This window comes from Lissotriton vulgaris, chromosome 4_1 (genome assembly GCF_964263255.1).
Source record: "Lissotriton vulgaris chromosome 4_1, aLisVul1.2, whole genome shotgun sequence".
NCBI classification, from domain to species: Eukaryota; Metazoa; Chordata; class Amphibia; order Caudata; family Salamandridae; genus Lissotriton; species Lissotriton vulgaris.
In genome coordinates, this window is record NC_141691.1 from 1,240,370 (window position 1) to 1,312,458 (window position 72,089).

A 72,089-nucleotide genomic window follows, 5' to 3' on the forward strand; every position below is an offset into this window, starting at 1 on the left:
ACGTTCCCCTGGTTATGCGCTCTGATACCTCCGGGTCTAGATAGCGCTATATAACCTTCGCACATCAAAAAAACTAAAAACTGGTGTTTCCTGAACGTTGAGACTTGAGCAACATGGCTGAAACCGGTGGAGCTGCTTGACAGCTAATGAGGAGATTGGCCCTGGTTTTCCCCCTTGACCGTCACCTACCCAGCCGGACATTGGGCATTGTTTCCTCCTCGTCTTCCCGCTATTACTCCTTCCCCCCCTCCCTCCTACGAAGGTGTGAAAGTATCTGACCTCCTGGAGCCCTCGCTGGGATCGGGGAGGCAAATGGCACCTCATGGGGACTTCCAGGGAAGCTCGGCCATCTGGTCGTACTATAGGAAAGCATCGGGTGCAACCAGATGGCCGAAGGGATAGGTGCGACCAGATGGCCGGGCACGAAAGGGAAGCCATCTGGTCGCTCTGTGTCCCAACGAAAGAGCGAGCGGGTGCCGGGGCATGGGGGACCGGAGGCCCAGGGCCCCAGCTGGGCCCCAGCCATGGAGGCTGTTAGGGAGACCCAACAGGCCCTCCAACCCAGGGCCCGCGGACACCCGGACAAGCAGGGGAGGCCTGCCCGGGACCGACGGACCCCATCCTGGGCCTTTGGCGGCGCAGCAGCCTGGGGGACAGGGCCCAGGGCCGGAGCACCTGACCCGGGGCCCGGCGGGGCCCGGCGGGGCTCCTGGACCCAGCCGGGGCTCCCAGGCCCGGAGGCGCAGGGGAAGGGACCCTGGGCCTGCCGGACACCATCCCGGGCACCCTGCTACACGGCAGGACCGAGGACGAAGCCTGGGGCGAGGAGGCCACCCTCCCCGAGGCCCTCAGGGGCCCTGGATGGAGCTTCTGAACCCAGCGAAGCAAGGGGAGGCTCCCCGGGCACAACAGAACCCTGTCCTGGGCCTTTGGCAGTGTGGCAGCCGGGGGACAGGGCCGGAGCACCCGACCTAGGGCCGGAGCACACGACCCGGGGCCCGTCAGGGCCCCTGGACCCAGCCGGGGCTCCCATTCCCAGAGGTGAAGGGGAAGCCTCCCCGGGCCTGCCTGACACCGTCCTGGGCACCCCGCCACGCTGTAGGACCAAGGACGGAGCCCGGGGAGGGGAGGCCAACCTCCCCGGGGACCTCAGGGGCCCCGGATGGAACTCCTGTACCCAGCCAGGCAAGGGGAGGCTCCCCGGGCACAACGGAACCCCCGTCCTGGGCCTTTGGCAGTGCGGCAGGTCAGGAGACTGGGCCCAGGGCCGGTGCCCCTGACGCGGGGACCGGCAGGGCCCCTGGACCCAACCGGGGCTCCAAAGCCTGGAGGCACAGGTGAAGCCTCCCCGGGCCTGCCGGACCCGTCCCGGGCACCCTGCCATGCGGCAGGACCGAGGACGGAGCCCAGGTTGGGGAGGCCACCCTCCCAGGGGCCCTCAGGGGCCCTGTATGGAGCTCCTGAACCCAGCCGAGCAAGGAGAGGCTACGCGGGCACAACGGAACCCCCGTCCTGGGCCTTTGGCAGTGCGGGAGGGGTGTCCGGGCATACCTTGCCCCTAGTAATCTGGAGGAAGCCTACCCCTCTTTCTGGGAACCCGTGCGCACAGAGTGACCGAGGGGACCGAGGGAGCTAATGTACCCGGCCTCCTGGAGCCCTGGCTGGGATCGGGGAGGCAAATGGCACTTCATCGAGACTTCCAGGGAAGTTTGGCCATCTGGTCACCTCATTGGAAAGCATTGGGTGCGACCAGATGGGCGAGGAGAAAGGTGCGACCAGATGGCTAAGACCGAAGGGACTCCCAGCTTCCTACACTGAGCCTTTGCGGTAGGGCTCCTGCCTGGCCACGCAGGGCAGGGCTCAGGGGCTCTGCTTCCCAGGGACTCTGGGACCCCGGCTGGGACTCAGGCACAGGGAGGACCACCAGAGCTCACCCATAGAGCATGTCCTGGGCACTCGGCCATGCCGTTGGCCCTGGAGGAGGAAGCCCCGGATGCCTAGGGAGGTGTTGCCCAGGCAAAGCCCATCTGGTCCCCGGCAGAGAACCGCCAGCCCGGGAGGATTGTCTGGGCATACCCTGCCCCTAGTAATCTGGAGGAAGGCTACCCCTCTTTCTTGGAACCCGCACGCAAGAGAGATGGAGGGGACCCAGGGCACGGAGGCGCCCGACCTCCTGGAGCCCTCGCTGGGATCGGTGAGGTGAATGGCTCCTCATCTGGACTTTCAGGGAAGCCCGGCCATCTGGTCGCCCCATTGGAAAGCATTGCGTGCGACCAGATGGCCGAGGGGAAAGGTGCGACTTTGATGACTTCTCTTTAGATTGTTCTGACCCACTAGAACTTCCACCTCTACTGTTTCAGTGAAAGTGCCTGTCTTCTATCTTTGACTGAAAAGGACATATATTGTAGGGCTGGGCGTAGTTTGCGTAGCACCACTACGCACACTACGCAGAATTTGGGAAAAAATTTGTGGAAAACGATAGCAGGTCCTGAGGGTCCATGTGCCCGGGACAGGGGTCCCTTGTGCCTGAGCAGACTCCCTGATCCCCCCGGCCTGGTTGGGTTGGAAAGCAGGGACCGGCCCCGGGGCCTGGGTTTGGGAGCCCCCTGTCCTACAGCCTGGCAAGAGTCCATCTGCCCGGAACAAGGGTCCCTGGTGCAGAGCCCCGGAGACCTGCAAGGCTCCCGGGCAGTCCTCCCCCGGGCAGCTGTGCCCCAGGAGCGCTTGCGGGCCTCCCCATGCCTGAGGCCCAGAGTGGGGTTTTGGAGCCCCCCTGAACCCTGCAGCCCTGGAGCCCCGCAGCCCCAGGGCCCTGCAGCCCTGCAGCCCCGAGCCCTGCAGCCCCGAGCCCTGCAGCCCTGGTACCCTGCAGCCTGGAGCCCTGCATATCCCGAGCCCTGGAGCCCTGCAGCCCCCGAGCCCTGCAGCCCCAGAGCCCTGCAGCCACAGAGCCCTACCAGGGCAGGCAGGGTGAGAGCCCTCCCGTGAAGGCTCGGGTGGGCAGCTGGGAGTCCTTTCGATGCCAGCCAAAAGCAGTTTGATCTATTTTTGGCAGCTCAGCATGATTTGTAGAACTCAGAGATGACTCGATCTGTGGTTTGAAAGCATAGACAATATTCTTGTCAGGATGACAAATTGAAATCTGTGTTTCTGTACTATTTGACGGTACATTTGTTGAAGCAACAGGTAGAAGGCATACCTTATTGTTGTTTATTGCTGTCTCTTATTGGAAGGAGGAGGCAGGCAGTTACCCAGCAGCCTCCATGGATTGATTTTAGTAATTGGTCACATAGTGTGGTTTGATCAGATTAGTAAGGATGAATCTCTTTTCTTTGCAACCGACAAGAGGCAGAAGAAGTACAGTTCTTGTAGCTTCAACAGCCTGGACATGTACAGGCAATCTGTGTAATGGGCCATATTATTGCTTATTCATAATCTTTTCCCTGACCCGATCACCAGCCTTCGGGATGCAGCCAGGCCTTGCCAGTACTTCCTCCACTTACCCAGTAGCTCTGCATTTTACTTGGACATTGCTTTGTTCATCTCAGAAGCTGTTGAGTTCCTGTAAAAGACAAACGTTAATTGATATCAAATGGTGTTTATGCCGCCACTGTGCTGGGAATGTTGAGGACTGAGACACACATCTTTAACCCAAAAAAGGATTCCATCGGGAGTCTGACTATCCAGGGCTTTTGTAGGCAGGGTATTGAATGCCCTCTGGACCCCATACAAGTGATGGAGCAAACTGCTACCTAGGCCTAGTACACCAGCTGTTAAAGACTGCTTTAAGTCAAGGGTTTTCCTCTCCACTAAAGAATGATAGGGGGGGGAGAAACACAGGATCACACCCAAACTTCCCTCGGCCTCTTTGCAAGCCCTAGACATAAACACCGGACAATGATCAGAATGTAATGTGCCTACTGATTATGTTCCGAGAATGACTTGCAGATCCTTTATACCAGTTCGGGCATCAGCCGACCCCTGTGGCCATACCCAGAGTAATCGAGAGCCGAAATCCACTGCTAACAAGATCTACTTGTAAACCCCATCTGATGACAAACGGCTGCAATGGACCAAGTAAATGCAAGTCAGAGGCTTATTTGAAATCAATAGCAGTGTCTGTGGTTGGTGCGTTATGGTAGAATCATTTATCTGCTGGCAACTGTTACATTTGAGGACAACGTCCTTGGTCTCTTTGTAAAGGCCTGGCCACCAGTAACATTGCTTCAATATTAATATTGCAGTAGCCACCGCTGTGTGTGCAGACAGCCCACTCTTGTGTGCTGCTAACATCAGTTCCATCCTGCGATCAGAATTACGTATCACTCTATCGCCCACTCCATGGATGTGAGCATATGGTATGTTTTGTGCATCTAATTTGTAGGAGTACTTCAGTGGAAAGCATTTCAGTAGGTGAGGGTCATTGCATGCAGTGTTGACAGCTACCATGATGTCTCTGTCTATCCTCCTACTTGAATGGGTAATTGCATCAACTGCAGCAGTGTGAACTGCTGCTTTTGCAGCTTCATCAGCCATCAAGTGCCCGAATTAGAGCTTTTAGTTCTGCCAAATGTGCTGTGCAGGTGAACAACCTTTACAACAAAACTTTTACAACGCACTACCATTACAACGCGGGCATTACAACGCAAACCATTACAACGCATTGCGCTGGGGGGCGCTCTAGGATAGGGAATAAGTTTCATTTTCTATCCAACACCTTCCCTAGTGTCCATGGGGACTGGTGTTGGAATAGAAAATTAAACTTTTCACTATTCAGCAACTCTATGCGTTGTAAAGGTTTGCGATGTAAAAAGCGCGTTGTAAAGGCATGCGTGGTAAAAGTATGCGTTGTAACGTCATACATCCGCTGTGCAATCACAAAGTGAATGCTTGTTGCTTTTCTCAGGATGAAATTCTCCATCTTGCGTGCACCCTTTCACCATTGCCCACACTGCTGGGTATTGTTGTTTTGTCCCTACGGCAGGCTACTGGATTCCAATATGACGTTCAATATGAGTAAATAATATTGAACAAAAGTTTACAGTGCAAGTAATTTAATGCATGTCGGTGCATACATACTTGTGTTCTTTGAAGTTGTGGGACCACTTTCTTTTTCTACTTCAAAGGTCATTCAGAAATCCATGGAGAGGGATTATAGTTCTTTGAGCAGATAGTTCCATTTTGCAGATAGTTGATAATAGAGGATGTGCAAGGTTAATTCAGCAAGAGGGTTCCTTGTTCCTGCTTGCATTTACCTTCAGGTACTAGAATAGTGAGTGACTCAACTTCATGTTACATTGCATTAGATAGTGACTTCTAGGTTGATGGAAGGGACCTCATTTTTCTTTGGGCTGTAGTTTTCAAGAAAATGGAGTGTAATTATCTCTGCTTCACATTAACCTTGATTGGAAGTCAAGTTTGTGGGTGATGGTTGGGGTGTGGGAGCTGTGCCAACAGCGTTAATAGTAAAACTATGTTTTTGTTTGTGGAAAAATGTGTTTGGTCAGAGGTTGATAGTAGTTAGGATGATTTTCCATGTCGGTTGCATGTCATTTCCATGCAAACGGGATATGATTTAACATTTAGATTGGGATTGAGGCGATTAAATGACTCTTTGTTTGCTAGAATGTGAGACAGCATTTTTAGGTTATGGGTCCCAAATACGACATCTGGTCTGAGCCACCTATATTAATATTAGGAGAGTGGAGAATATGGCCACAGGTTTGGATTGGATTTTGTGCTGGGGTAGTCTCGGATTATAAATTGGCTTGACCCTGTAATGGAGTCCAGGGATAGAAGATGCTCATTGCTGTGCCTGTTATTGGAGACATTTGACACATGAGGCCGGTGCTAGTTTTTGGTTGCTGTTTTTTTCCAAATTTTAAGTAAAATATTGTACTGACAGTAGAGTAAGTTCAGTGTAAGGTGTGATGCTTATATTATGATTTTCTCATTATTGATTGAGCTGGGCATTTTAGTTTCGAGTAAGGATGGAGCAACAATGGTGAGCTTCTTGAAATTAGTAAAGTTTGGATTGATAGGACACCTTTCAGGAGTTTGAGATAAGTAATCCATTGACAGGAGTCATATATAAAGACTGGGATGATGATTTCTCACTGAGAAGTGGGAAGTGAGAAATAAAGTAAAAAAAATAAAGTGACTGGGAGATCATGTTTTAGATTTCATTTCTGGGAACAGTAGTAATTTCTGGAAATGAGGTTTTCCTAAATTTCCATAAGGTTTTATTGTTCATGGTTGTGAGCAGCATTCCTAGACAATTCGAGAGAGTATCCAATAGAGCGGGAGACCTCTCTCTTTAGGCTTTTGGAGGCAGGCAGAATGGTTGATATAGCAGTCATTGTAGCAATGATCAGACATGTGCAGTCAGGTGTGGTGTAACTCATTGATCATATATGGATATTACTTAGTTTTTGGTTCATTGCAAGACTGGTCTTTGCATTAAGTACTGTTTTGTGTTCATCTCTGGCCTACAAAGGACAATGTAACACTTAGGAATAAAGATGCAACCTAAGAGTCCTCCAGTAGAAGACAAGATGGCAAAGATCTCCGCGGCCACCATGTACTTCCCCCGTGTGCTGAGGTAAGCTGGGATGAATGAGATCCAGACCGCCAGAAACACAAGCATACTGAAGGTGAGGAGGTTGGCCTCATTGAAGCTCTGGGGCAACTTACGGGCATGAAATGCAACCACAAAGCTGACGGTGGCCAACAAGCCTAGATATCCCAACATCAGATAGAAGAAGAGGACAGATCCCTCGTCACACTGGATGATGGTGGTGTCCCCCACGTGTATCTTCACTGGGAACGGAGGATTGAGAAGAAGCCAGACTGTGCAAATCAGGACAGGAGCAAATGAACACAGAAGGACCACACCACTGGGCATTCTTGTCCCAAGCCACCTTGATGAACGGCTGGTGGGATCACGAGCATTGAACGCTATAATCACAGTGATGGTCTTTGCCAGAACAGTCGAGATACTGATGGCAAACACAATACCAAAAGAGTTTTGGCGGATCATGCAGGTAAGTCTCATGGGGTGACCTATGAAAGCAAAGCAGGAGAGGAAGGAGAGCATAAGAGCGATGATGAGCACATAGCTGAGTTCTCTGTTGTTCGCTTTGATGATTGGTGTATCTTGGTACCTCTTGAATACGCATAAAACGAAGAGAGAGATTAGAAAAAGGAGGCTCGTCAGACCCGATAGAGTGATCCCCAAAGGCTCTTTTAAGGAGAGGAACTGGAGAGTTCTTAAATCACATTGTGTCTGTCCTTCATTGGGCCATTGGTCTTCAGGACACGGCCAGCAGTCCGCAGAATCTAAAAGAGAAGGATTGTTTAGTTACTGACGACAATCAATCGATACTGTCCATGGGAAACATGAATGTTTTAGTAACTGTACTTCACCCACTCTCGCAATTCAAAATAACTTAGTGCTAAATTCAGATATCTGCGCCAGCAATTTATTTGTAGAGACAAAAAAAACTGATTTTATTTTTAGTGCAACTCAGAAGAGTTGATATTTATGGAGGTTTGCCTCAGTGCACAGTGCCTGGTCTATGAAACATGACATTTAGCAAAGAAGGTATTTATTGGGGAGAAGTTGTCTGATGGAGTATGACCTTATGCACAATGTATGAAGTATTTATGATGGAGGTTTATAAAGGCCTGCCTGTTGCCTTTTAGCTGCTTTTAGGTATTGATAGGGCATGGATGGCAGCCCTTGTTTGTAGAATGTGGAGTATAAAGTACTATCAGAAAGGGAGGTGACAGTGTCCACAATTCTTTGTTCATATCCTCTCTTCTAAGCTGAGTTCAGCTTTTAAATGTTTCCTGAAACACCAGTGGTTGGGCTAAGATCTAAAGTGTGGATTGAGGGAATTCCAGTGTTGGGGTCTTTACATGCCCAGGAATATTCCTCAGATCATTGAGACCCATGAATTGACAGTTTCTGCATGTTTGGAGGTCCCAAGAAAGCCTCATGGAGGGTAAACAAAACCTTTAATTTAATGTAGAATTTATTTGGAGCTAATTGAATGCTCTAAGGCTGGGCCTGATGTGATATTTCTTATGAATGCTAAGGCATACTCTAGCTACTCGGGAGTGATGACTTTGGAGCTCAGAGGTTTGTTTATTTGGGAGACTAGAGAAGAAAATCCTACAATAGTCAAGAGGTGGCCTGGTGAGGGATATTGTTAGCTCAACATGTGCAGAAGAGGGCCGATTTTCCACAGAAAGGAGAGCTGCATGTCCATGCCCTATACCACCAAGCTGACTTGGGAACAAAAGTTAGATCAGTGTCAAAACTAACCCCCTGCCCTTTTTTCTTATCCTGAGGCGGATGGTGAGGAACTTAGGCCTTGAGGATCAGTGAAGGATGGTGGATCCAAATACTAGAATCGTGGTACTTGACACCGTTCATGTACTTGAAAATCACCTTCCTTGACTGGAGCCCATGTAACAAATAGAGGGGCATATTAGCAAGGGAGATATTGCCACTTTAGCAGGACTTTTTCCCGCAAAAGCGGCAATATTTGTATCGCCCTATTAGCAAGCTGTGGCTAACAGCAGGTAGCGACAGCTTGTAGGCGATATCTACAGGTTTGAGGCCCACGTTGTAGGTCAGCGATATTTATCGCTAATGACATGCAAAGTGGGCGTACTTAACCTGTTAGCGACTGAAAGCAGTCTCTAACACAGCTATTGCCTATTAGCAAGGCAGGCGAAGCGATAAAAAACTTGCGCTAAGCACGCCAAAACCTAATGCCTGCTCAGACCACTTCTTAACCTGTATATCCAATGGGGGGGTGGATATTCAGGTTAAGTCCCCATTAGCGATGATTCCTGAATATCGCTGGATTTTCAGCGATATTCACGCATTGACCCGCTATCGCCGGATATTTTATCACTTTGGAGATAAATGTTGCGAATAGCATGTTATCTCTGCGATAATATCCGGCTTTAGCCGGCGATAAAAAAAATGTGCTAAGCATATTTAGCTATAATTATTGCTATTTGTTGGTAATATGCCCAAAAATGCGATGTTGACTTGATTTTAGGGAATGTTTTCCTGTTGGAAGCAGATTTTTGTGTTCTTGACCTACATTTGTAAGTTCCCTTGTTACTGTTCAAGGAGGTATGCCAAGGGGCGGAAGTAAATATCGAACAGAAGGCGCAAGAGAGAAGATCCTTGAGGGATGCAGCACACCGCTGGGTGGGGAGAGTTGAATAATCCCATTCTGATGTTCTGGCTTCAGTTGTAGAGTACTGATTGGAATCACAGCTGTACGTGCCGGATATTACTGCCTAATGTTTGCGCCTTTGCATTAGAGTTGAATGTTCAACAATGTGGGAGCAAAGTCCGAGTCTACATGGTCCTACAGTACAATGTACGCTTTAATCATGCGGGCCAGGAAGCAAGAGTTGTTTGCACAGAACAGCTGGCCTCCCTACCAATGGTGTCACAGATGAGAAAACTTTCTCTGTATAACACACAAATGGAGAAGAGAATATTGTGCTGGATAACTTTCTGTGAAGTATCCATTGGACTGCAGGTCTACCTCAACCTCTCTGTCTCCATGGAGACAGAGTGGTTGAGGTAGAGCTGTAATCCAATGGATGACCGGCTTAATTTTTGTTCTGGTATTTAATTTCAGCCAGGCCATTTATTTCCTGCTCTGCCCTCTGGGCTTTTGGTAGGGCTCAGGATGTTGCAGTTCTCAGGCCCTCCACACTGCGCTTCTGGGGTTGCTGTGCTTGAGGTAAGAGGGAGAGGATCTGAATATCTTCAACCTTCCCTTTCTCCATCCTTCTGTTTCCTGATGCTGATAAGTTGTGGACCTCACTGGGTTCATGAGGTTCCTCAAGGTTCAGTGTTGGGATTTTCTTCCAAGATACTCCTGCCAGTGATTGTTGAGGAGTGGCCAGACCTCGCACTAGGGTCTGTTGGTATCATCTTTATGACTGCTCACCTCTGGTCCTCCACTGCCACTTTGGATTTCACACTTTTTCCAGGTGGAGAAGAAATATAACCATTTGTTAGAATGTTCACTTTCTTTGGTTGCATGCATTTAAGAGTTCACTTTAGGTCTCCTTGTTAACAATATTGTTGCCTCTGGCATGGTAATTCTCAAAGAAAGCACAGTGAAGGCTGCATAGCTCTTGCTTAGCAGAGTTAGGCCATTCCTTTTCAATTATTTAGCAGTGAAAGATGGTGGGATTGCTCCATGGGCCACTGTGTCCCCTATTCAGATCTGTGTGACATGAGATTTGTGGTTTTGAGTCTGTGAGTCCCTGTCTCTTAACCCTCTGGGGCAGTGCAAAGAGTGACATTGAGTTGGGTAATAACTGTCTTGTTTACATATTGTACAGTCCAGTTAAGATGAATCCTTCTCAGTTCAGGAACTCCTAAGTACCTGGGCCCTTGGTGATTTTCACGGTTGAATATTCTGTTCGTTATCTCCGTTTCTGTGGCTTAATGCTCTTCTTCTGGTCTTCTTTCTTTCTAGGAGCTTATGCAAGTTCTGAAATTGCTTCGGGGGATCACTGCTGCACCTCACAAATCAGCATTCATCATCATCATCATTATGACTTGCCATATATACATAGTAGTGATTAAGAAAGATACATTTTGAACTTCAGAAGTTTAAAAGATCTTTATTTATTCTTGAAACCTTCACCTTAACGATTGCTGCCATGGTTACATTCCTACCAAATCAAATGTGCCTGCTCTTGTCTGGTCCTGGAAAGCAATGTCAGGCTTGACTAATATCTCAATATGGTGTCCACCTGGTTTGTAAGTGGATTCTGTTGGAGGTTTCTCTTTAGTTCTTTTGGCCCTGGGTGTGATGCTGAGGGACCTTGCTCACCTTGCAAGGCTCTCGTGTTCTCCTGTGTCCCTACTGTGCTTTTCTGGAGCTGATATCAGTTATTTGTTGGTTGCTCTTCTCTTCCCTGGCTTTCTGTTATGATGGACGCTGTACTTCTGGTGTTGCGTGTTCCCTATTAGTTGGATTGACTGTTGTCACTCTAATTCTATACCTCACAATTGGGTTTTAGAGTTAGATGCGATTATTTTCAATTTAGCATGACTTTTCATGGCGCCTTCCTGCGCGTGGAGCTAAGGTACAGTTCATGGCCTTTCCAGACCTTTTGGCCACCCTCCCATCCCTAGTTGAAAGGGTTGCATTCTGCCTGTTTTTTTCACTGCTTTTTGCCTTTTGTCTCCACTTTTACCTTATTCTCACCGCACTATTCCTTACTTTTATGGGGCGATGTCTTTTTTCACAGTTTTTTGCCCTTTTTTGTTTCTAGTTCTGCATTATTCTCATTGCACTCCGCCTCATTGTTTTAACTTCTACCTATTTTTTCACTGCTTCCCACCTTTTGTCTCTGTTTCTGCTTTACTTTCCCTGCTCTTCCCCTTGCTGCTGTTACTAAGTTGTGCCTGTTTTCACTGCTGTTTCTCACAATTCTCCATCCCAGTTTCTCCCAATCTTTTCCCCCTCCCACCATGCGCCTCACTTCGTTCCTGCCTACCTGCTGTCCAACCTATCCACTCTCCCACTTCCTGCCTCCTGGCCCCTTCAGTCCCATCGACCATCCTTTACTCCACCCCCTCCCAGGTCAAATGCATGCAGAGCCAAACACATCTGCACCCTACCTTTGCCCAGGGCCTGAAACCCTGGTTTTTACCACTACCACTGCTACCCAGGAGCAACCCATCTCGCTCTTAACTCTAGCAGCCGATCACTGTGCTGTACCACACCACCTGACACCAAAAGGGTGTCTTCCAGTGCCACCTGTAAATTCTCATCCCTCTTGCATCAAGAACTCCCCTCTCCCCAACCTCTCAGAGACCAGCCACCACCCACACAACACTGCACTCTCGTGTATGCTCCTCAACACAGGCTCATTCACCAAACAACACAGAGATTAGGGACCGGCAGCACAGCCACACCCCAGACCTGCTGTTCCTCATGAAAACCTGGCTGAACCGGGTATCAGCCACAACATCGCTACAGCCATTCCCACCAGCCACAGGATAGTACGACACGGCTATTAGCGCAAGCCTGAGGGAGAGTCGTCATTATCTTCAAGGGCACCATCATCAGCTGTATCTCCAGGGTCCAGTCGGGTTAGTTTGCTAATTCTTAACTCAAACCTTTCCAGTGCTGGATGCCCGCGGGTAGCTATGCGCGTTATAAATGCTGCCTTATTCATTCATTCAAACCTGGATCGCTTGGCTTTGAGCAGTCCGGCCCAAACAAAGGAACAAGTGTAACGTTTTAAGAAGCACCAAAACTACAGATTAAGAAAGTCACTCAAAACCAAAGAAATCCAACACCAATTTATAAAAATGTATATTGTTATGACTTTTTAAAATGAACAAAGTAAGAAACATGTCTGAGTGTGGTAGGCCGATGCAGACCAGTCATCTGTACCCTAGGGAGATGGTTGTTTTTTAGGGGGAAGCTTTAAAATGTCCTCTCAGGGCATTTGGTAATTAATCCAGCACTGGCATCAGTGTGGGGTTATTATGCTGAGAAGTGTGATACCAAACTTCTTAGCATTCAATAAGGCTACCATAGAACTGTAGAGCTCGCAATGACAACCTCCCAGTCCAGGGTCTCAGTATGGCTGCACTTAAAATGTCCAGGAATGGACTTAGACACTGTAGGGGCATATTTCTCATGCAGCTTTGCCCTCACCTGTAGTATAGTGTACCCTGCCTTAGGGCTGTGAGGCCTGCTAGAAGGGTGACTTATCTATGCCACAGGCAGTGTTTGTAGGCATGGCACACAGAGATATGTCAAACATAATCCTGGTTCACACCCATTATTTTAAATACTTTGAAGTTCCTTGTGACTCTTTTTCAGGTTTGGCGTGCAGCACTCGTGTGTGTGTTCCGTTCCATTTGCACACCATATGTAAATTCATGAAAAACGATGACCCGCTCCTTGCAGGTCATGAACGAGTTGCACAGCCGCATGTACTTCAGTCTTCCACTCAGACACTTTGACCAAGCTATTTCATCCATTTTATTCCATGTTTTTTCAAGTTTCATTGTCACGCCAAAGCAACAAAATTCCTTTAAGCTTCATGATTGCCCATCCAGGCCTAAAACATGAGCATTTTCCGAATGACGAGTCCTCCAAAATATGCAACGACAACATCAAACCCAATGCATTTCGGTAACAACCTTCGTCAGGGGTATCTATGATGTAAAAATATACATATATCAATCACTTGTTTAATTAATTAGCGCTTGAAATAATTCAAAATTATTGCTAAATAAACAACCCACTGTTAATCATAAAAACCAGAGTGACAAGTAGTCTGTAATCCCCCCATAGAACCTTTACCTATGCTGATTATACCCCAATTGTGTAACCCAGTTGCATCCATCACCTAAACTTGTGTCATCAAACAAAACTTTAGTGCACATTAAACCGTGACCTTACATTATACTAACCCTCCCAGCCACTATAACCTTCACAATCCTGTAGCTTTGCTGTCTCCGCATGTCACCCTTTCCACCAAGTTCAAACAACATTTTTACCCACTTCAATCTGGCCGTTATTAAACCTTATCAAACTTACGTTTGTGCCCGATGTTAACCTAGGATTATGTTCAATGAATTGTACTGAACTGTTCCAACCTGTTCAGCACCCCAGAGATAAAATGGATCAACTAAAAAAATTACACGAAGGTCGCGCCAAAGGCTGTTCACCACATTATTGAGGATAATTATCCGTACGTTAATGTATGAGTTGGAGATTTCAGAATGTGCAAACACTTTTATATGTGCTGCAGGCCCACTGCAAGTATGGAGCAGGGCATTGTGCCACCAAATGTCAGTAAAAGTTTACTTTTGTGGCTGCAACCCCCCCTAAAGTCAGCACGGGTAAGTGGTAGTTTATGGTGTGGTCTGTGCCATTGGTTCAGGACGATTAGTGTTCGGATACACTGAAGATTAACCACTTGCTTCAGTCCTTGCAGTAGTAAAATGTACTTGGCGCTTTAAGGAAATAATGTTGTTTGTGGTGGAAACATAGCACCGTCTGTAAACTTACTGCACAGCACAGCAGAACACAATAGCAAAGCAATACCAAAGGAGGAAACTGCAACGGAAGGACACAGACATGACTGAATGCAACACAACTTAGGAGTCATTTAACAGTACAACACCACTACAACAAACCAGTAGCAGAACACCACAACATTAACATGAAATATTAATGCAACTGAACGCGACAAAACAAAACAACCACAATGTACTAGTAACACTGTCGAACAAAGCACAAATCAACCACAGTATAATACAATCACAATACAAACAGAACACAAACAGCACATGAACACAACCTATGACAGATAGCACAAACCTCAACTCAATAGAATATAATGACAAACAAACACAACAAACAGCAGGTCAGAATAATAGAACACCTCAAATCAAACCCTCTACAGCAGAAAAACATAAGAACCTAAGTGCACCAAATCAATCCAAAACACATCCCAACCTCAGGTATATAATGTGGAGGTGAGGAGAGCCTCTGACCCTATGGATCAGAGGTTTGTTTAGGCGAGTTTGCACAGGAAGTAAATACGTTAGGAAGGTAGGACTGCTCCCTGGAAGAGCTAACACCTCAATCAGCTTTATGTAGCTGGAATTGGGAGTAGATTTTACTTGCTTCATTCTATTAGGTGCTGTGTTTAATTCAGTTGAACAGAGATCCTTCTTCCTCTTGGTATTCGTTTTGAGGTGGTCTCCGGGCTACCTCTAGCGACCAACATAACAAATGTTCTCTTTTTTGTAGAACAACAACTCTTGGTCTTAATATAATAAACTCTTCTATGAATGACTGGGAGGTGCCCGCCCTCTGCGGTCTTGTCCCACCCCTCTTCCTCCCGATTGGCCGGGTCTCTGAGCGCCTCTTCTGACAAGGCCTATTTCAATATGGCCGATGCGCGGACGCGCCGGACCTGATCTCAGTGGAGAGATCTTTAAATTGCTGTTGTGATTTCACTCCCATCCAAGTGTGTACTTCCTCTCGTTCAGGAGTGTCCTGAGCTTACTCACCTGTGTGTGAGTGATTTTATTTTACTTTCATTTTGTTTTCTTGTAACACCTTTTGGTGTGGGAGGTTCCTGGCTCCCCTGCTTTGTTTTTTAATGATTGTTCTTTCTTTTCTTTGTAGCACTTACTGTGCTGGGAGGTGCCTGCCTGCCCTCCTTTTAGCCTCTATGCCTCTGAGACTCCCCTTTTGGTGAGCTCCTATTCCTGGGGGCATGCAGAGGACTTGCTCTCCTGACATCTGTGAGGGACTGGAAGGTGCCCGCCCTCTGTGGTCTTGCCCCGCCCCTCTCCCTCCTGATTGGCCAGGACTCCTCTTCTGACCTGGCCAACTTCAACATGGCCGATGCGTGAAAGTGCCGCTCGCACACAGAAGGCATGCCAAAGGCAAGCCCGTCTGCACCTGTCCACGGCCGGGGCTAGGGGCCAGTCCGCCTGCACATTTAAACTAGGGGTGAGTGGGAAATCCGTTACGCTCGCGGATTTTGCAGATTTTTGGGGAATCCGCGAATTTTGCGGATTTCCCGCAAAATCCACAAAAAAAAATCCGCGAACGTAACGGGTTCAAAAGTTGAACCCCCACTCATGCAACTATTTTACAATGGCGCCAGCAAGCTGCCAGCGCCGTTGTAAAATAGTTACAAAGTTAGCTTGCACAGGAACCACTAGATAAAACGAAGCAGGTGCTGCTTTATTTTATCTAAGTGCTTCCTGTGCAAGCTAACTTTGTAACTATTTTACAACGGCGCTGGCAGCTTGCTGGCGCCATTGTAAAATAGTTGCATGAGTAGGCTGGGCACAGGTCTGCAGCTCACTCAAGGGACCCCTGCGCCCTTCGGGGCGATTGCATAGTAACACACACATGGTCGCTCGAACTAGTTGATGCTCAAATTCAGTGACTCATTCATTAGCCCAAAAACAATTGTGAGCGTCGTCGAGGCTGGACAGGTGTGCCTTCTTCCCAAATCTACCGTGGAAAATCAGCTGTGATGCTGGATAGGCTTTGCATCCTTGACTTTCACGAGCGCAATACCCGTGCTGTTCCTGTGACCAGGAGCTTCTTTCTCTTCATCTGCTGAACTGATCTTTCTCTGACCTTTTATACACACAAGAGGCACATACCCTACTGGGCACATTGTGTTCGCACGGGTTTCTGCAAGTTCGCGAGCGTTTTGTACAATTTCGAAATTTGCGTGCGAACATAAAAAAAAAAAAAATCCGGGAGGATTCGCGGATTTTGCGGATTTTCACAATCCGCAAATTCGCAAATCCGCAAATTCGCGGATTGCCAATCCGCAAAATCCGCTCATGCCTAATTTAAACAGCCAGCGAAGACAATTCTCTCAAAGCACTCTCAAGGACATGGTGCCACCGATGCAGAAATAATGCATTGGCAACTTACAGGTAGGAGATGACAAGGTGCAATGAAACCACTGCACCTTTTCGATCTCTCCCAGCTGGACAAATGAAATTAGACAGCATGTGAGCACTAGCAATCATATTATGTCCTTTAACAGCACTGTTGGACTTGGCCCTTTTGGCCGGTTACCATTTCTAACAAGCACAATACTGAATTGCCCTATCTTCCCAAACACAAACTAGAAATGTTTAATATACTCAATGAACGAGCCCCTGATGTACTCTTTTTACCTGAAACGTGGCTCACTGAAAACTGTGCAGGATGTTCTTGAGGCTTTGACACCCGGTTATGGGATTGCAAGATGCGACCTCCTGAGTCGATTTTACTGATTGTGTAGCGTCACAATTGTCTATAAATCTATCTAGTAATCAATCCTTAGTAGGCCTCTTCATTTACCGCCCTCCATGATCAGTGAATTATTTCATATCCAACTTGATGGAACTCACATTTCATCTAGCCCTGCAGCACAATACATTGATAATACTCTGAGACTTAAACCTGAATCTAGATCAGAGGACTGCCAGATAGCTCTATCTCTAATCAGAGACCTTGAAACTATTCAGCTATCCCAATTAGTTGTAGGCCTTACTCACGACCCCATTTTTTCTATTGACCCTACTATTCTGACCAAGGATCCAATTAGATGACCTTGGACAGACCACTTTCTGGTCCCCTTCTCTTTTCCGCTCAGTAGATTTTCCGTGACTGCATCAGCCCCTCCTGTTTTATCGAGGAAATCAGTCACACCTGATAAATGTTATGCTCAGAAGATTGGCTTAGCCACAAACCTGACCAAGGAACTCTTCTCCTTACTAAGGACATTGACATCTTCTGAACAAATTTCCGCCAATATCAAACCCTCTTCAGAATTTTGTAACAGCATAGCTCATCCTCGGGACCACCCCCTCGGCCTGGGGCGACTCTTGGTGGCCGACGGCACTAGGAGCACCCCCTACACCCACCAACCACGAACGAAACCTTGGGGTCATCCTCGACTCCACACTCTCCATGACAAAGCAGCTCAACGCCGTCTCCTCCTCCTGGCTCAACACCCTCCGCACGCTTCGCAGGATCTTCAAGTGGATCCCCACCAAAACTAGAAGGACGGTCAACCAGGCCCTTGTCAGCAGCAGACTGGACTATGGCAACGCACTCTACGCAGGAGCCCCGGCCAAACTCCTGAAACGACTCCAACGCATCCAGAACGCCTCTGCACGCCTGATCCTGACGACTCAGCCTTTACACCTTTGCCCGCCAGCTCCGCTCTGCAGACCATGCCCTCGCCACCGTCCACTGCATCCAAAGAGTGACCGCCGGCGGCAGATCATTCTCCCACCTCGCCGTTAAGACGTGGAACATCCTCCCCATCCACCTGCGGCAGACCGAAGACCTTCTAACCTTCAGGAGACTCCTCAAGACCTGGCTCTTCGAACAGTAGCAGCACCCCCCCCCCCCCCAGCGCCTTGAGACCCTCATGGGTATGTAGTGCGCTTTACAAATGCTATGATTGATTGATTGATTGATTGTTTTTATGATAAACTGACCAAACTTTATGGAAACTTCTCTGAGTCTGTAATAAAAGGAAATTATATATTGACAAGCAAACAACCAGGTGACCTGACTGAATTCGCTATCGCCTCCATAACAGAATTGAGTTCCATTTTCCTAGCTATAAGAAGGTTACTAGTATATGGGCTAAACCTTCAGCTCCATAGTTTTTAGAGGCTCTGCAGTCAAAGAAGAAATCTTGCAAACTTTTGGAACGCGTACGGTGCAAAGGCTATGAAGAGCACCTCAAAACTTCTTATTTTGCAGCCCTGAAAAATTACCACAATGATCTTAGGCACTCTCGAACAAAATCCTATGCTCAAAAAATCAAACTATCTAAAATGTTGTCGAAGGAACTCTGTCAGATAATTAAGTCCCTAACATCAAACAAAATAACAACAGTTTCAATTCTACCTTCCACAAGGCTTTGTGATCAAATCGCACAATCTTTCTTAGAAAAGATAAACAACATCTATAGCTCCTTTCCTGAGAGTATGTTATGTTATGTTATGTTATTTGTGCTTGTATAGCGCTCGTCTGCCCCAGCAAAGGGGCGCCCTGGGGCTTTCAACAACAGAGAATTATCCTGGATGCCACAGCTGAGGGACTCTAAAACAGAACAGACTGCAGAAAAAACAGCTGTGACGGAAAGAGATAGGTTTTAATAGCTCTCCTGAAATCCGACAGACCCTCCAGGCCACGAATCTGAATTGGCAGGGAGATCCATAGTTTGTCCGCCAAACAACAGAAGGAACATCCTCCTGCCCGACAGCGCTTCACACGGGGAACCGTGACCAGGTGCTGCCCGAAGGAGCGCAACGTTCGAGATGGAACGTACAGGGTCAGCAGATTGCAAAGCAGATTGGGCAAAGCGAGTTTCAGTATCTTAAAAGAAAGACATAGAGTTTTAAACTGGATTTGCTCCGCCATAGGAAGCCAATGGAGTTTCCAAATGGTGTCGGTAATGGGACAGAACCGAGGAAGCCCTAACAAGGTTCTAGCCGCCATGTTTTTGATATGTTGTAATCGAGCAATCTCAGCTAGATTAGCCTCCAAAAGCAGGGAGCTAGCATAGTCCAGTCGAGATAGAATAGTTGTCCAATCAGCTGATGCGTTAAGGGTTCAAAAAACTTTAGAAGAGGTTTAGGACCTCGTAAGAGACCGAAACACTTACAGGCAACTTTTTTGGTATGGATCTGAAAACTGAGGGAGGAGGCCATCCACACCCCCAAGTTCTTAACCTCCTCCTTAGGTTCGGGAGTATTGCCTAACGCCGTCGGCAACCAATGCTCACCCCACAGGCTTGCATTCTTACCAACTAACAAAACCTCAGTTTTACTTGCATTTAACTGTAAATAGTTGGTGGTCATCCATTTCGCCACGGCCGTCAGGAACTTTCAGCCTGCAATCTCTGGCTGGACCCCCTTAGATACTCCAGGAAGTCTCTTAAATTAAAATCTAATCTCGGAAGCTGAAACTAACTTACTGATGTTGAAAATAAAGTCTGGATCTCCTCTAGATCCCATGTCCCCGGTCATACCAGCAGGGCCGGACTGGGTACCATAACCGTCCCCGGCAAAGGGATGTATGACGTAACAACGCGTGTTATTACAACACGTGCTGTTACGTCGCAGTCTTTACAACGACTGCATGTTACCACGCTATGCCTTTACAACGCAAGTCTTTACATCGACTTGCACTAGGTGGCGTGCTAACATTAAAAAGGGGAATTTACTAATCTAACTCCAGTCCACTTATCAGTAGGGAAGGTGCTGGGATAGTAAACTACACCATTTTTTAATGTTAGCATGCCATCTAGCGCAAGTCGATGTAAAAGACTTGCGTTTTAATGGTATAGCGTTGTTACATGCGGTCGTTGTAATAACCGTGTTGTAAAGGATGTTCCCCCCGGCAAAGTGCTCAGCCGGCCACCCTGGGGAGAGGTTGGGGGTGTGACCGAGCTCTTTGCCGGGGCCGGTTTTCGGACGATTTTGTTACAGGGCCGATTTTGGAGCTATGCTGCATAAACAGCCCTGTAACAAAAACGGCCCCCAGGTGCCCAAAACCGGCTCCCACCCTTGCGGCGCACTGGTGGATTGCCCAATGCCAGCAACGGCCAGTCCAGCCCTGCATACCAGAACGGGGTATAGAAGCCATGGTTCCAGCACTGACTGAGGTGCTAAATATCTCTTTCGGCTCTGGGCTTGTTCCGCAAGAGTGGAAAAATGCTATGGTGATCCCGCTTGTGAAGAAACTGACCTTAAACCCCTTGATGCATGAAAATCTCAGACCAATATCTCTATTGCCGTTCTTCACAAAAAATACCTGGGAAATTTGGCAACCAAATAAAAGGCTCTTAAAAGAAAAGGCTCTTCTCTATGAAATGTAATCTGGGTTCAGACCTTCTTTTAACACAGAATCAGCCCTGCTACTGGTGTCAGAATCTCTCCACCGTATAGCAGACAATGGTAAAACGGCTGCACTAGTCATTCGTGACTTGAGTGCCTCTCTCCCATGGTCTGCTATTAGGAGATGTCATGCAGGGGTGGGACGCACAGTGCTGGGTTTGCTGCCAAACTTTCTGGAGGGTCGTACCTTCCAAATCATCCCACCCGGCTGTTGAAACAAGGCGTGTCTCAGGGCTCAGCTCTGAGCTGGACCCTCCTTAATTTATACATGTGCCAGCTGGCGCGACTAATGGAAGACCATGGTGTACCGACGGTGTATTATTCGGATAAGATGCCACTGATTCTAACTCTGGCTCAGGACTCTGGCCAAGCGGCAGAAGATTTTAATCTATGTCTAGCTGACTTGGTTAATTGGATGAAAAACAACTGTCTGAGATTAAATGCTAGTAAAACTGATATCTTAGTGGTGGGAAAGCAACCATCTATCTGGTCTTCCATCTGGTGGCCCAGTTAGTTGGGCCCTCTGACTTCCGCCAAACCGCAAAGTAAATGATCTCTGTATATGGTTTGACTCCACTCTATCTTTTATGGGCCAAATCTCCACTCCTACAGGTACCTGTTTTGGGGTCCTGAAAATGACTAGGAAGCTCTTAGGGCTCATTCCAGATTGCGTGAAAAGAACCCAGTCCAGGCCCTGGTGGCGTCAAGACTGGACTATTGTAGCATCCTTAATTTGGGGATTTCTAAGAGGAGCATTCAAATGCTTTAGAGAATGCAAAAGGCGGTAGCGCGTATGCTGCTGAACATTCCAAAACGTGCCTCCACATGGAGGGCTTTGGACATACTTCACTGGCTCCTCATAGAGGAGAGACTATCTTTTAAAGCCATGTGCTATGTTCACAAAATACTGAAGGGTAAAGGTCCGAGTTACCTTCTTCCTCTAATTTGACCTTACCACCCAAAGCGCTACTTAAGATCAGCTGGAACAGGTTTGGCCACCGTTCCCAAATTCAAGAGAAAGAGCCTTGGTGGTAGCTCTTTTAGGTTCCCGTTCCTGGCAGCCAAACAATAGACCCTACTTCCTTTTACATGTCAGACTAGAGCCTTCAGAAGTGTCCTTTCAAAAACACCTATAAACTTGACTTTTTAGGAGAATGTTTAAAACAACAATAAGGGTAGTCTTGGTCACTCTCTCGGTCTTTGGAATTCAGTGTTGGACACTCCGAATTGGAGTAACTGCGCTCTATAAAATGCTAACGTAACATAACATTTATTAAATCTGTCTCTCCCTGGATCCATCCACACGTTGAATTCTACAGATGGGGATGACTGCTATTGTTCCCCTTTCATGGGAACCCATTAGGATATCTATAATTCCAGGATTAGTCCTCAGACAGAATGCAGACAAGGGCCAAACGTACGCCCTTATATTATTGAACCTAAGTGTGAACTTTGATACAGTGTCCCATGACATACTAAATCAAAGGCTCCTGGAATGTGGGATAAGTAGCAAATCGTTCAAATGGTTCATATGCCTTCTCAAGGGCCACTCTTTTCAATTAACTTTAAAACCATGGGACCGTCTGGACCTCTGTGAAAGCGGTTGCTCCCACCACGCTCCCTGCCTCAAGAGCTGTCTGATTCCCTGTGGTATCGTAGGCTGTCTCTCATGATAGAGCATTCTAGCGCTGAATCTCGCATTTAACTGTAGTCTGTTTCGAAGCGCTACTTTAGCTCAGTGAACCTGCTGCCGCCTGTAGCATTTTTACATCGTGTGCTGCTTTGAAGACTGTTTATTTAAGCTACCGCCGCCATTAGCAATTGACATTTGTGCTGCATTGTATGCTTTGCTTCTGATTGCATCTCCCTCAGCCCAGTTTCACTTTCCCAGGAGACATTTTGTTGTGCTTGTTTTTGCCTCCCTTTGGCCCGCCTACCCTCCCCGATACCGCCTCCCAGCTGACCCGCCCACGCTCCGCCCCCTCCACCATCCATTTATGGCCAATGCCCCCACGCGCAGCGTCCACGCGCTTCGGACACGCCGAAGGTGCGCCAAAGGTAAGCCCGTCTACGCCCGTCCGCGCCTGGACCGCGCCCAGCGCCAGACCCCCTGCCCCTCGCGCTGCCCAGCCCTCCCGCATTACCTACGATGCCGCCACCCTCCTAGCCCTTAACCCCGGTCGCCCCCCCAACTGCGTCCAAGCCGCTCCTGGACACACCCATGGACCTTTCTCCTGCTACTCCTGCAAATTCAGCGGCACCGACAACATCTCCGCTACGACCACACCACTGACTCCCGACCCCAACCACCTACAATGCATCCTTCTCAACACCCGCTCGGTCCACAGGCACGCCATTGACCTATGGAATCTACTAGACACCATTTCTCCAGACGTCGCCTTCCTAACGGAAACATGGATGAACGCTTCCTCCGCACCAGACATCACCATTGCCATCCCTGAAAACTATAAGATCACTCGCAAAGACCGTACCAGCCAAACAGGAGGAGGAATCGCTATCGTCCATAAGAAATCCATCCGCATCTCAACCAGCTCTGACGCCAACCTCACCAACTCCGAACACCTTCACTTCCAAATACACATCGACCCCAAGACCACACTCAGAGGCACCCTCCTCTACAGACCACCAGGACCCCGCGCAAAATTCAGTGAAGACATCACGGACTTCATCACTCCACACGCACTCCCCTCCAAAGACTACATCCTTCTGGGAGACCTCAACTTCCACCTTGAAAAGATCAACGACCGCAACACCTCCACCCTCTTGGACAACCTCGCCAACCTCGGACTTAAACAACTGGTCACTTCCCCCACCCACATCGCAGGTCACACACTCGACCCCATCTTCACCTCCAGCAACCATGTCTCCTTCAGCCACACTACGGACCTCCTCTGGACTGACCACAGCTGCGTTCACTTCTCCTACAACAAGCCCAAACCCACCAACCACCCCCAACCAACTCTACAAAGAAACTGGAACAAAATCACCACCGACCAGATCTCCTCATCGCTCCTTCTAAACACCCCAGCCCACTCCTCGGACCCAAATCTAGCCGCCGCCAACTTCACCCTATGGCTATCCAACACCGCCGACACCTTAGCACCACTGAAAAAACGTCAAAGCAAACCTGGCAACAAGAAGGCCTCATGGTTCAATGATGATCTCAAGAAGTCCAAGAAACTCTGCCGCACCCTTGAAAAAGCTTGGAAAAAAGACCCAACCACCAGCACCAAGGACGCCTTCAAAAACGCCACCCGCATTCACCACCAACTAATCCGAAAGGCCAAGAAAACAGCATTCAAGGAGCGACTTGACAACAACGCCCACAACAGCAAGGAACTTTTCAACATAGTCAAGGAGTTTTCCAATCCCTCGGCCAACTCCAGCGACATCACCCCCTCTCAAGCCCTCTGCGACTCCCTAGCCTCATTCTTCCACAACAAGATTGCAGACATCCACAACAGCTTCGACAACCAACCCGGAGTCCAACCCACCCAACCACATGCTGAACACTCTCCCCCCGTGAACACCCTTAACGACTGGAACCCAATCTCCACTGAGGACACCATCCGCCTGATGAACTCCATCCACTCAGGATCCCCCACAGACCCATGCCCTCACCACATCTTCAACAAAGCAGACTCCGTCATAGCACCGCAACTCCGAGACGTCATCAACTGCTCCTTCAACTCCGCCACCTTCCCGGAAAACTGGAAACACGCTGAACTCACCGCCCTCCTGAAAAAACCCACAGCGGACCCCACCGAACTCAAAAATTACCGACCCATTTCGCTCCTTCCTTTCCCGGCCAAAGTCATCGAGAAAGCTGTCAACAACCAGCTCGCCGCTTTCCTCGAAGCCAACAAATCCCTCGACTCCTCACAATCTGGCTTCAGAGCAAAACACAGCACCGAGACCGCCCTCATCGCAGCAACAGACGACATTCGAACTCTACTGGACAATGGAGACACAGTCGCCCTCATCCTCCTCGACCTCTCTGCAGCATTCGACACAGTCTGCCACAGCACCCTTTTACAACGTCTCAGCAACATCGGAATACAAGGAAAAGCACTTGAATGGATCACCTCGTTCCTCACCGGAAGAACCCAGAGAGTCCGCCTTCCACCATTCAAGTCCGAGGCCACCGAGGTCATCTGTGGCGTACCACAAGGATCCTCACTCAGCCCCACCCTCTTCAACGTATACATGAGCCCACTCGCGACCATCGCCCGCCAACACAACCTCAACATCATCTCTTACGCGGATGACACTCAACTTATCCTTTCTCTCACCAAGGACCCCAGCACCGCCAAAACTAACCTACACGAAGGAATGAAAGAAGTTGCTGAATGGATGAAACATAGCCGTCTGAAACTGAACTCGGATAAAACAGAAGTCCTGATCCTAGGTACATCCCCCTCTGCATGGGACGACTCTTGGTGGCCGGAAGCCCTTGGAAAAGCACCCATCCCGACAGACCAAGCACGGAACCTAGGCGTTATCCTGGATTCTTCACTTTCAATGAACAGACAAGTCAGCGCTGTATCCTCATCCTGCTTCAACATTCTTCGCATGCTCAAAAAAACATTTCGCTGGATCCCCACCGAAACCAGGAAAACAGTCACCCATGCTCTGGTCACGAGCCGACTGGACTACGGAAACACCCTCTACGCAGGTACTACCGCTAAACTCCAGAAGAAACTCCAACGAATCCAAAACGCCTCAGCCAGAATCATATTAGACATCCCACTCAACGAACACATCTCTGGTCACCTGAAAGACCTCCACTGGCTACCCATCAATAAGAGAATCACTTTCCGACTGCTAACCCACGCACACAAATCACTCTACGACATCGGACCAGAATGCCTCAACTCACGACTGTCCTTCTACACCCCCTCCCGCCTACTACGTTCTTCCAGCCAAGCCCTCGCCACTGTCCCTCGCATCAACAAGACCACCATGGGAGGCAGATCCTTTTCATACCTGGCTGCTAAAACATGGAACTCACTCCCCACTTACCTCCGCCTTACCCAGAACCACCTAGCATTCAGAAAGCAACTTAAAACGTGGATATTTGACAAGTAATCCTCCTCCCCTTCCTTAGCGCCTTGAGACCCTCTGGGTATGTAGTGCGCTATATAAATTATCTGACTTGACTTGACTTGACTATATTATCAGCAACTAGCGATAATTATCGCTATGTTGGTTTAGCGGCAATATTTTTATCGCCGAGCTGCGGCGATTTTTATCGCTTAGGAACCTTGCTATTATCAAGGTTTATCTCCTAAGCGCTAAAAATTGGCCGAAATGCATGAATATCGCTGAAAAGTCAGCGATATTCATGCATTAACGAGCTAATGCTCTTAGCCATGTTATCCACCTACCATTGGATAACATGGCTAAGAACTGCTCAGGGGCAGGCGTTAGCTTTTGGAGATATTCACGCTTAGCCTGAATATCTCCAAAAGTTGGTAATAGGAGATAGCGATGTTAGCGACTGTTTCCAGTCGCTAACATCTTGGCACGCCCACTTTGCATGTCATTAGTGATAAATATCACTGACATGCAAAGAGGGGCCCAAGATGGTCGCTATCTCCTACTAGCTGTCGCTAACTGGTGTTAGGGACAGCTAGGTAATAGGGAGATCATTTTATCTCCGCTTTCTTGGCTTTTAAAGCCAAAAAAGCGGCGATAAACCCCCTTGATAATATGCCCCCTTGTGTTTCTGACCTGTTTAACTCTACTTAAGGAGTTCCTCTGGGTTCCATTTTGAGCCCCACACTGTTGAATGTCTACATGAGACCACGGGTTGATATCATAAAAAAATATAATGTCCAAGTGGTGTCGCATGCTGATGACACCCATCTTTTAGTAAATCTATGTGAACCAAATTCTATCTCGGCCAAACTTTATAAATCCTGTTTATGGGATGTGGCCTCATGGATGACTGACAGTTGTTTAAAACTTAATGCTAACAAAGCCAAGCTTTTGCTGGTAGGACAAACCCCTTCAATATGGACATCGGCTTGGAGGCTGGCAGTCTTGGGTGAAACTCCGGTCCCGTTACAAAAAATTAAGGGGCATATTTTCAAGAACTACAATAATGGGCTTGATAATATGCTCTGGAGAATTCTAATAGAAGCCCATGTTCACACGAGAACATGGACTTCTATTGGAATTCTCCAGGACATATAATCAAGCCATTATCGCCGTTTTAGCTGCAGTTTTCTGCCGCTAAACCAGTAATAATTTTTAATGCCATTCTTGATAATATGCCCTTAACACCATCGCTGCTAATGGAATTCCCCTCCTGTGCTGCCCCTCATTGAAATGGGTGTGGTTGTGACGGAACCATTCCGTCATCAGCACAGCCCAACCGTGACTGATGACGGAATGGTTCCGTCACAAGCATCAAAGGGGTTATGAACTTAGGAGTTGTATTCAACTCAAAACTCTCGTTTGAAGAAGAAATCAGAAAAACATCTGGGAAGTGCTTTGGAACTCTCACGACTCTGAGGAAAATTCTTGACCTAATCACGACTACATCTTGAAAAACAATGGTTCATGCTCTCATCACTTCCCAGCTGGACCGTGGGAATGTACTTTATCTAGGTGCCTCTAAGCATAGACTTATAACGCTGCAGCGAGTTCAAAATGCAGCAACCAGGATGGTACTGAATCTCCCACAAAGATCATCAGTGCCTGGTGCTCTGAACCAGCTACATTGGCTTCCTGTGTCTTAAAGATTTGATTTTAAAGCCCTGTGTTTCTGCTGTCGTATCCAAAATCAGGAAAGCTAGAAAGGGAGCTAGAACCTTCTCCTATCTAGCTTCTAAAACCGTGGAACTCTCTCCCATATGCCATCAGAGCCTCTCCCACAGAAACTGTTTTCAGAAGGAAATTGAAAACATGGCTGTTTGTCAACTCAATCTAATATTAAGTCAGTTCTTTTATCTCCTATTTACCTCATCCATCCCTCTTTCAAGATATCCGGGTTCAGCGCAGGGACCCACAGGGGAAGTGTAACCACACACTTTGCAAGTCCCTTTCTTCTTCTTATTATTATATTGATTACAGGTTTATGAGATAAGGATTGAAACTGAAGTACATTATTCATCGTGCTTCACAGAAGGCAGATCTGTCCTGAGACAGAATGTACAAAGCATAATCAATCAGGGTATTGTAAGCACCCTACTCAACCGTGTAGAGAGGGTGGGTACGCAGATCGGTTCAGCCGAAGAGCCAGGTCTTGAGGGTATTCTTGAAGGTGTTCAGGGAGGGGGCGTGTCTGATGTCTGTCAGTAGTTCGTTCCAGGTTTTGGCTGCAATGTGAGAGATAGATCTTCTGCCTGCCCTGGCTCTATGGATGCATGGGTTTCAGCTAGTGCGAGGTTGGCAGATCAGAGATTTCTTTTGGGTATGTGGAAGTTCATTCTATTGATGACGAATTTGGGTCCATTGTTCTGTAGGAATTTGTAGGCGTGATTGAGGATTTTGAAAGTGACTCTCTTCTCTACGGGGAGCAAGTGGAGTCTCCGTAGGTTTTGGCTGATGTTTTTGTGCAGGGGGATGCCGAGGATGAGTGTGGCCGTGGTGTTCTGTATTGTCTAGCGTTTGCGGAGCAGGGACTTGTTGATGCCGGCACAGACAGCATTTCCATAGTCCAGTTTGCTGGTGATGAGTGCGAGGGTGACTGTTTTTCTTGACTCTGGGGGTTCCGTTTAAAGGTCTTTCAGAGGATGCGGAGGGTGTTGAAGCAGGTGGAGTTGACGGCGTTGACCTGTCGGTTCATGGCGAGTGATAAATCGAGTATGATGCCGAGGTTTTTGGCATGGTCTGAGGGGGTAGGTGGGCTTCCAAAGGTGGTGGGCCACCAGGTGTTGTCCCATGCTGAAGGTGTGTTCTGAGGTCGAAGACTTCTGTCTTTTTGGTGTTGAGTTTTAGGCACCTGTTGGGCATCCAGATTGCAATGTCTTGCATTTATCTCTGAAAGTTGAGTTTTGCCGTTGTGGGGTCTCTGGTGTGGGAGAGAATGAGCTGGGTGTCATTGGCGTAGGATACGATGTTGAGGCCCTGTTGTCGGACGATGGCTGCGAGGGGGCTCATGTATATGTTGAAGAGGGTCGGGCTCAGAGATGACCCCTGTGGGACTCCGCGGTTGATTTCTGTGGTGGCGAAGACGAAGGGTGGTAGTCTGATCCTTTGGCTTCTTCCGGTGCATAATGATCGGATCGGATCCAGTCCAGGGTAGTTCCTTGTATGCCAGCATTGTGTAGTCTGTCGACTAGTATATGTTGGAGACGATGTCAAAGGCTGCAGACAGGTCTAGGAGGATGAGGGCTGCAGAGTGACCTTGGTCCAGGAGGGTGCAGATGTCATCTTGGTGCTGTGGTTGCTTCAGAATCCAGATTCGGACAGGACGAGGACGGTGTTACGATGAATTGTGTCAGTTCCCTATTGATTGCCTTCTCTGCCACCTTGGCTGCGAAGGGGAGGAGAGAGACGGGCTGGTAGTTCTTGAGGTCGGAGCGGTCGGCCCTGGTCTTCTTGATCAGGGTCCTGACTTCTATGTGCTTCCAGTCATCTGGGAAAGTGACTGTTTTGAAGGTGGTGTTGATAGTCCATTGTAGCGTGGGTGCAATGGTATCCGCTGCCCTGTGGTAGGTGTGCGGGGAGAAGGGGTTGGTGGGAGCCCCTAGTGGATGCCTTTCATGGCCGTGGCAGTGTCCTCCATCAAGATTGGTGTCCAGTTTGAGATGGTGGGCTGGCTGGTGTCTCTGGCGGGCGGGGGGCCTGCTGTGGTGTCTTGTGGGTGGTCGTGGGTGTGAGTGTCTGCCACCACATGAATCATCAATCATCACTCACAATCACTCAATAATATATCACTCATTGAAACAATAGGTACCTGTTCCAATCCAAGCACAGTGAAACAGAATAAATCTCTTCTTTAATGAAATAAAACTCATTAGCTGTCTTGTAAATCAAATGATCTTTACTCGGGTAGCCCTGCTAGGCAATGCAAATAAGAAGGATAGGCATGGAACAAAGGCAGGCATTGTCTTCAATGTATTTTAAGGGAATGAAGAAGCTTCTTCACTGCACACTGGTCTAACTTTAATCCGGCCTTACATGTGCTTAAAAATGGTGGGGTTATATAAGTTGGACACCAGCAAAATATATAATGTTCTGATAGCTACATCCATTTTATTTTGCAAAACAGGTTGCTGATAAATAATTAAAACGTTCTATTGTGCCTACTCAGTCCGGTAAGTACAGTTTGTCCTCATACTTGGGGGGTTTGCCCTGAAGTTGGTCAGCCATTCAAATTTGAGCCTGACCATTCCCCTCATCCTCTTCCTCATGTGGTATTTCAGGAACAGTGTAATTGTATGGAATGAAGTGTTGGTTCATTTTGATTATGGGCCATCACTCCACAATTTGAGTCTAGAAATTGGTCCTTCTCACTGTAATAACTGTACCAGCTGCACTGAACACATGACCAGCAGACACACTGGCTACAGGACAAGTGAGATACATTATTGCCAGCCTGCTGAACTCTCGCCATTGACTCATCTTCTCAACCAAAAGATCAATGGGTTTTGATCCACATACAGCACTTTTGGATCATCCAGATACCCCTGAAACATCCTCTGAATGGTCATTGGTGCCTCCATTTGCTCGACCTCTTTTGCCTTCACCTCTGCACTTGACTTAAGCCCTGCCACTTGAAACCAAGCCAATGCAGAGGCTGGGTCCAATTCGCTCTTCCTGTTGTTGTTGCCGGTGTTCTTGTTGCTGGTGTTGGCTGCTCTGAGCTTGTTGGAACTGTCTCTCTCTTGTGGAGAGGTGTGGTGCAGCGGCCAGGGCAGCTGACTTTGGAGCACAGGGCTCTTGGTTCGATCCCTGGCTCTGGCAGCAGATCAGCTCAGCACCATGTGGCTCTGGGCAATAGCTCACTTAATTTCCACAATGGCCCCCAGCGCCTTGAGACCCGTAAGGGTGAGTAGTTTGCGCTTTACAAATACTGGATTTACAAATACCGGATTTGGAATGGGTGAATATGATGTCAATGAATACTGTGATATGTGCAGGCCCAACAACAGCAATACCAATAAATACAATGTCAATGCTTGCCATAACCTGTGACCGAATAATATTGTCAATACCAATAAATGCACTGCCAATGTATGCCATAATCTATGCTTGCCCAACAGTGTCAATATTGGCAGCAACATTGTTACTTTATGCCATAATCATGCACGACTGACAATGTTGTTACCAGTAAAAACAATGTTGATGCACTCCTTGACCGTGGCACGCATAACTGTCTCAACATCAGTAAAGACAATGTCGGTGTACTCTATGACAACTGTACATACAATGTTGAGAATGTCAATAAAACTATACCAGTGACTGCCATATTTTTTTCAGGAGTTTCAATGAACTCGTATTATTGCTGTCTGATTCATCCAAGGTGATCTCTCCTTCAACCCGGAGTCAGAGGTACATGGTCAGACAGGTCCTGTGACCCACACCCCCGCCTATCGAATGACAGGTCACAGATAAACATGCACCCAGGGAAAACCCTGATAGATCCCACAGATAGACAGATACATCACAGGAAATTAACCCCACTAAAACATGTTTGGTCAAAGGCTTGCATTACCAAAAATACCATAATATTAGATATCACATCTAGATAGGAAAACTCAGCCAGTCAGGACACAACATGCATACTACATGTCGTGATCATGCACTATTCATGCCGGACATCTGGACACATACACACTGGCCAACAATAGCTCTCCCCGAGGTCAAGAGCCATCTATATGCCCACACTTGTTAATTTATGACTGAGAAGCTTTTTCAAGAATGTAGAAATTGTTTTATTGTACCTCACAAGATGTATATAATGTCAGGCAAACCTTTGTTTACCGAGAGACTTTCCTCGGACACAACCTATCAAGGCTCTCCCAGCTAGTGCGTTTAGTTAAGCCATCTTGTTCTTGTTTTGCCAAATGCCTGCTTTAAATTTTTTAAGGTAAATAAATTCAATTCCAAGCAAGAAGCCAACAGCACTGCCCTGTCTAGAAGCTGAAGGCTAACACAACAGGTGCCAGTACTGGGTTTAACTTTTTGAATAATAACCCAAAGAACTGTTATGAATGAAACATGACAGTCTATAATTACACTTGTTTCAAATTTATTTCAAAACATTTTTTGAACTTTTTCTGTTTTCAAGCAAAACTTTTTAGTGCATACCAAAGATATATACAAAATATACAACAACATACACATTCTATACAAATATTTACAACGCGACAATTATTATATCAATCACACTGGCCACTCTAATTCCTCATGCATACCATTTATATTAAAAAAAAACATTAGCAAGAGAAACATTTACAGAATGATAACAAACAACAAATACCACTGAGGTAAAGGTCTGTGTCAAAAATTATGTACAATTGTGTGCTACATAAGCCCTAAATTAAATACCAGCATAAATCATCAAAATAACTTAATCAGGACTGATCAAGATCTATTTTGTCTTATTTACAGTCTTTTATATGACACTGGACCAACAAGGTCGACGCGTTTCGAACCCCCTTAGTGCAGGGGTTCTCCTCAGGACCAAACACGATTTATACAAAACAAAAAACGTGTAAACCAAATTAGCCTAGCTGCACTGTAACTTGCGATTAAAAAGAATTAAGGAACAACCACTGGTCAACTTGCCACCGCCTACCTTAATTGGTGTGTATCACTTACAACGCAACTTTTACGTCGTAATGCTGTTACAACGCAGCTATTACAACGCAGGATCCATTACATCGGATGCCATTACAACGCATGGCATTACATAGCAGATGGTATTACAACGCATACCATTATATCGTAAGTATTGGTAAGTATATAATTTTTTTTATTTTATTTAATATTATATAATTGATGTAATTATTATTAATTATAAATAAAAATATTTATTTATGTTTTTAAATATTATAAATTAAATATATTAATTTAATAAAAAAAATTTAAAAGTATGAGTATAGGAGTATATGTTTTGGGGTACTGAGGTATATGTTTTGGGGTGTTTGGGTATTTTTATGTTTTAGGGCAGGGTTTGTGTTTTGGGGTACAGGGGTGTTTTTAGGTTTTAGGGCAGGGTTTGCGTTTTGGGGTACAGGGGTGTTTTTAGGTTTTAGGGTAGGGTTTGGGTTTTGGGGTACAGGGGTGTTTTTAGGTTTTAGGGTAGGGTTTGGGTTTTGGGGTACAGGGGTGTTTTTAGGTTTTAGGGTAGGGTTTGGGTTTTGGGGTACAGGGGTGTTTTTAGGTTTTAGGGCAGGGTTTGTGTTTTGGGGTACAGGGGTGTTTTTAGGTTTTAGGGCAGGGTTTGGGTTTTGGGGTACAGGGGTGTTTTTAGGTTTTAGGGTAGGGTTTGAGTTTTGGGGTACAGGGATGTTTTTAGGTTTTAGGGTAGGGTTTGGGTTTTGGGGTACAGGGGTGTTTTTAGGTTTTAGGGCAGGGTTTGTGTTTTGGGGTACAGGGGTGTTTTTAGGTTTTAGGGCAGGGTTTGGGTTTTGGGGTACAGGGGTGTTTTTAGGTTTTAGGGCAGGGTTTGGGTTTTGGGGTACAGGGGTGTTTTTAGGTTTTAGGGCAGGGTTTGCGTTTTGGGGTACAGGGGGGTTTTTAGGTTTTAGGGTAGGGTTTGGGTTTTGGGGTACAGGGGTGTTTTTAGGTTTTAGGGCAGGGTTTGGGTTTTGGGGTACAGGGGTGTTTTTAGGTTTTAGGGCAGGGTTTGGGTTTTGGGGTACAGGGGTGTTTTTAGGTTTTAGGGCAGGGTTTGGGTTTTGGGGTACAGGGGTGTTTTTAGGTTTTAGGGTAGGGTTTGGGTTTTGGGGTACAGGGGTGTTTTTAGGTTTTAGGGCAGGGTTTGGGTTTTGGGGTACAGGGGTGTTTTTAGGTTTTAGGGCAGGGTTTGGGTTTTGGGGTACAGGGGTATTGTAGGGTTCAGGGGTAGGTTTGTGTTTTGGGATAATTAAATTATATTTACCATTTTTAAATTAATTAAAATATATTTAATAAATTAAATTAATTTTATTACATTAATTACATTTTTAAATCAAATTAATTAAATTAAATAAATTATTTCAATTAATTTAATTTCAATTTTAAAAATATGTACATTCAATTAATTTCATTATTTTAATAAAATTAAATTATTTCCTTTTTTATTAAAATTACATTTATTAAATAGATATTATTTTATTAAAATAAATTAATGGCTATTTTAAAATGTATTTTAATTAAATTAATTAAATTAAATTAATTAAATTAACTTAATAACATTTAAAAAAAAAAGGTATACTTACCTATACTTACGACGTAATGGTATGCGTTGTAATACCATCTGCTATGTAATGCCATGCGTTGTATGGCATCCGATGTAATGGATCCTGCGTTGTAAAAATTCCGTTGTAACGGAATGCGATGTAAAAATCCGCGTTGTACTGACACCAATCCCCTTAATTATCCTGTGTCTAGGAACAAAATCCGGTGTGAATCTACATGCAAACAAACGAATAGACGGGATTACATATATGACAATGAGTTGGTGTACCTTACTACTGAGGCTTAGTCAGGAAACCGCTCCCCTTACGTCTTTGTGAGGCTTCGTTAACCTGGACGGAGGAATGAAAACAGAGGGGGCTTTCACGAATTGGATTTAAGAAAAAAGCTCATTGCTGAGGGCAGTATAGCTGGAGATCCGCTTACCTAGTGTGTCAATTATTCTCGCTGGACCAAGGTGACTATGGTCGAGTTGTGTCCATACGAAGGGCCGGAGCCTACAAATAAACACACGTCAACGATGTAAACAATGTCACGGCGGTTTTAAAAGGTCTTAGCATTTCATTCGGAGTAATGGTCCGTAGGTCTTCTTACTTGTATCGCCAATTGCTTTACACGTAGTGCGTCATCACTGGGGCCGTATGCGTGCTGCCTACGTCTCTTCGCGGGTATTTAATTTAGGGCTTATGTAGCACACAATTGTACATAATTTTTGACACAGACCTTTTCCTCAGTGGCATTTGTTGTTTGTTATTATTCTGTAAATGTTTCTCTTGCTAATGTTTTTTTTTAATATAAATGGTATGCATGAGGAATGAGAGTGGCCAGTGTGATTGATATAATAATTGTCGTGTTGTAAATATTTGTATAGAATGTGTATGTTGTTGTATATTTTGTATATATCTTTGGTATGCACTAAAAAGTTTTGCTTGAAAACAGAAAAATTTCAAAAAAAAATTTGAAATAAATTTGAAACAAGTGTAATTATAGACTGTCATGTTTAATTCATAACAGTTCTTTGGGTTATTATTCAAAAAGTTAAACCCAGTACTGGCACCTGTTGTGTTAGCTCAGTTCAATTTTGACTCAGCCTTGCTGGTAAGGAGTCTAGACCCGGTTTCGTTTTTTCTAGAAGCTGAAGGCTGCACCCCAGAACGTATGCCTAGGACTCTAATTTCCAACTGTTCGAATCCCATGTTTCTTGCTTCATCAACAATCCACGTCTTGTATAGTGAACCATCTATTTCTGAAAAAGGAATAAAGGTGCCCAGTGTTTTGTGTACCATGGATCAAGTGTTGTGACACAGATGTACTCTGTGCATAACACAATTTCTCTTTGAAGCTGTGGATTAATAGCCAAGCAAAAAATCCTGCACAATCAGGTTCATGCAATGCGCAAAACCCAGGACCCTGAAAGAGCCACCATCTGCCATGGCCTTGAATATATCACTGCCTATGTCCGTGGTAGCAAATCCAACTCTGAGACCTCTGGGTCACATCCATTCAAACACGTTGCTGTTAGTCTTCCAAGATGTTTGCAGCAGTATGGGATGTTTCCATGTCAAACACGGCTACTGTTGCAAGCCGCCAAACGTCCTTAAAAGTTTCTCCAGTGCTGAGACCTGTAGAAAGCTGTTGCCTAACCCCCTCCCCCCCAAAATAGATCCAGTATGCAGTGATACACATGTAATCAGCAGCTTTAAAACTGGTCCACATCTTTGTTGCCAAGAGGATAGTATGAACAGCTATCTGCGGCCAAGCTTGTCCAACCTATTGTAGCACATCTTGATGGATCACTGAAACAGCAAATCTGGCAGAATAGGCCTGGCTGATGACCTTCTATTTCACCAAAAATTCTAAAAATCCCACTCCTTCCACTAAAGAAAAAGGGAGTGGGTCCAGAGCTAACATTTTAGCCAGCTTCCCATTGTACAAATGTGCTGTTGAGTGGTTGCAGTAATAGGGCCCCTCCTGCTCCCACATAGCAGCCTGGATGTATTTATTTTCTGGTCCTACTGATGTAGGCAACTTCCAGAGAGAAGAAGCACAAGGTGGTAGATTCAACGTATGTATTGAGGCAGTCACTGTATGCTGTGGTGGCTTGTGATACTGGAACATTGCTGGGGGCAGGACTGCTTTGTTTAAAGTTTTTACCCTATTCTTCCTCATCACCTTCACCTCCCACTGCGATCAAAGCTGAATCCCCTCTCCAGTCACCACCACCATCTGAAGCTATTTTGTAAGGTGTGCCTCCCGCTAGATTGCATGGTGCTTTTTCATATGGGTTGATTGGCCACCAGTACCACAGTGTGTACTAGTAATCGACAAACACTCGCATGGCAAATGGAGCATATTGCATTATTATCTTCCTGCTTGCTAATTGTAAAGAAGTCCCAAACTGGGGAGGAGAGCTTTCTTAGTGAGTCACTGTCACTGCTTGAAGAAGAACAGGAGGTAAGTGGGAGTTTTTTTTGATTGGTTCGCTGCAGTGCGTACTTCAACTGAGGTAGAGGTAGATCCAAATGTCAGCAGGGGCCTTACAAATATGGAAACTGGTGGTGGTCGGACCATTGCCACATCCCTCGGAGAAGGTTGAATAGGAGGGAGTATTTTAGTGTTCGCTAAGCCAGCTTCCATGACAAATACTGGCTTGTCCTCCGCATCCCCTTTTATAACTTTAAGGCTGTTGGGAACTTTACTTATCTTGTGGTGGGTCTCGGACTCATCCGAGGCCCAATCCATGTCCTGATCATCAGAAGGGGGGCTTGGTAAAGATAGTCAATCAATCACTCAGGATTTATAAAGCACAGCAAATCATCCATAAAGGTCTCAAGGCGCTGGAGTTGCCAGCTGCTTTGTGGAGAAAACAGTGAAAAATTAGACAAAAGTAGTAGAAAGCACTCAGGCAAATTGGGGGAAATATAGGAGAAAAATGGGGAAAAAACAGTAAAAGAAAAATGGGGCAAAAGCAGGAGAAAACACTCAGAAAAACAAGGGGAAACGACTGGCAAAGCAGGAAAAAACAAGGCAAAAGCAGGAGAAAACACTCACAAAAACAGGAGAAAAGGAAGGATGAAGAAGTAACAAACTAGACAAAGCAAGAGACAGCACTCAGACAAATGGGGGAAGGGAAAAAGCAGTGAAAAATGAGGCAAAAGCAGGAAAAAGCACTCAGAAAAACAGAGAGGTTGTGGCCTCCATTAAGTAGGTCGAGGGAGGGGTGCTGAGAGGCAGTGGGCAGGGCTAGGTTGGAGGCAGGAAAATGGGACACCCACAAAAATCAAATTTAAAAATCGGATAAAAGTACAAATAAATACTGGTACATGCCCACTATCAAACAAACAACACCTATATACAAGGGTTTTTCAACATACTTGTGATATCACTAAAACAAAGGGGCATATCATCAAGGCCCCGCAATAAAATTACCGTGCTTTAGCGTCCGTTTTCGTGTGAAAAGCTGCAAAGATTTTATCGCACTATCAGCATGGACACGGTAACACGTGGTCCCATGCCTCAGTGTTGGTTTCCCTAACGCCCATCTTTGCATTGCCAATGAGATGCCAAACTAACGTGGGGAATGTAGCTAACCGAAATATCTCCAATTATCAATGTAATCGCTAACCGGCTTAGCGATCATAAAAGTAGTGTTAACCGCGCTTAAAGCAGGTTTCTTTACGCCTGCTCATAACCTGACTTAGCCATAATATCCATTGGAAGGTGGATATTATGGCTAAGTCTGCCTTTGTCCTATTATCAAGCTATCACCGTTCCTTGTGCTATTATCGCTGGATTACCAACGATAATCCCACAATTTTCAGCTAACTGTGGGATTTTGATCGCTTTTGAGATAAGCGTCGCTGATAGTGCGCTATCTCAGCAATAAAATCCAGCGATAGATGTTGATAATTATCCTTGGGCTAAGCGCGCTTAGCAATAATTATGGCCGGTTATTGCTGATATGCCCCAAGTCCTCAAATTCAATTGGCATTGACCCTTTCACCTTAAAATACAAATGATGGGGGGTGTGGCCATGCAGCATGGCCGACAGGACGTGAGCTCCTTCGGCTCCCTGCCGGCCGCCACTAAAATCCTAAATAAAAGATCCTGTCAACCCACCTGAGACACCCCTGTGGTGCTGCCCCGGACCCGGACCGTCCTGTGCTCCTCCGGTCCAATTTTGGAGGCTGTGGGTGTCCGGTGCACTGCCGAGCTCGGACCTACTACTTTGCCGCCGGCGGCCTGGAAATCGAGGCTGGGGATCGCGGCCTGGCCCGGCGCCCGGCGGTTCCAGGTACGGGGGGACGCATTGCCATCAAGCCCCCCCCCAGCGGTCCATTTGGCGCCGGAGCGGTAATGAGCCCTCGGAGACGTGGGGCGCCTTAGAGGACCGGCCTTAAGGGCCGGCGGTGGTGGTAGCGGTGACCGCCAGTAATCGAGCCCGGGGATCGGGCCTAGCTGAGGCGGTGCAGCGAAAATTGCCAGGAGGCCCCCGCTGTCATCCGGGGGGCCCGGTTGAGGCGGCAGTGAGAGAGGAATCCTGGACTGGTGCACCGGCCGACTTGGCAGGCAGAGAACAGCCCGCCAGCGCTGGTGGCTACAGCGGCACCAGCCTGATCGGAGCGCCTGGGGCGAGAGGCTACTACTTGAGGCCGGGGATCGGGCCTAGAATAGACGGAGCCGAGGACTACCCGGAGAAAACCCGGGGGCCCAGCAGCAGCAGTGGTGACAGCGGGGGCCGGAAAGACGACATTGACCGGTCTGGGAGGCGGAGTCTCGGCCTCCGGGTGCTGGCGGTCGAGGCGACCTGTGCCTGGTCGTGACGCTTGGTACGGAGTGCCCGCCGCCCCCGGAGAGCTCGGGAGCGACTGGAGTGCCATGCTGCACGAGACTGGCGCTGCTTGGGGGCCCGACCCATTGATCCGCACTGCGCCAAGGCTTGGGGGTGGGAGGATGACCTGTCCATATGAGTGTACAGCCCGCAGTTTGGACCGGCCCATTGCGCCTGCGACGGGACGGACCCTTCGTACACTTGTTGGGCTAGTGGGGGCCGGGCTGAGAGCGGGGCTCTGGACTCCTGAAACAAGCTTCTCCTGGCGCTAGAAGGTCACGCGCCCACTGGACATCCCTACAAACGCTGGGGCGCAGGTCCTGAACTACAGAGACTGGACGAACGGCGGCTCGGGGGGGTGCCCACGGGGGAGCGGATCTGCAGCGGCTGGCAATAGATGGGTGCAGGGGGGCCCACAAGTGGCCCCGCTCGCGACTGTGGACGAGGTCTGGACCTAGCTTCCTTCCCCCGGTAGTACACTAGATCCTGAGACGCGTCCCCGCAGGGCCCTTTGGACTGGAAAAATAGCAGTGCCCTCACTGGGACGCGTCTGGACAGCGGATCGGGTGGGCCTGGTGCCTTGGCGCCTAGACTGTATACGACGTCTGTGGGAGCTGACGAGGACCTAGAGGACACTTGAGTGGCCCCCCCTTGAACCTCATGATGCGCAAGGACAGAATGCCCCGGGCGGTCCAGCCCAACACCATCACACAGTATATCACACAGAGGCTCCCCTCGCAAAGACTCACTCGCCAGTCGGGGCAGGAGGAGGGGGGTCCAGCTCCCGAGGAGCCGTCGCGGGCGGAGTTATTGAAAGCGATACAGGGTTCCCACTCGGCATTGGAACGTCAGATCGAGACTGTGTCCATCGACGTGAACCTGCTGCGGACTGACCTGCGCAAGGTGGCCGACAAAGTCACGACCGCGGAAGGGAACATCACCCAACTGCAGGGGGAGGTGGCGTCTCTCAAGAAAACGGTCTCTCAACTCTCGGCCACAATGAAGGCCCTGGAATGGAGGGCGGAGGATGCTGAGGGGAGGGCGCACCACAGTAACATCCACGTGCTGGGCCTTCCAGAGCGAGCAGAGGTGGGCCACCCGGAACGCTTCCTTGAGCAATGGATTCGGACAGTGTTGTGCCCCGAGGGCCTGTCGGAGGTTTTTGTAATCGAGAGGGCACACAGAGCTTTGGTCCTTCCTGGTGCCCCTTCCCGGGCCCTCATCGCAAAAATCCTAAACTACCGTGACAGGGATCGCATTCTACGAGCGGCGAGGGAAGTTAAGGACCTTACCTTTGAGAATGCGAGGGTGTCCATCTTCCCGGACTACATACAGCTGGTCCAGGAACAGCGCAAGTCCTTTCTGGCAGTTAAACAAAAGCTCAGGGAGATGCATCTCCAGTATATGCTACTATACCCGGCGAAACTCAAGGTTCTCTCCCAGGGAAAGGCTCACTTCTTCGAGACCCCGGCGGATGTGTGGTAGTGGCTCGAGATCCGGGGAGATGACCTCCCTCCTGGTGAGCGAGCCAGGGATCGGAGCTCGTGGGGGACCAGACCGCGGAGGAGGCACAGCCGGAGAGGGCTCCCAGGTGCCCGGGAGGATGAGAGTGTGGAGAGTAACAGAGTCACAGTAAGGGAAGATGGATCCCTACATATGGGCGAATCGGCGGAGTTGCACCCTGCGTCTCCTGAGGAGATCCAGGTACCTGATACATTGCTGCCGAATGTGGAGGAGATATCTCCGACCGGTGCAACGGTCCCGGAGATGGCTGGAGCGCAGGGGCAGCAGCAGCCGGATGGCTCGTCCTGAAGTGCAGCCTAGCTCCTGACACTTTTCTAAAAACCCTGGACAAGAGATTGGACACTGCCTGGACAGTAAGAGGGCTCTGATGGGCGAGGGGTCACTGCCTAAATGCTGAGACCTGGAATTGCGGGATGCAGGGGGGAGGGGCGGGGGTCGGGTTCGGGTTCGGGGAACAGTACTGATACTCTTCTTTGCTAACATTGAGGTGGAGTTTGTGTTTTTTTTGGGGGTCCTGGAGGGCGGCCTGGGGGGAGTCGTGTTGGGGGGTGTTTCTTGGGAGGGATGTCACTGTTTGGGTATTTGGGAATGCTGTGTACGTCCTGGCAGCGGCAGGGGAAGGGCATATTAGCGTCTTTATTTGTTGCAGCAATATTGCTCGTGTGTGGGGGGTGGTTGGGGTTGAGGGGGGTTCAGTTGGGGGGGAATGTTGAAGGCATCAGGTGTGTTTCAGTTCAGGCACGGGAATGGTGGGTCGTAAGATGTAAGGCTGCTCGCCCGGATGGGCACTGTCACCACGCATGGCGCACAAGTTTTTAAGCTGGAATGTGAGGGGCCTAGGCACTTGTACCAAGCGACATAGGGTTCTGTCCTTCCTCCGCAGACACGGAATCTCTATAGCGTGTCTGCAGGAGACCCACCTAGATGAGGAGGGGGCCCAAAAATTGGCGAAAAAGTGGAGGGGTCAGGTGTTTCACTCTTCATTCTCAACCTATGCCAGAGGGGTCCTAATTTGGGTAGCCCCAGGGGTCCCGTGTGCTGTCCAATATGCGGAGGCAGGTGTTAATGGCAGATACCTGCTCCTGCGGGTGAAACTTGACGGGAGGGAACTCTCTATTTTAAATTCATATGCACCCAATGTAGACGACCCTGACTTCTTCCTACACCTACAGGAGGTCCTTGTATCGGATCTGGAGAGCCCGTTGCTCTGGGTTGGGGATTTTAATTGCGTGTTGGACCCTGTATTAGATAGGCCCCCCCCGCGCAGGGACGAAACCGCGCATGACAGCGCGACTCCGAGAGGTGATGCAGAACCTGGGATTCAGCGATGTGTGGCGCCTGAGCAACCCGACTCAAAAATTATTTACGTGTTTCTCCTCTATCCATAATGCTCATAGCAGACTGGACAGGGTACTGGCGGCCAATGTGGATGCCTCTCTCTTATTGATGGTCACCCATCAGGCCCGCTTTTTGTCAGATCACTCTCCAGTAACGTGTGTCGCACGGTGGGAGAACCAGCCCTCACGCCCTCGCACTTGGAGGATGCCGATAGATCTGTTACAGGACCAGGTAGGGAAGGACCACGTGGAGACTGCCCTCACGAACTATCTTGACTTGAATTGGGATGGTGGAGATCTCGCCTACTCCACCAAATGGGATGCCCTGAAGGCGGTTGTTCGGGGTGAGTGTATGACCCTCACCTATGGAGTCCGGAGGCAGCTCCTTCGGGAATTGCGAGATGCAGAAGATGCACTCCTGCATCTGCAAACCCTGCCAGATCTCGACGACCTGGATCAGGAGTCGGAATGGACGGCTCGCATAAGTGTCCATGATATTCTTACTCGCCTATACAAGTACACGCTGGGCCAGTACCGGCAGCGCCTCCATCGGGAGGGAGACAAATCGGGCCGGCTGCTGGCTTGGATCCTCCGGCGCAAATTCGCCCCAGAGAGGATTGTGGCCCTGAGGGGCCCCGCAGGAATGGTACACTCAGAGGCGGGTATCCTCCAGGTCCTGCGTTCTCATCTTCAGACAGTATATGCGGCGGATCCCACAATCACGGGGGATTCCTTCCTCCCCTATCTCCAGGGTCTAACCCTACAGGCACTCTCACAGGAAGATGCGGAGGAATTGGATGCGGTTTTAACGCTCCGGGAGTTGAAAGTGGCAATAGCTGGCCTGCCAAGAGCTAAGTCCCCGGGAGGGGATGGTTACCCCTCTGAATTTTACCAGGCGTTTGCGGATGTCCTTGCCCCACCCCTCTTGCAGGTGTACCTGGAGGCATTCGAACGGGAGGCGCTTCCGCCCAGTATGAATCTGGGGGAGATCTGCATGATCCTGAAACCAGGTGGGGATGCTGAAGACCCTGCGGCATATCGACCCATCACCATGATAAATGCTGATGTGAAGGTCCTGACGAAACTATTGGCTGCCCGGTTGGCACCACACATGCCATACCTGGTACACCTGGACCAATGTGGATTTATCTCTGGCCGCAATACTGCCATGAACTTGAGACGACTGAACCACATCATCCACGAGGTACGAGGCAGAGAGGACCAAATGGTCCTGGTGTCGATCGACATCACTAAAGCCTTCGACACCGTAGACTGTGGGTACCTTTTGGAGGTCCTCCGGATGGTGGGATTGGGCCCCGGATTCTGCCGGTGGATCCACATCTTGTATACAGCCCCCCGAGCCAGGGTGCGACTGGGTGCGGCGCGCTCGGAGGAATGGCCCTTGGGCCGGGGCACACGCCAGGGATGTCCCCTCTCGCCGCTTCTTTTCGCACTGGCGATCGAGCCTCTCGCGGTCCAGCTCCGGGCGGACATGGCATGATGGGGAATCGTAGTGGGCGACACATGTAATGTGATCTCGCTATACGCGGATGACGCCCTCTTGTATTTAATGTCCCCACGGGAGTCAGTGCCGGTCCTTCTCCAGCACTTGGACCGATTTGGCGCGGCCTCTGGCCTGCGAATTAACTGTGGGAAGTCCCTGATTTTCCCTTTGTCGGGCTACCGCGACGGCCCACTGACAGAGCTACCGAATCTCGGGTTGAGGTGGGAACAGGAGGCGTTCCGGTATCTCGGCATCCAGGTAACGCCTATGGATGCACAGGGGTTGGCCCGCAATATTGACTGAGTTATTCGATCCTTGCAGCAATCGGTCACTTTCTGGAACTCCTTGCCATTATCTCTTATGGGGAGATTGGCCGTTGCGAAGATGGTGATGCTCCCCAGGACACTCTATGTCCTCCAGAATTCCCTATGTCCACTCCCCCCGCGAATATTTCACACTCTTAACACGCTGCTGACATCACTGTTGTGGGTGGGACGGCGCAGCCGGGTCGCCCTCCACACATTGGTCCGAGCGTGGGAGGAGGGGGGCTGGAGGCACCCAGATTTGACTTATACTACTATGCGGCGCAGTTGTTGCCAGCGGCACAGTGGTTTGCAGATGGAGACAGCTGGGAGTTGAGTCTGTTGGCCGGCAGGGCTACCGAGCAGGAACTACAGGTGGCGCTGATGCGAGGACGGGGAGCCAGTGTGGACTTACCATATGTGGTTCGCCACGCGGCAGCGGTGTGGCAGCGGTTTGTGGAGAAAATACTGCGGCGAGCCCCCTTCCATAGGGAATTACCGGTGTGGATCTTAGCCCCGGTGGTGGATATGGTGGGCCACATGTCCTTTGGGGCTTGGAGGGCGGGAGGCTGCGAGATTCTGGCGGACCTTTACCCCGATGAGTCCTTCGTGTCCTTTGAGCAGGCCATGGATACCTTTGGCCTGGGGAAAGGACAATACTTGCACTACCGGGGACTTCAGGAGGTGGCGAGAGCCACGTGGCCCCAGTTTCCGGAGGCGCCCCCGTTGTCCCACACCCTGAACATCCTCATCTCTTGCAGGAGAGGGAGGAAGTTAATTTCTCTGCTATATTCGGCCATGAGACGGGACTCAGCCCCGCCGGTTCCGCCTTCCTGGGAAGCCTGGGAGAGGGAACTGGATCTCGCCCTGTCCTCGGGACAGCGTAAGCACATAGGGAGTCTTACCCGCAAAGTGTCCTGCAATGCAAGATTCAAATTGACGCATTTTAACTTCATGCACCGCACCTATATGACCCTGCTGTCCTTAAGGCGTATCTCAGGAGATAGGGAGGACAACTGCCCCAGATGTGGGATCGGGGGGGCGGGGTTTCTGCACCTGACCTGGGACTGCCCTTTGGTTGCTAGCTTCATATCCGGGCCGTAACTGGCCTTCGGCTTGATCTGAGCCCGCTTCACTGCCTACTAGCCCTGGTCCCTAAACCCAAAAAGAGGAACCTTTCCTACAAACTTTTGCAATTAATGGTGGTGCTGGCAAGGCGTAGAGTGGCGATCACCTGGATGGGGCAAAGAGCACCGGAGTTGACAGCTTGGCGTAGGGATGTAAGAGAATGGTCACTAGCTGACGAGACACATATGCAGAGGTCCCGCAAGGATGTGAAGTTGCCGGACGATCTCCTTGCATGGAGAGTCATGTGTGCCTCGGAGATGTCTCATAGCGACTCGGATGGTACGAGTGCTGAACTTTTTTCCTCAGGGGACTCGGGATCAGAGGGGGAGGGGGGAGGGAATGGGGAGGTTGGACCCACGCCAATGTAGGTGCAGTGCCTGTTCCTTGATTGTATTTCATGCGATTGCTGTGGTTATCACGATGCTTATAAGTATAGCCTGTACTGAACCCACTGTACCATTTAGTGCCATAATGAGATTACCGTATTGTATACACCTACTGGATGAACGATGCCAAGTTTCGGGGGGGGGGGGATTGTTTTTCTTCCATGTTGCAAAATCAAAAATAAAGGTTTAAAAAAAAAAATCCAAATGAAAAGTTGCCGGAGATGAACAAAGCACTGTAAGGTGTCTGCAGAACTGCAAGACAAATTTAGAGCCTTTGGGGCACTTCCTTCTTGGTAAAAAAAAAGTAAAATAAAATAAATGCTGGGGCCTGCAGCTGCAGCCGCTGGCCCGTGCCAGCATCATGAAAATGCTGCTGGAGTACTTTGTGGTGACGGGAATCTGTGCTAGTGGCCAGAAAATGTCACTTGTGCTCGCTAGTGGGTGGCAAATCTTGTAATGCTTGCGAGCGTGTGCCAGAGCAAGTCTTGCACGTGTCAATGGAAAAAACATTCCGCCCAATGACGTAATTAAGCAGGAACTCCATGTTACATGTGTCGCGCGGAGTTCCCAAATACTTCTAACTAAATGAGTGGAATTATATTTCCGCCCAGGCCTAGAAATGACCTGCCACAACACATAAGCGACTCTTCCTCATTTCTTGAATTCAGCAGAAAGCTGAAGACCTGGCTTCCTGAGTAGTCAAACTAGGCCTTAAGCATGTCTAGACTCACATCTGCTCAGGGCCTGGATACCCTTCCGGGGACAGTGCGCTCTAGAAATCTGCATAACATAACATATTGCATATTACATGACACAAAACATAACATTGTTGTCAGTCTTAGGCTATTCACAAGCTGATAAAAGATAAATTAGCACATTAGTCTCACCAGTCTTATTAGAAATCTCTCCAGCAGGACAGGGGACACAGTCAAAGCAGCAGCTGGGCTGCCCTTTCCTCGCAGACTGTCTGAACCCAGGAGGGCAGCTCTCACTGCAGAAAGAGCTGGGAACCTGAAACAGAAGCAGGGACAGAATCAAAAATAATATGGCTCAGCAAAGATGCTGGGGATCTATCAGACAAATGTTGTTTTAGGACGCCTTTTTTCCAACTCCAATATGGACGTCAATTGTTTGATATTATAAGTTTCCAGATCCATTTCAAGGTTCCTTCACAGCTCGCAAGTAACAAACTCTGTGGACAATGGACTATGATTCACACCTAGAAGATTCAGAAAAGGGGGTGGTGATGAACAGAGTGTCTGAATTAAGCAGACCACTCTTACCCAGTCCAAAGATCACCCCCTTTTCTGAATCGTTTTTGGCCACTATAGGTGTGGCAGGGTATACTCAGACATGAGTCCCTTGCTCACTGCACCATCAGGATTCAAGCAAGCCGGGCCGACGAAGGCCTAAATGCCAGAAACCGGTCCCCGGAAGCTTGTCTCCTTTCTGGTGAAGAATTGGCTTGGTAGTTTGGTCTGCCCTGTTCCCATGATGCACTGGGCCAGGGACAGACTAATTTGCATATAGCCAGGTTCTGAGCTGGGATAGTGCAGTGAGCTAAATAACGGTGATGGATCAAGCCCTGATCTTTGGACTGGGTAAGAGTGGTCTGCTTAATTCAGACACTCTGTTCATCACCACCCCCTTTTTTGAATCACACCTAGAAGTGGCAGAATGCAGCACACATGGAAAGAGCAAAAAACGAGCACAAATTCATAATTTTTCCTCGCTTTGCCATTCTAACACCTGGTATTCCATGGCATTTTGTTATATTCTCGAGTTAGGCCTATGTACGGATGCAGCCTGTTTCCTACATTGCCCTAGAAAATAAAGTTTCAGCTGGGAACCTTTGCACACATTTTCATGCATGACAATGTTGGATTAGTTTCTCTGAAACTACTTTGTTTACACATTTAGCTTCACACATTGTTATCACGACGCCTTGAAAATCATGTACTAGGCCACTCTACGCACTGGGTACAAAAGCCATCTTATCTTCATCCATAAGGAGACAACGCTATCTACATATCCATAACATCACTAATCTAATGCGCACATCGCGAGGCCGCCTATTATTATAAATATTAGGCATCCCGATAGATTGGTAGAGGAGGTACTTCGGCTGACACTGAGGGGCCATGCATGCTGAGAATTCATCAAGCACTGGTCTGACATTTCGTGAGGGGTGTCCAACTCCAGACCAAGACGGGGCCCTTCACTTGCTCTCATCAGGTGATGGGGTTGGACCATTCCTTGAGGGGATTCTTGGCTCTACACCTACACACAATCTAGGTTCACTTAGGGGCATATTATCAAGGACCAAAGTAAAAATTATCGCTGTTTTATCAGCAGGAAACTGCCGATAAAACAGCGATAATGGGCTTGATAATACGCCCTTGTTAATTTCCATAAAAGCCCAGTTTAACATCAGAACCTGGACTTCCATGAGAATTAAAAAGGGCCTATTATCAAGCCCATTATCGCCTTTTTATCTGCAGTTTCCTGCCGATAAAACTGCGATCATTTTTACTTTGGTCCTTGATAATATGCCCCTTAGAGTAGGGTTCGCATAGTAGGAGTATGCCAAATTACTGCCTTGTTTATTTACCTACATATATTCATCGTGTTTAGTACCATGGTAGAACTCTACCTACTATCTACGTTTTGGTGCTTTCAATCATGTTTATCTTCTTCTGTCTACTAATTGCAGCACACGTATTTTATGGAAAACTAATGTAGGTTCAATAAATATGATTGAAAACGTCCCACTGTGTATTCTCTGTATATTTCTCTGCGAATAAGTGAGCACGAGTGACTGAGCGAAAGGTTCTGTTCTGTGTCATCCATCCAGCTACTGCTGTCATATAGTTGGTAAAGTTGGCTATGGCAGCATCTGTGGGCCGCCGGAACGTCACTTTTTTTATGTTCCGGTGCCGCAATGTGCCCCTGGCATATTCAAAAGGCCACGTAAAGCCACGTTACGTGGCTTTCTGTGGCCTTATAAATATGTGCCCATTTGGCACAGAATACTGAGACACTGCCCCAGATGTATGAGAAATTGTAAGTCTGAGGCAGCGCTGAAAACTTACACCTCCCCAGGGGGGCGTAAAGGAGGCATTCTGCAGCGCACACAGAGAGAGGAAAAAGCCTTGTGATTGTTGTTGTGCAGGAAGGTAATCATCCTAGCATCGCAGGCACTCTTGCACCATGGTGCAAAGGTGCCTGCGTTGGTGCACGGCAGCCCTTTGTGCACAGGCGCAGGGCAAAAGGACAGAATACACTGTATCTAATAGATACAGCGTATTTGTACCCTTTTCTTTTACCTGCTGCACTGCCCTACATCAGAAAACCCATAAATGAGGCCCCATGCCTTTAGGAATCAACATGGTTATATGGATGTTGCGGTCATATGACACAGCTGTACCCACAAAGAGAGTATGATTGTGGCCATTGGGGAGATGTAGATATTGAATAGCGTGGGGTTCAAAGATGAGCCCACAAAGAGCGTATGATTGTGGCCATTGGGGAGATGTAGATATTGAATAGCGTGGGGTTCAAAGATGAGCCCACAAAGAGCGTATGATTGTGGCCATTGGGGAGATGTAGATATTGAATAGCGTGGGGTTCAAAGATGAGCCCACAAAGAGCGTATGATTGTGGCCATTGGGGAGATGTAGATATTGAATAGCGTGGGGTTCAAAGATGAGCCCACAAAGAGCGTATGATTGTGGCCATTGGGGAGATGTAGATATTGAATAGCGTGGGGTTCAAAGATGAGCCCACAAAGAGCGTATGATTGTGGCCATTGGGGAGATGTAGATATTGAATAGCGTGGGGTTCAAAGATGAGCCCACAAAGAGCGTATGATTGTGGCCATTGGGGAGATGTAGATATTGAATAGCGTGGGGTTCAAAGATGAGCCCACAAAGAGCGTATGATTGTGGCCATTGGGGAGATGTAGATATTGAATAGCGTGGGGTTCAAAGATGAGCCCACAAAGAGCGTATGATTGTGGCCATTGGGGAGATGTAGATATTGAATAGCGTGGGGTTCAAAGATGAGCCCACAAAGAGCGTATGATTGTGGCCATTGGGGAGATGTAGATATTGAATAGCGTGGGGTTCAAAGATGAGCCCACAAAGAGCGTATGATTGTGGCCATTGGGGAGATGTAGATATTGAATAGCGTGGGGTTCAAAGATGAGCCCACAAAGAGCGTATGATTGTGGCCATTGGGGAGATGTAGATATTGAATAGCGTGGGGTTCAAAGATGAGCCCACAAAGAGCGTATGATTGTGGCCATTGGGGAGATGTAGATATTGAATAGCGTGGGGCTCAAAGATGAGCCCAATGCCACACAACATAACCGGCCGAAGGGGTCAGATTGAAACGGACTCACGGACACCCTTCGAGATCTGTCCTTATGAAATGCGGACAGCAGTCTAGAGCCCTATCTGTGATCCCCAGCTCCTGTAAGCGCTCGATCAGCAGGAAGGGAGAGATGGTATCGAAGGCTGTGGACAGATCCAACGGGATGAGAGCCGCGGCCAGCCGGCATCCACTCAGCATCCGACACTATCCATAGCAGAGAACAGAGCTGTTTCTGTTCCCTGATTTTCTAGAACGCTAACTGTTCTTTGTCCTTCAGACTCTGTTCCCCCACAGAAGCCGTCAAGTGGCCGTTAAGATGTTTCCCCAAGATCTTGGTTGGTGCTAGGGATAGAGAAATAGGAGGATAGTTTTTAGGGTAATTTGGGTCCAGATTTGGCTTCTGTATTAGTTCATTTAAGTAATGTATTAAATGCCTTTGAAAAAAGAAAATTTAAGATAACATTTAACTGGTATATTTTTTTGGGGTGGAATAATGTGAGGACGTGTTTATTTCATTGAGAAAATAAAATGTAAACATTTAAAATTCATAACCAATTCATGTTGTTATGTAATTAATTTATAAATAAATGTAATATTTTCATAAGTACACAATGTAATGCAATGTAATTGGTTATTGGCCTTGATGGCGAATTTGGGCCTGATTCACAAAGGTGGACTCGCACTTTCGCGTAGGTTTACATCTGCTTTGGAATTCGCAGAGTCTGATTTGTTGGTGGGTTTGTGACTGTCGGGGCGGAGAGCTTCACTCATAAAAAGATAGGCCTGTTGTATCCCTGTGTGTGGAGTTTTCTGCCCTGACCGATGAGTCTCTGCTGTCGTAGACCTGCTGAGCGATCAAAGTTTGTGAATTCGCGCAGGCGTGAGCTTGCACTGAAGTGTAGGCTTGCCTCTGTGAATTAGGGTCACAGTGGGAAGTTTTTTAAAAAGAATAGTTTTTATTTGAAGATATGGCTTGGTTAAAATGGAAAGAACATCCTTGTTGAATGAGGGCATATTTTAATCACAGTTAATGTCACTGCATCTTCAGAATCTATCACATATTTTTGGAGGGAGTAATTGCCAGTTTTCCTTAATTATTGTTAGCCATTCATGACATGCTTTGTGTCGTTTATTGGGTAAGAATACATCAAGTATTGGTATGCTGGTGTTTTTGTTTCACCTGTGAATTATGCATGAGGTCATCAGCAGTGCAATGCGGGGCATAAGTTATAGTTAGTTCAGGCAACTGTAACTGCTGAATTTCTCGGGTCTGTACGCGTGAAATGTGAGCCCAATTATAAAATCCCGGTAACGTTTGTTTTTTTCAGTGAATTTCTAAGATTTTTTTATATTCCGTTTCCTTGGCTGCGGGGAAGCCCTCGCATTGGACGGGTACTCCGTATTCTACAAGCAAGGTGAAGGCACAGCAGCCAGAGCTTTCTGGAAAGAAGGCCAGGCATTGTAGTGTAGTTCCTAGTTTCCCACTAGGCCCTGCGCATTGGAATAACATAAACAGTAGTATCGACGTGGAACTGCTTATATTCCAGGCCTCCACTGACTATGCTAAACTTAATTGGGTTGTGTTACCAACTAGCTCAGAGGTCACTGGAAACTTTCTTCTCTGCATAGGAAGTGATCAGCTTCCTTGGCACAGACAAGAAGGGATTCAGCTTTCCAACAACCGTGCAACATGACAACTTTGCTCCTCAGATCAAGAGTCGATCTCTAGGGTCGTGTGAAACAATAGACATAGATTTCACTCAGTCAGTCTAGTGCAGTTTACTTTCACAGTATGTAGAGAATAGAGAGACGGGCGTTTATCAATAAAGGTTAACATTTATTGAACAGTCTTTCTTCTCATACAAGAGAAATGTATTGCCACAATTGCAATAACTGTTATTATAAAAAGTACGTACAGTAAGATAAGAATAGCAAAATAGAACTGTAAAAGCATTGATATGGTTTCTTAGCCATACAATGGTTTAAAAGTAATAAAACATATATACAGTCATATATACATTAGGCTAACATACTCAACTGGTGCTTCTAACTAAGCCTACCCCAGTGTGCCTGACCTAAGCCTAACACGTGAGAAGGGGGAGTAAGTAAGTAGCTTAAGTTAAGTTGGTTTTGCCAAGGTTTGTTTCAAGAATTCTCTTCTAAGGGTTTAGTCAACACCATACCTCTGAATAGAATGATGGAGGATTGGTATCTCCTTCAGGGGTCTCTCTCGATATCCCAGTCACCCGCGAGGGTAAACCAGAAGCGCCGGGACTGGATTTCTCTGCACGAGAAAGGCAGCGGCTTCTCTCAGCGCGTCGAGGAAGGAGGGGTGACAGCGTCCGCGGGCAGCTGGGCTGGATGTCTTCGCAGAGGACGGCTGCACGGCTCCTCAAGCGTACTGCACCATAGGTCGCGCTGTAGCGGCGATAATGGTAATCAGTAGCTTCACCACCACAGGATAGCAGGCTGCAGCGACAGAGTGCTAGTTTTTACCAACACGGGGTCATGCAGGCAGCTGGCATCAGCAACATGTTCGCTCATTGCTTAAGGCAACGTTGGTAATATTTATACCTGACAGGTGCCGGGTTTGACGCAAGTTTGCTGGACATAAGACGTCAATTAAAGATGTCACTAGGAAGTGATAGTTATCAGTTGCTCATTAGAGTTCCATTACTAATCAAAACATAGCAAGCGGGGATTTCCAGGTTTGCTAAGTTTTTATCTTGTTGAAGAACTCGGAGTGTTATCTAGGAATATCAGATAGTGACTGCTGCTCTGTCATTGCACTAATTGGTCGCAAAGGAAGTAGCAGAGAGTCATGCTGGAATGTGGCTCTGTGGCTCTGCTCGTGTGAGGCCAGAGATGACTTTACAGAAAATCGCACTTGAACGGTTATGCCAATATAGGGAATAAATGGATTTATAGCCGAATAGGGGCATAAGGTCACAGTATCGATCAGGAACCTAGATAAGCACATGACACCCACTCCACGAATTCATGTCCATCAAAATTACTAAAACTAAGCAATTAGATGCATGTGTAACATTGTGTAACATAGCCCACCCCAAAATACATAAATGCATTCGAAATAGGCGTACTTGTAATACATGGAATTTAGGTACTGTACGTAGTTTTAAAAGCATAGTAATCATTCAAAAATTATTGCATATGAAATCAATGAACGATTATGCATAAAGAATTACACATGAAGTATCTCTGACAGAAGAAATGCGAGATAAATCATCACATAAAAATGCATTGTAATAATATGTGTGCTAGAGGCTGGTGTTATGTTGTTATGTCTCTAGATGTGTTTAGAAATAGAAGTGTGAAGCTTCTGTTCTCTAAGAATAGTTTTTACGTTAAGCAAAGAATTGTTCGTGCCAAGAAGGGTCAATATTAAAAAAATTGTCCAATTCAAAGAAAAATCAGTTTACCAAAGCTCCTGGCAGTTTTATGTTGATCAAAACTGAAGGCCGAATTCAGAGTTCATGGGAACGCCGTGTGTCGGAAAGCTTTTCAAAAGTTATTGTTTCTCTATGGGTGAGAACATCGTATCAGACAGGCTCGCAAAGAATTGGTCTACAAAATCAGGTGATAGTTCAACCAAATTAGATAGCGCTGTAACTTGGCAGGTGTGAGAATGATTGCTGTCATCGAAGACAGGACCAGCCCTGCTCACAGAACGTTGTACCTGGATGATGTTGCTTTTGTCACTCGCTCCACTGTTACCACTTGGCTGTAGTACAGGAGTCTCCACGAATGCCGTCATCAGGATTGGTAGCCGCTGGGGACAACACAATGCGTGAGCCGTTATTGGACTGAGCAAAGTATCGACGTCCATTGGTACTGCTGATGGAAGTGAAAGACAGACGTCCAACACGCATTCATCGCCGCAAAGCATACACCGTAGCACAGGTAAAATGCAATTTTGCCATATTGGTCTGAATGAAAGGAACCAGGTCATGTTTAGATCTCTCAGCCTGGCCAATCCGAGGACGTTAGTTATCCTGTCCCTGTAGCGCATTGCTAGGATTGTTTCTTCCATTCCCATGGGAGCTATGTCTGAGCCGAGGCTTGCCATAACGTAGCAGAAGGGTCAAAAATAGAATCCCTGCGATGAGTCCAAAAAATAGTGGAATACCACCAAAGATGGAGTGCACAAAATTAGGAAAGATTCCCAAAATTGCCTGGAAGGGTGTTAGCAGTCCTGTAAAGACTGTCTTAAATATGCCTGGGATGCTTGTTGCACTAGACATGTTAAGGAGTTGGTCGAGCATTTGTACGAAATGCACAGGGCAATTTGTTGATAAAAGGTCATGGACCTCAGTAGCCGTCCTTGCGACTAGAAGATCATACGTCTCTTTAGATGACGTTATAGGCACTGTTGTCTGTAAAAGCACAGATTTCATTTTGCTTAATGTATCAATTCGTATAGAATAGAGATTCAGACGAGGCCAGAGAGGAGTCACTATGTCTGGAGGCCCGCTCGGGAACAATGCTTGCATGCAACATTTGACCATGGACGTTACTTGTACTAGATAACTTTTTCCGGGCGCGAGGCCACAGCACCTGTGATCCGTTCTTAGAATGTAACTCCCGTTTGCGAGTTGCATAAAGAAGGGCTCTATCTGAGTTGCAGGTGTGACTAGCTGGTGGCATGAAAGGTTGTTTGAATTGCCATCACATGCTCCGTGTAAATTAATACCCTGACACAAAAGTATACCGCTTAGTGAGTGTTTACAATTTTCACCACTAAGAAATACATTTTTGTCGCTGTCACTATAGCAAGAATGAGTGTATGGTAATTTCCATTCGGATTTAACATATCCCTTACCCAATTGTTCATATTGGCCAGCAGGTATGTACTCAAGGCACTTTTTAAAGCGGAAAGTTGTTATCGGAATTGTGATAATTCCGTGTATTATCCATTCAATGACAGGGCTCTCTGACATTGTCAATGGTAATCTCTCGAGTTTCTCGATGCTCAAGATTGTATAGTCTGCTCCTTTCTGTGCCAAACTGATCTGTTTATCAGTAAGGTTAAAAATGGAAAATAATGACGTTGTGTTTATCAGACGCCAAGGCACATAGCCTGAACGAAGATTTTGCAGCGTCCAGCTTAATTCTATAATAGAACGTAATTGAGACTGGCCATGTTGTAACATTAGCAAATCTCTGTCTATCACATCAAAGGCAGAGGATACAATATTGTCCAAAGAATATATTCTGGAAGACAGAGTCATTAACCCATTGTCTACGACAGAAAGTGATTTCTCCAAATTAATACGATCAATTTCTCGTATTTTTTCAGCAGTTTCAATTTGCTTTACTTTCCAAGCCTCGTTGTAAGCAGCATAGATGCTGGTCGCTATGAAACGCTTTTGACGCTGTTTGCGTGGTCCAAGAATGAAATCGCGCAAATCAGCACCATCTTTTAATAAAGACAAGTGTTGCTTAATTTCAGCCAGTGTGGATGTAGTTAGCCATTCTAGGCAGAGTTTGCCTACACTGTATGTGGTTATAATTCCTGGATGTTGTCTCTGGGAGTATCTAGGGTCTAATCTGGTCATTTTTAAACCCTGTGTTTTGTTCAGGAATCTATCTTGACAGCTATTTGTGTCTGTAGGCCAGATTAACCACTTTTTCCAATCAGGATGTGTTCTGTTGAAATGTAAAATGTGTGACACGTCTAACTCATTATCTGCAGTTGTATTCTCAGCTATTGGCTTTGGTATAGACGGTGTTTTAAGGTCTTTGTTCTTAGCTAGGCCAAGACAAGATGTTTGGTGTACAGTGTCATTTAAAAATAACATTTGTTCTGGTATCATGCAGGTTCTAAACAGTGCTTCTATGCCTTGCACCTGCCAATCTTTTGTACCCCAAATTGTTTTCGTTTCAATATTATTTTTCCAATAATCAAAACCAATTGTCATCATTTTGTCATAAAATGCTTCTGAATATATCAATTTAGAATTTGTCAGCATTGTTTTCATTCCTGTTTTATCTAACGGTTTATAATAAAACGTTTCTGCATCACTGGCGTTGAACCCTGAAAAATATTTGAATTTCTCAAAAAATGCTTTAGAACTGCTTTTAGGTGGTGTAGAACAATGTTCCCATTGATTATACATAAAAACATTTCTAGGCTGTGCAGATTTATGCAAGTAATGATCCCCATAGTGGGTGTAACAGAATAACTGCTCATAACTAGATGAACCTTGTAAATAATCATGATCTGTGAATCTAGCTGACATTACTAAATCAGACATCTTGTCATTAATACTGTTAAAGTCCCAATCATCAGAGAATGTACTTGGTGTCACAAAGTCACTTAAGGAAACCTTTAGTTGATGAGGATACTTCAGGATTTCGACCGGACCATAGATCTCATAGTCTGTTTTCTCCCATACTACCCCACCAGGTATTGGAATTGCTGTGACATTTACTGTTGACAGTTCTCTTTTCTTCACGTGGGATGATCTGTGTGGTTTCAGGACTAGGTTGATGTTCTGACTTGCTGTGTCCATTGTAATATATTTTCCTTCAATGAATTTTCCCAAACACAGTACCATGATGAGCCAAAGCAGGAGGAAAAATATACCTAGACCGAACCAGAACTCTAACCAAGGGGAAATGAGGTAGATTTCCTTCAGTTGATGAAAGAGTTCCGTTGCTTTTTCTTTAAAAGACTTTTTTGTTTCTGGCATCACTTCGGGATCATTTTGATCTTCAGAGAAGTTGTCGAAGTTGATGAAATAACCAGAGGCAGTTCTGTCAATTGATGGGATTGTTCTTTCAATCTGTCTCTCGGTAGCACTTTCTGATGCCACATTATTGTAGACTGGTGTTGTTTCTTGACGAACTGTTTCAATCTGTGTTTCAAGAGGCACGAGTTCCATGGCATTATTGCATAGTCCTTCATTGTGCACTGCAGGCTGATCGAATGTGATTAGTCTTTCAGTTTGAACCTCTTGGATTGTTGCAAGTTTGGGTATTCTGTTGTTTCTTGGGAGTCCACTGGGCCTACTGTTGATTATAGGCCACATGCTTGTGGTTTTACCAGATCGATAGACACGACTCTGTTCTCCTTTTTACCAGCAAGGGGCGGTAGCACAACTGATCTTGTTCCGGTGACTGCTAAGACAGGTACTGCTTTTCTGTAAGAAGGCCCAAATTCCTTCTTCACCGCGATCTTTTCTCTGACTAGATCCCCAATCTTTGGAATCCAGACAGGCCTTGCTGGGGCTGTTGCGGGTGGTGCCTCGTCAGTGGTACTTGGCTGTTGCTTTAACTTTATATTGCTTAATGATTTTCTTGTTTCATTCAGTTCCTGTAAAACAGCCAAACGGTCTTTTGCTTCAAACTGCGTTGTTTCTTTTTGTACCACTGACATCTGACTATCGAGGTCCTGAACGCGCATTCTTATTCCGAACAATAGTTCGTATGGGCTGAAACCTTTTAGAGAATTTCTTGGCATGTTGTTAAGACTAGTCTGGACACTTATTAAATGTTTGACCCACCCAGCGCCTGAACCTAATACCTTCGCTGTTATAGATTGCTTTATGTCCCTGTTTTTTCTTTCTATCACACTTGTGCGACGGACAAGAATACCACAACCCAATTCCCATGCTAGCCCTGGCCTCCTTATAGGCTCGAGAGCTGAAAGCAGGACCCTGGTCAGAATGGAACGTGGTAATTGCGTATGTGCCGATATGGACTCGCTAATCTTTTATAACAGTTCTAGGCGTCAGCCGAGTGCTGGTGGCCTCATTTTTTAAGTGCATTTCGTCTTAAACGTTGTACACTGGGACGCGCTTCTCTTCTTTGATTGCGCAGATAGACCGCCTTATGCTGTCTAGAAGGGATCCTGAAACTACACTGGCCTGTTCATTACTGCGATCTCTGTTGCAGTCTTCACAATTTTGAGCAAAACATTGAATATCTATACTCATTCCTGGCCACCAGTACTCTGATTGCAATTCTTTCAGAGAAGTTTTGATTGTTTGGTGTTTCAGACCCAACCCCATGTGTTCTTCCAGTAGGAGGAAGCCCCTCCTGCTCCTGTTTGGAATTACTCTATCCCCCACTCCAGGGATTCGAGCAAAAGGAACGGAGTTTGCATCGATTATGTATGCATAATTGAGTGGATAGTTTACGGGTAGTGCTGCACAGTCGCCTTTTACGGTCGTTTTTACTGCTAGCATAGTTTCCCCGTCTATATACTTATCTGTACGCTTTTTTGTGGCTACGGAAGCCGGTTTAGTTGCTTCCGCGGTGGCTGTTTTAGCCAATGAATTCCCTGCAACGTGAACGCCATCACGCTGAAGACTCTGTGCGTGTATCACGTGAGTCTTTTGTAGTTCTTTACTTAAAAGAGCTACCTCGTTCCAGAGCTTTTTATGCTTTATTGTGGCACCTGTGTCATCTTTGTAGTCGTTTTCAATCCAACTCTGCAGTTTGTTGTTGTAAGAATTGACGCAAAAATGAGAATCGCACACGATAAGTGTGGGGAATTCGCGTTCTGCATTTTCGAGCGCCATCTTTAAAGATCTGATTTCAGTTCTCTGAACCGAACAGTTTCTTACAAATTCAGTTTTTGTTACTTTCGGTCTGAATTTACCGCACAGCCAACGACCTTTAATAATCGCACATGCTGCATCGTAGGATTTTCTCTCTACGTTGAAATGCTGTACAAAGCTATCTGTATAGATTATACATGCGTATTGTGGGAGAGGCAGGATTTCGATTGGCAGAGGATATTCTTCTTCATATTCTAAATCATTCAGTTCTTCGTATTGCGGGGCGAAATAGTATTTCACGTCTTCCGCTCCTAGAGAATCTATGCACTGTATCCATTTTGGATCCAGTGACACTGTAGGCAGGTTTACTGGGCTGAATAGCGCTTCGAAGGCGGATTCCGCTGTAAGGATATTAATCCGTTTGCCGTGTGCTAGTTCTCTTTCATTTGCTAATGCGATTTGCACTGCTTTCACAGTTCTTTCTGTGTGACTGAATGTTTTTTCTGCTTGTGTGTACAAGTGAGATTTAATTGAAATTGGTACCTTTTCTCCCTCATTAGAGGTTAGGTACGTGAATCCGCATCTTCCTGGGATGACTCGGATTACAAGATCACGTGTGTTGTCACGTGTTTTTATTTTATTTTTTGCTAACATGTCTGTTTGCAGTGATCTCAAAATTTCTGTGTGTTTTTGAGTCCAATTGATTTGTTTTAAATCAGGTTTTATTAGTTCATAGAGAGGTTTAACCCTCTCTGCGTAATTTAGGATGTAAGTTCTTCCGAAATTCAGAAAACCTAGTATTGATTGTAAATTCTTCAGCGTTTTTGGAGCTTGGAGTACAGCGCACTTCTCTAAGAAGTTGTCCGCTAGGCTTTTCCCTTCACTTGATAATTCGTACCCTAAAAATAGTACTGTCAGATGGGCAATTCGGGACTTTTTAAAGTTGAATTTGTAACCCTCTGCTGCGAACCCAAGTATAATGGTGTTCACTCTTTTCAAGTGAGTATCCAAGTCGTCGTCTGTGAGATAAATATCATCTACGTAAGATAATGCTTCATCATCATAGATTTGTAGTAACTCTGTTACCCTAGCTGATAATAGTCCTGGGCTGTTCTTGAACCCCTGTGGGAGTCGACAGAATTTTTTCTGTGACCCAAATGCGGAGAAAGCGGTCAAGTATCTGCTTTCTGGTGCAATGTTTTGACAAAAGAAACCATTAGAAATGTCTAATGTCGTTTTGTATTTTTTCCTAACTATGTTATTCATTAGGGCTGCACTATGCGAGTTTTGTACTGCAAAAGTTTTGCAACATGTATTAAGGTGTCTGTAGTCCAAAACTAGACGATATGAATTGTCTGGCTTGGAGACAGGAAACAAAGGATTGTTCATTTGAGAGGTGCATGTTTCAATCACCCCTTGGAATTCAAGTTGATCTAAGATCTCCCTGACTTGTTTTTTAGCTTCTTGCTTAATGGGATACTGCCGTTGGGCAGTTGGTTCACTTTTTAGTTGGATTTTGTGAGGCGGTGAATCCTCATCCCATCCTACATGATTTTTATACAATGCAGGTGCCTGGGCTACTGCCCATTTCCTTGCATATGTGTATTTTTTGTGAATCGGTATGTGATTCGAGAAGGCAGGCATAATCACTTCTTCGCCACGAGGGCACTCCCTGACAAACTCCGGGGGCCAATCTTTTTCAGCTAACAGAATATCATAGCCTTTTGAGAGCTTATCCCAAAATAGACCCTTAATTTTCCTAGTCTTATCACCCTCTATACGTAATGTTATTTCGTATATTTTATGGGGCTCGCTAAGCCTGGCGTCGGCAGTTTCAACCTGAATGTATTCATTCGTGTCCACTGTCTCCAGATGACTCATCAAGTTCTTGTGCGCTATACTGATTTCTGCTGCACTGTCCAACATTGTCAATGCCCACTCCCCGTTTTTCAACTGTGTCCTCAGTATTCTCGGCATGGTTGATTACTCTAATACTGGCTACCTTCTTTTTAGGAAATTGAGATTTCTTATTTTGAGCAGGTTCCTTGTCTTTGGACTTGGTGTGCTCTCCTGGGTCTGACCGTCCTCTTCTTTCCGAATTCTGTGGAAAAGATCGAGAGGGACGTGTATCAATACTTTGATATCTATCAGGTTTTTTTAGATTATCCCTATTTCTAAGGTTATATCTTTTCTCAGAGTGCTCCCGTTGGGGAGACTGGCGTTCTCGAGTCGGAGTTCTTTCCCTCCGTCGAGGAGACCTTCCTCTGGACTGGAAAACTTTTTCCTTGGGAGTGGATTGTTTATTTCCATCCCAGCTCTTTTTAGGAGTGTTTGAATTATTTTTAATAAATAATTTTTCTGGATTTTCGAGCAGTTGGGGCTTAACTGGTTTCCCACCCAAGCTGTCTCTACCTAATTCTTCATAGCATTTTTCTATGATTTTTGCAAGCTCAACAGGATCTTTTATATCTGTTTCCCTCAACTTCTGGCGAATCGCCACAGATGCTGCTTCTCCCTTTACATTGGCTAATAATATAGCCGTGACCTGCTTGAAGTCTTTCAGTAATTTCATACCTAGATTTAAAGCGGGTTCTGGACCGAATTCATTTTGAATCTGTTTTAGCACGTCTGGTATTACCGCCATAGACGGAACACCGTGTGTTTTTGTGTAAATGGAAGCAAAGACTGTACCCCAAGTGTCACAGTCCTCCACGTGTGGTGCGATTCCCATAGGAAGGCAGATGGTCAAGATTCTGTGTTTCTCAATAGGGGTAGTATCAGGAAATACTGCCTCTATTTGAGTGATTTTCTGGGCTAACCAGAAAGGAATTTGTTCCCGTTTTACGGGTGTTTTACCAAGACATGACTGTATGTTCTGTGGTGTAATTTTATTTGTGTTCCCCTGATGAGGGGTCAGCTGTGGTGTATTAACAGCTGGCTGGACTGTTGCAGTCCGTATTACATATTGGACTAATTGCCTATGTATTTTTATTAATGTGTTTAGCTGTACTAACAGCTCTTCTCTAGACATTTTTGCAATGTCAGGATGTGGTGTGTAGCTGGCTAGAACCGGCCACGTGGCTCCTGGTCTACCTAGTGGACCGAGCCTGGTTATGTGATCATTGTGTTTTAGGGCGCCATTAAACCAGAGCAGGTGCTCTTGAAATTTAAGTGGGATTTCAATCTCCTCGAAAGGAGCGTACTCTCCCGGAGGTTCCTCTATTTTGTAATAGTGAAACTCTTGTGTTATAGCGTTTACCGCTGGAAAGTTTATCCATGAATAGAATACCTCTGTCTGCCGATACTCGTGAGCCTCTATCACGAAAATTACTGTACCACCTTGAGGTGGCAGTCCGTTTTCTATAAGTTTTAAAGTTATAGATCTTCTTAACTGGACCGGGATGATAATAGCATCCGGGTCTGCCTGTAGGAGACTCGAGTCCTCCTCTATTAGCATGGAAGCCAGCCTAGCTGCTTCCCTTTCTTCTTCATTGTCTGACATTTAAAAAAAAATGCAGGCTTTGCAGAGTAGGTCTCCAAGGAGACAAAGATTAGATGCACAATATTTTGGAACACTGTATCCTTCAACGTTGAATAAACCAGAGCTTTACATAGGAATCTCTTCCTGCTAAGGTCGGGCGGATTTTAACCTTTCACCCACTCCAGACGTCTATTGGAGTATTTACGGGAGAAAGGGGTGTGAAATATGCACGACTGAGTTACTCTACAAGTCTTACGTTAGTTTATCGCCTTACCAAACGTTAGGGCGCCATGTAGTGTAGTTCCTAGTTTCCCACTAGGCCCTGCGCATTGGAATAACATAAACAGTAGTATCGACGTGGAACTGCTTATATTCCAGGCCTCCACTGACTATGCTAAACTTAATTGGGTTGTGTTACCAACTAGCTCAGAGGTCACTGGAAACTTTCTTCTCTGCATAGGAAGTGATCAGCTTCCTTGGCACAGACAAGAAGGGATTCAGCTTTCCAACAACCGTGCAACATGACAACTTTGCTCCTCAGATCAAGAGTCGATCTCTAGGGTCGTGTGAAACAATAGACATAGATTTCACTCAGTCAGTCTAGTGCAGTTTACTTTCACAGTATGTAGAGAATAGAGAGACGGGCGTTTATCAATAAAGGTTAACATTTATTGAACAGTCTTTCTTCTCATACAAGAGAAATGTATTGCCACAATTGCAATAACTGTTATTATAAAAAGTACGTACAGTAAGATAAGAATAGCAAAATAGAACTGTAAAAGCATTGATATGGTTTCTTAGCCATACAATGGTTTAAAAGTAATAAAACATATATACAGTCATATATACATTAGGCTAACATACTCAACTGGTGCTTCTAACTAAGCCTACCCCAGTGTGCCTGACCTAAGCCTAACACGTGAGAAGGGGGAGTAAGTAAGTAGCTTAAGTTAAGTTGGTTTTGCCAAGGTTTGTTTCAAGAATTCTCTTCTAAGGGTTTAGTCAACACCATACCTCTGAATAGAATGATGGAGGATTGGTATCTCCTTCAGGGGTCTCTCTCGATATCCCAGTCACCCGCGAGGGTAAACCGGAAGCGCCGGGACTGGATTTCTCTGCACGAGAAAGGCAGCGGCTTCTCTCAGCGCGTCGAGGAAGGAGGGGTGACAGCGTCCGCGGGCAGCTGGGCTGGATGTCTTCGCAGAGGACGGCTGCACGGCTCCTCAAGCGTACTGCACCATAGGTCGCGCTGTAGCGGCGATAATGGTAATCAGTAGCTTCACCACCACAGGATAGCAGGCTGCAGCGACAGAGTGCTAGTTTTTACCAACACGGGGTCATGCAGGCAGCTGGCATCAGCAACATGTTCGCTCATTGCTTAAGGCAACGTTGGTAATATTTATACCTGACAGGTGCCGGGTTTGACGCAAGTTTGCTGGACATAAGACGTCAATTAAAGATGTCACTAGGAAGTGATAGTTATCAGTTGCTCATTAGAGTTCCATTACTAATCAAAACATAGCAAGCGGGGATTTCCAGGTTTGCTAAGTTTTTATCTTGTTGAAGAACTCGGAGTGTTATCTAGGAATATCAGATAGTGACTGCTGCTCTGTCATTGCACTAATTGGTCGCAAAGGAAGTAGCAGAGAGTCATGCTGGAATGTGGCTCTGTGGCTCTGCTCGTGTGAGGCCAGAGATGACTTTACAGAAAATCGCACTTGAACGGTTATGCCAATATAGGGAATAAATGGATTTATAGCCGAATAGGGGCATAAGGTCACAGTATCGATCAGGAACCTAGATAAGCACATGACAGCATTATAACTTACTGTTGCCGTCTGATTTAATATTCCAACTCATCACTGAAGCAGGGGAGGAAGGGGAGCTGGAGCCCTGCTGGGATTACTAAGAGTACAGAGAGAAGAGGAGGCGATGCAGGGAACCCGCGCACTCCAGGGGTGCTAAGGCAGTGACTATGGAGAATTGAGTATAAAATGAGCAAATGAGAGGACAAACCCAATCCACAACTGGGCGTGTCTATCCATGGGACAGGGAGTGACCACAGACTACAATGTACATTTTCCTGTAATCCTAGCTACTAGATTGTCTTTCTTGATTTGAATCACAGAAGGCAACAGAGACAATGTGCAGTGATGGGGACAGCCTCTATATGGCACCAACCATGCAGCCACAAAAGAGCTCCCTGAAGGGTGTTTCTGGCTGCAGATTCCTGACCCTAGAATAGTCCCCAGGTGACAGACTGAACCCTGAAGCTTCCCCTAGCAGTGCTGCTCAGGCCCCTTCACATTGAATCCATACCGCCCCGGAAGCGAATGAAGCAGGCCCGCTTCTAAGCGCACCCCCTGTGTGCTGACGTCAGTTCCTTTCTTTCTTCACCTTCAGTGGGGGATCCCAGTGTTGTTGGTCTTTTGATGACTCCTAAAACCACAGGAATCCACTCTGCTCGGGATCCTTCTTCACTCCTAAGACTACAGGTTTCAGACCATGACTGTAAAAAACACACATGTAAGTTACTCATGGATGTTGCATGCTTATCTTTGTATGTGTTAATGCAATGGTTGGAGGTCTTACCTTCAGAAACAGTCTTCAGGAGGTATTTCAGTGCTTTATTTCCTCAGGGTAGATTAGGTCAGATGTATGTTTTTTACATTGTCAGTCACTTCAGATGCTTTTAATTTGCTGACCTCCTCAAAATCCCTAAAATCCATCCACCCTGTCCCCTCACAATCCCTAAAGACCATCAATCTCTGCCCCTTAGAAAACCCCACAACAACTAAACAACACCCACCTCTGACCTCTAAAAACCCTTTATTCTCTTACACGTCATCTATCCCTGAAATGTAAAACTCCTCTCTACTAATAAACTACACCCATTCCTCTACCCTAAAAACCCCTTTATATGACTAAACTCCTTCCATTCCTGACTTGTACTCAACTACACCCATCGCTGAATCCCTAAACCCCCCACAAGCCTATACTTCACCCTAATCCTGAAACCTAAACATCTTCGCCACCCTAACCTCTACATTGTACCTCGGGCCCAGTGCCTGAGGTTCAATGGCCCAGTGCCCGAGGTACAGTGGCACAGTGCCTGAGGGTCAATGGCCCAGTGCCCGAGGTACAATGGTCCAGTTCCCGAGGGTCAATGACCCAGTGCCTTAGGTACAATGGCCCAGTGCTCGAGGTACAATGCCCGGTGCCCGTGGTACAATGCCCAGTGCACGAGGTTCAATGGCCCAGTGCCCAAGGTACAATGGCCCAGTGCCCGAGGTACAGTGGCCCAGTGCCTGAGGTACAATGGTCCAGTGCCCGAGCTACCGTGGCCTAGTGCCTGAGGTACAGTGGCTCAGTGCCTGAGGTTCAATGGCCCAGTGCCCGAGGTACAATGTTCCAGTGCCCGAGGTACAGTGGCCCAGTGCCTGAGGTACAGTGGCCCAGTGACCGAGGGTCAATGGCCCAGTGCCTGAGGTTCAATGGCCCAGTGCCCGAGGTACAGTGGCCCAGTGCCGAGGTACAGAAGCCCAGTGCCTGAGGTACAATGGCCCAGTGCCCGAGGTACAGTGGCCCAGTGATGGAGGTACAATGCCCAGTGCCCGAGGTTCAATGGCCCAGTGCCTGAGGTACAGTGGCCCAGTGCCCGAGGTACAATGGCCCAGTGCCCAAGGTACAATGGCCCAGTGCCTGAGGAACAATGGCCCAGTGACCGAGGTACAGTGGCCCAGTGCCCGAGCGTCAATGACCCAGTGCCCGAGGTACAATGGCCCAGTGCTCGAGGTACAATGCCCAGTGCCCGTGGTACAATGCCCAGTGCCCAAAGTTCAATTGCCCAATGCCTGAGGTACAGTGGCCCAGTGCCTGAAGTACAATGGCCCAGTGCCCGAGGTACAATGGCCCAGTGCCCGTGGTACAATGACCCAGTGTCCGAGGTACAGTGGCCCAGTGCCCGAGGTACAGTGGCCCAGTGCCCGAGGTTCAATGGCCCAGTGCCCGAGGTACAATGGTCCAGTACCCGAGGTACAGTGGCCCAGTGCCCGAGGGTCAATGGCCCAGTGCCTGAGGTTCAATGGCCCAGTGCCCGAGGTACAGTGTCCCAGTGCCCGAGGTACAATGGCCCAGTGCCAGAGGTACAATGGCCCAGTGCCCGAGGGTCAATGACCCAGTGCCCGAGGTACAATGGCCCAGTGCTCGAGGTACAATGCCCAGCGCTCGTAGTACAATGCCCAGTGCCCTAGGTTCAATGGCCCAGTGCCCGAGGTACAATGGCCCAGTGCCCGAGGTACAGTGACCCAATGCCCGAGGTTCAATGGCCCAGTGCCCGAGGTACAGTGTCCCAGTGCTCGAGGTACAGTGGCCCAGTGCCTGAGGTACAATGGCCCAGTGCCCGAGGTACAATGGCACAGTGCCCGTGGTACAATGGCCCAGTGCCCGAGGTACAGTGGCCCAGTGGCCGAGGTACAGTGGCCCAGTGCCCGAGGTACAGTGGCGCAGTGCCCGAGGTACAATGGCCCAGTGCCCGAGGTACAGTGGCCCAGTGCCCGAGGTACAGTGGCCCAGTGCCCGAGGTACAGTTGTCCAGGGCCCGAGGTACAATGGCACAGTGCCTGAGGTACAATGGCACAGTGCCCGAGGTCATGTCCTTGATGCCCAGGATTGAGTCTGTATATGGCGGGTGGAGCCTGCACTGTTCATGTAGCGCTGACTGCCAGCCGCACCCCGCCACGTGCTGCCGAGCCGTTTTCCACCACGGAGGCCCCCAGACACCGCCTGCCACCTGGACCCCAAGGAAGGCACATTAGGGGGAGTAGTAAATGGTATGTTGTTTTATGTTATGTAATGGCCCTTTGTACATTGGGCACTGGGCCATTGTACCTCGATCACTGGGCCACTGTACCTCGGGCACTGGGCCACTGTACCTCAGGCACTAGGCCATTGTACCTTGGGCACTGGGCCATTGTACCACGGGCACTGGGCATTGTACCTCGAGCACTGGGCCATTGTACCTAGGGCACTGGGTCATTGACCCTCGGGCACTGGGCCATTGTACCTCGGGCACTGGGCCATTGAACCTCAGGCACTGGGCCATTGACCCTCGGGCACTTGGCCACTGTACCTCGGGCACTGGACCATTGTACCTCGGGCACTGGGCGATTGAACCTCAGGCACTGGGCCACTGTACCTCCGGCACTAGGCCACTGTACCTCGGGCACTGGGACATTGTACTACGGGCACTGGGCCATTGTACCACGGGCACTGGGCCACTGTACCTCGGGCACTGGGCTACTGTATCTCGGGCCCTGGGCCATTGTACCTCGGGCACTGGGCCATTGAACCTCGGGCACTGGGCATTGTACCTTAGGCACTGGGCCATTGACCCTCGGGCACTGGGCCATTGTACCTCAGGCACTGGGCCATTGTACCTTGGGCACTGGGCCATTGTACCTCGGGCACTGGGCTACTGTACCTCGGGCCCTGGGCCATTGTACCTCGGGCACTGGGCTATTGAACCTCGGGCACTGGGCATTGTACCTTAGGCACTGGGCCATTGACCCTCGGGCACTGGGCCATTGTACCTCAGGCACTGGGCCATTGTACCTTGGGCACTGGGCCATTGTTCCTCGGGTAATGGGCACTGTACCTCAGTGCAGGTGTGATGCAGCCCGCTAAGCTTTGCCAACTCGTCCCTTTGGGAGGAGAATGGCGTCCTTGAGACAGGAGGCAAGGCGCGGGATCCAAAGACACTGCCGTCTATGACAGGTGGGAGCACTTGCAGGCACTAGGGTTCGACCCCCCTGGTCGCCAGTTGTTCCGTTTCTTGCACGGGCTGCTATAGGGTGAGGGGCGCCTACTGCACTGGTGGACGGTACATACCAAGGGACACACGTGTGACCTTGGGGAGCAGTCACAGGGGATCTGACCTCAAGGTCCAAGTCAGGGTCTCATTTATTGGTTTCTGATCCCCAGCCCCTCCCTCTTCTGGCATCTATCACATCGTCATTTGGGGTGGGGGCTTACAGTGGCGCACCCCTGACATTTCAACAAAAGTGGGGCAGCCCACCAAACATAACATACATCACAGCAACTTCCTGCTGCTGCCCACGAAGGTATCTTGTCAAACCGAACCTGGCCAGGGAGCTGTACCCTCAGGTCAGACATGGGTCTTTACCCCTGGGCTTATTTACGTCCAACTGGGCGTGTTCTGAGAGTCCAGCCACGAGGGCGTGTCCGTCCTGTGGCCACAGTGAAGGAAAGGTGGACACACCCTCTTGTTCTATTCAGAATAGAGCAAGGCTGGCAGGGCTCAGTCCAAATGGCTAATCTCAGTATGTAGGCACCCTGGAACCAATGTTTGTTTTTAAAAGGTTTTTTATAACTTTTACATTGTCACAGTGAATGTGTTTTTATGTAATGTAATTATGTCTCTTTTTTAGAGAACTACTGAAATAAAGAGTATTGATTGATTGCACAAAAAACCTACATTGCAAATAAGCTCAGGAAATACAATTAAATAAAAAAAATACCAGCAATCTTCTAATATATCAACAAAAGAGAAACTTATACATCCTGATTTTGAGCAGTAAAATCAGGGCAAGATCAGGCCTGATTTGCATAAGGCTGAATCTAAACTGGAATGTCATGGTGAGCAAACCAGTGATGGATTTAGGCCCAGATCTCGGTACTGGGTGAATGTTTTACATTGTGCAGTATTCTGTCTATCAAATGTTCTTTTTGCATGTGTCTATAATTCTTGGCGCATAGGTTTGGGCATGGGTGGTTGGCATATGCCATAACTGTGCATCTTTCAATTTCAAATAAGGATTGCCTTGCATAACTCTGTTTGCTCCTCCATGACCCAACTTTTTCAGTTCTAAGCAGAAGTTTCTAATTCAGTCAAAAACATGGAAAATGATTTCCAAACATTTGAAATGATTTATTTTATTTACCAGTTCCAATCACTAAATGTTGAGGATCTGTTTCCCTCGAAAGGAAGGCAAATTGCTTTTTTATAGCTCTAGAAATGTGAAGCACTGGATATGGCAGTGTTAAATTCAGGATAGAAATGTGTTGCATGTTTAGGTTGTAGAATATTAAGCCTGGTAGAGTAGGCTGGCGGCTGAGGTAATGTGTTTAATTCTTAGGTAGAGGAAGCTTCGTGCTGACAAAAGGCATCATTGTTTTAGGCGTTGCTTCCAAATGTGTGAGTCTTCTGCCTAAATCAGGAATATTTGCATGTATATTCATAATGCACTGAAATGTATTCAAGATAGATCTGCTAAACATATGTGTGAGGTCTTAAGATCTGATGTCACTTCTTGTGATGTCACTTCCTGAAAAGTCATGGGTTGTGATGCTACTCCCTGTGATGTCACATGCGGTTCCACTTGCATGCTGTCTATCTTGGTTAGTTCTCCCACTTCTTTTTTTAGGACTTGTGCCCTGTGTAAGATCATCAATGATTGTTCAGCACTGCTGTGGAGTTTGGACATTCAAGGAACAAACTCCCGAACCTGAGATCTTTTGAAATATGTGGACTGAGAAGATATTGTTTTGTCAGTTCAGGATATCGGTGGCTCATGACAAACCCAAAATTATCCAGAAGTGAGGAGCATTAATTACATGTTTTGTTATGTGTTCTGAATGTCCTGGGCTGTCTATCCTTGCTGCAACTCTACGATGGGTCGTGAGGCCATATGAAACCAAGGAACCATATACTCAAAATACAGAAACCTACAGTTGCAGGCCATGAGATTCAAGGACGTATCGACTGTCGAGTGAGAAGCTGAGGTCTCTTTTATGCTTCCCAGAGGTTTTTGCATGTTTACAAGTGTTTGGCTTTTCTTTTGTCTTCAGGTTACTTGTCTCCAATAATCCTTTTCATGACTAGAACAGAGCAAACAGATTGACCAAATTTGCATCCGTTTCACTTTTATTGTCAATAATTGTCTTACTACCTCGCTTTGAATTCACTTCTAAATGGAGGTCAGAGTGTCTTTTTCATTCCTTTTCATTCACCAATCAGGGGTCCAACTGAAAAACCAGATTAATGATAGGCTAACAATCAGTAGGCCAAACCAGCCGGCTTCGACCAAACCTGGTGCTTCTCTCATGCTGGGTATTAGTATTACCAGCATGAAAGCAGCATCTGGATTGGTGTAATGGAGCTCCCATGGGCCTGGGAGCCTGTGCACCGGACCACGCACTGCTGCACAGAGGCGAGGTGGTGGCTGGAAGGTTGATACCCGTTTTCATTTTTTATAAATTTTCTTCCGCACTACCTCTCTATTTTTGTTGGACAACGGCTGCCACCGGATGCTCTCGTGACATCAGGCCACCCTGCTGTAACTAGTAATAGTCTTTTTTATGCTTACATAGCTTCAGTAACTCATCAATTGATGGGTAACTGTCGGACCCCGTTTGGGGGGGCACGGGACAAGCGGGGATACTGGGCCTCAACTGTGGATGTTGGGGTTGTTTGGCGCTGGGGTATGTCGTACCATAGCTCTTCAAAGTGGACCAAACAGTCCCTTCAGCACTTGACTCTCAGTGGTTGTAGTAAGAGGAAATGTGGTGCAGCTCAAGCTCAGCGCTCAACAAACACACAGGAGTGTAAGCTTATGACTGTCCAACCTGGTGCTTGATTTTTAAACCAAAAACTATTTCATTGCCACAATGCATTAAATGCTACACACATGAAATTAACCTGACTGTATTTAGTGTCCTAGTGGTTGAGTAAGTCTAAGCCTTTTTCTGCTTTGGTACTGGTCCGCTGTTATGACCCCGGTGACCCCTCCGCAGTTCAAAACGAGGCATAACTAGGCTCTAGTACAATTTACCCCATACAATCGTTGGTGCACACTGCCTTTCTTTTAGTTCACTTTTAGTACAATTTTCCTCCATACTATCGTTGGTGGACACTGCCTTTCTTTTAGTTCGCTTTTAGTACAATTTACCTCCATACTATCGTTTGTGCACACTGCCTTTCTTTTAGTTCACCTTTAGTACAATTTACCTCCATAATATCGTTGGTGCACACTGCCTTTCTTTTAGTTCACCTTTATTATAGTTTACCTCCATACTATCGTTGTTGCGCACTGCCTTTCTTTTAGTTCGCTTTTAGTACAATTTACCTCCATACTATCGTTGTTGCGCACTGCTTTTCTTTTAGTTCGCTTTCAGTACAATTTACCTGCATACTATCGTTGTTGCGCACTGCCTTTCTTTTAGTTCGCTTTTAGTACAATTTACCTCCATACTATCGTTGTTGCGCACTGCCATTCTTTTAGTTCGTTTTTAGTACAATTTACCTCCATGCCATCGTTGTTGCGCACTGCCTTTCTTTTAGTTCGCTTTTAGTACAATTTACCTCCATACTATCGTTGTTGCGCACTGCCTTTCTTTTAGTTCGCTTTTAGTACAATTTACCTCAATACTATCGTTGTTGCGCACTGCCTTTCTTTTAGTTCGCTTTTAGTACAATTTACCTCCATACTATCGTTGTTGCGCACTGCCTTTCTTTTAGTTCGCTTTTAGTACAATTTACCTCCATACTATCGTTGTTGCGAACTGCCTTTCTTTTAGTTCGCTTTTAGTACAATTTACCTCCATACTATCGTTGTTGCGAACTGCCTTTCTTTTAGTTTGCTTTTAGTACAATTCACCTCCATACTATCGTTGTTTCACACTGCCTTTCTTTTAGTTCACTGTTTCTCACCCAAATCCTCTCTCAGACTATGATTGATCAGTAGTCTGAGGTGGCCATCCTGCTTCTGTGGTCGTCTACCCTCAAGCCGCAGTTCCTCTCAGCCTCCTCGGCGATCACATCGGTGATGATGTGGCAGCTCTGGCTGTTGGGGACAGCTGCTAGGTGAAATAATGGATCTCTCACAGCTAGACCGGTGAGAGCCTGCTACAGGATACGTGCTATGTGTGCTGCACAAAGCAGAAGACATATAAACAGCAAAAATGAGGAGAAATAAAGCATTTCTGCTCATTGCGCCATGCTAAGACAAGGTTTTCCCTGGTCTTAATTTTGGCGCTGCCTCCTATTTACGTGTTAGAGGCAGGGGAAACCCAATAAACCCTTGTAGGCTTGGGCACTGAATATTTAAAGTCACAATATGCTACAAGGGACTTGTTTTTGAAGCCAATTAATCTTAGTTATGAGTCGTACATATGTAACACACTCAAGTGTATCAACAGAATATCACAATTTGTCATTGACTAGAATCAATCAAAGGAAGGAGAAAAAGAACACACGGAGATAGTAAGGTATATTCCTGAAAAGATTTTTGTATTTGGTGATAAGACAACAAAATTACATCTTGGGAGATGGACACACAGAAATGAATTCAAGCAACCGCTGAGAACAGAGGTATAGATGACAGTGACTCTTCAGTTCACAGCTAACACATCAACTCCTGGTTACGCAAATTTTGCCCACCTCTAGAATAAACACACTTATAAACTTTATGTTAAACCCACACTTTAAGTGTATTCATACTAATTCATTATTTGCCCATTGTATCCAATATAAGAATTATTAATATTCAATAATATTTGTCATACAAAAAGTTAATGCTAGCGTCATCATCAGAGCATAAAGTAGAACTTGATGCATGAAAGTTAGTAGATCTTCACTCCATTGACATGGATGAATAGGTCTAGTCACTACTACGGGTTTACGAAACACAGTCACTGCCACCCCACTCTATTTACTGAATTCATGACGGGGACAGTAGTCCACTGTCTGTAGAATGTATCACGCTTGGCACGCCTCTCCAGCTCACAGGACAAACCAGGACCACACTGTGGATGACGCCTTGAGA

At 47.0% G+C, this 72,089-nt stretch overlaps 1 protein-coding gene across 1 annotated transcript; it reads right to left on the minus strand.

Moving 5' to 3' along the window:
• Positions 1–6,436: 6,436 nt before the first annotated feature.
• Positions 6,437–36,595, minus strand: LOC147718181 (vomeronasal type-2 receptor 26-like). Its single transcript, XM_086966627.1, has 3 exons — positions 36,395–36,595; positions 16,500–16,554; positions 6,437–7,338 (listed from the first exon to the last, which is right to left on the minus strand). The coding sequence occupies exons 1-3, from the start codon at positions 36,593–36,595 to the stop codon at positions 6,437–6,439; spliced, it is 1,158 nt and encodes a 385-aa protein (XP_086822753.1).
• Between the last annotated feature and the right edge of the window lie 35,494 nt (positions 36,596–72,089).

Excerpts from the sequence above, each read along its gene's own strand:
- LOC147718181 (XM_086966627.1), bottom strand. The coding sequence starts at position 36,595 with ATGGATTGGGCCTCGGATGAGTCCGAGACCCACCACAAGATAAGTAAA. Across the intron at positions 16,555-36,394 it reads CACCACCAGTTTCCATATTT|CTGGGAGAGATCGAAAAGGT; the intron begins GTAAGGCCCCTG and ends TCATTTGTCCAG. Across the intron at positions 7,339-16,499 it reads CACCTTGTCATCTCCTACCT|ATTCTGCGGACTGCTGGCCG; the intron begins GTAAGTTGCCAA and ends CTTCTCTTTTAG.